Below are 72,089 nucleotides of genomic sequence, written 5' to 3'. Positions count from 1 at the left end.
ACATCACATTTAGGATACAATAGTGAGGCTTCTCATTCATGTTGATGATTTAAGAATCTCAATACAAAGGTTGGACATTAGCTCCCCAAACATTCTGTCCAGGCCTTTCAAGGTTTCAAGGTTCAATGTTCCAGAGAAGACAGCTCTCAGCTAAGCACCAAAAAGGAAGTCAATTAATTGTAATATTAATATGTGTTTTACTTATGAAGCACAGAATCAATCACATATAGGCCCTAAGCACTTGTTCATGGAAGCGTGGGCCTAAAACAATTTATTGAGCGAAAAGCCAGGCTTTAGGGATTTTGCTGCATTCAAGAGGATTATTTTCTTTCCTCATGGCAATTGGTAAGGAGCTCCAACAAATATGATAAAATACTCTGCCTCCCTAGCCCTACCTGTTGTATCTGGGGATTGTAAACGAGATAGCGTTGGCACATGAATTATCAGACTGTGTGATGTTTCTTTAAAAGAAATTGCCAGGAAGATGGGGAGGGAGGCATAGTATGCTTTAGGCATTGGACAAACAACGTAAAGCTGGATTGATTTAGTAACCTGCTACCAGTGAAGGGCTTCATGATAGGCAGAAGTACACTCAAGTTTTGTAAGTTCTACAGTTTTTAAGAATTTTTTGATTTAGGCTCAAATAGGCTGAGTTGCTAAAATGTAGTCATGATGAAATTAAAGAAAAGGAAGAATCTTCTTTAAGGTTGAGATCTGCGAGTCCAGTGTCCGTTTTTTCGAATAGGGTGAACTCTAAGTTACAGGCTGTGTTGACGGCTTTGGGGGGTGGGGGGGGGGGGGGGCTAGGGGCAGTAGAGATTTGTTTAATTTATTGCTTTTGTTATATGCAGGAAGGATTTCTATTTTGCCTTAATTCAATTTTAGAAAATGTGCCTGCATCTAGATTAGAGTAGTTGTTAATATTATAAGCAAGTCAGAGGGGCATTTACTGGGTAACCATAACAGACCACATGTGCGCCTTAGGTATAGAAGTAAGGTTTTAGATTATTTTGTTGAAGTAAGGATGCTAATGGGGGCGCTCAATTTAAGCAGAAAAATAAAGGAGAAATTATAGCCCTGAGGCACTTGCATTTGTTTCTGCTCTGTGATTTCATGTCCTTCACTAATTGTTTATACGTTTTTCCATGGAAGAAATTGGCTACGTTATCAACCAGATACTGGGCTATGGGACCAGAGTATAATAAAGTGAAATTATTATAGTAAGACAATATTACTTGAAAGAGTAACTAACAGAGAGAATTTTTTTTAATGGAAATATTTCTTGGCTTATCTAAAAATGTGGTTGCACTTATGCATTTGTAATGTATATTTTAACCCATCTGCTGGGTCGTGAGATTTTCTCAAGGGTCTTTCTTAGAGTCTTAGTTATGTTTTTTAGTTTTTAATTCTGGGGTAAACCACATGTAAGCACCATGGCTGGGATTCAGTGTTTTAATTTGTAGTGGACAGATGGGGTAAAACATTGTAATAATATGTTGATAATACGAGCCACTCATTCCAAATGTGTTTGACTTGTTCCATAGTTGAGAGAAGGTTTTCCGAGCTGTGGGGTGATGAGTGGCTAATGTAAATGTATTATTGTTAGACCATGCTCTCACAACACAATTGTTTTTTACTGGTTTGGAGTTTGTCTACATAGGCAAGGGTAACCCTGTTAAAGCTAATTAAATTTTAAAAAATGGCCTGACTAGATGATTTGCGAAGTAGCTTAGAACTTAACAAGATCAGGTGTCAAGAAAGCTAGATCTAATTGATACCTAGCTTTTTAGGGATTACTATTCACTGAAATGCTCCTATAGAAAGTAATCGAAAGGGATAAAGAACAGTATTAGTAAAAAAAAACTTGGCTTTGAGAGCTAATTTTTCTAACCATTTAAACAAGCCTTGTTTGTGTGGAAGAAGACAATTAGGATACAACCTGTATTTGTATTTGCTTCCTAGTAGAGATTATCTGCTCCTGAGAACAGGGGTGAGTACTAATGACGTATTACTTACCTGTAATTTTCATAACTCCTGGTCCTGTTGTCCTCATCCCATTCATCACTAATGAATGAATCAATTCATCAATCAATCAGGATTGATAAAGCATGGAAAATCACCTGTGAGAGTCTCAAGGTGCTGTAGAAGCTAGCTGCGTCGTCCACCTCACAAGACAGAAATAAGCATTGGCATAGCCAATAGGTCTCTCTTTCGGAACCTTATAAGTATTTAGTTATGCAGCACAATATCCTTGGTGCAACAACGCCAACTGTTGTATGGCTAAACACATTTAAGGTCCAAAATGCGAGACCTATTGCTTATGCCAATGCTTGTTTATTTTGAGAGGGAGGGTATCAGCACTTCTCAAGAGAAATGCAATACTTTTAATCGGAGAGTACCTTCACTTCTCAGAAACAAGCAGGTACTCAGCTACAGAGTACCTGCACTTCTATTTTGCCATTTCAAGCACTGCCTACAGGCGTTATGGACTAAACTTTGTCCAACTTCACCAATCCTGCACGAGTTCTCCTGAAACTGCTGCATCTGAGCCCCAAGAACAACGCTCACTCATGCCTATGGCAGTGCATTTCAGTATTACGCTATCACCTCCCCATTGAGCAAAGTACAGAGCGGCTGAGATTCAACAGTCACCTGAGGAGTAGAAACCGCGCAGGAACCCAGCGACATGATTTCGGACGGCAAACTTGTTGGAAGCATGTACCATATTATCTTTACTGCGAATTTCATATTCAAAGACATACAAACCTGTAAAACAACCATCTGAAATCGAAATAGACATCTTTTTCATGTTTATTTACACAAAATCTGAAAGCTTTTTTCTACGCCTTCACCCAATTTAACGCGCCATCCTTTAACTCGCCACTCCTGCCTCACCCAGGCTCGTAGTAAAGCTGCAGGGTAAACCACTGGAGTCTACTGAGAGGCGGACATCTGACTGACAGTGAACCTCGCGCCCTTCACCCCGCCCCCTCAAATCGCTTAGCGCAAATGTTTCATGATCAAAATGAGACTGCCCAGAAGACGTTCTGAAGGAGGCCCTCCTAGGACCCCCCAAAAAAAATTTTTTAGGCAGCCTGTGTTTAGACAACGGCTATCTCTGCTAAAACACCTAGCCGTGTTACACAGACCACACTTTCACTGGTAGAAAATTATTCCAACATTTGTTTGGTCTGGTGGTGAGGTCTTGAAGCAGACAGACAGGACTAGACAAAGTATACATCTTTTGTTTACAATTAAGGGAGACGGGACCTAAAGCCTTCGGTCTCTTGGGTGCAGGGAGTAAGGGTCAGTGCTGCCGACTTTGGACCTGGTGAACCAGGTTCCAGTGTCGGTGGTCAGCTCAACATCCTGTGACTCTGGGCCAATCACTTACTCGCCCCTTGCATATCAAAAATATTTATAATTGTGTAACGTAACTGGGGCTCATGTAAAGTGCTCCAACACCTTCTGGTCGAGTACACACTATATAAAATTGCAAATAATGAAAAACAAAATGAAGTCAGCTTCCTGTTTCATCATTGAAAACTAATTTAGGCTGTTGTGAGGTGAGCAGTGCTATTGCAGCTGGCAAGATGGCAAAGTGGGTAAATAGTGACGTTGTCTGCAAGGCACGACTTCGAATCCCACCAACTCAACCTTTCAAGGCCAGCAAACCGATGGTAAACTGGGTGATAGTAGCAACTGCAATTCAAGGGTACTGCATGAAGCACTATGTGAAAAACGTTTTGCTATTATGCCGGGGCACCGATTCTTGTCTGCAATGTATGCATCACCGATGGAGCAAATTGATGCAAGTTCAATGGATGTTAATGGGAAGTCCAGTGTAGGAAAGATACAGGTCTTTCGTACACCGATCTTGGAGTATGTACGGCATACTGAAAATACATGCTTTCAGGATTATATAGGCACTGACAACTTTGCCACAGCGGCAGCAGGGGGAGGCGCGCGTGCCTGCGCGATTGACTTGCGGGAGAGATAATTGCTAACATATGGCGCTGCTCGCTCCCGCAAGTGAATCGCCACACGTGCACGCATTTCCCTTGAAGGCAATGGAACGCGTACACGTTTTTGGCTGAAAAGCCAAAGTCCTTGCTAAAGGTTTTTTTGCCTAAGCAGTGCATGCGCAGTGCTTAGGCGAGACCTAAAAAGGACAGTGTGTGCAGGTAGGTCTGCATAGCGGTGTCCTCTTTTGCTTGTGGGAATTTCTTTTTGTAATTTCTATGGCAGTATGGGGAAGCATTCCCATAAGTGGAATCATGTGGTCTCTTCTTCCTCCCATCTGGCAAATACTGCTGAGTGCTGAAGGCGATCTTTTAAGGTGCCTCATTAGGAAAACCTTGCTAATTTGACTCTGGTGAAGAAAGTATGGTTGGATTGTCACAGATCTCGTTCCCCTGTTTACTCTGGGTCTGAGGTGGAGATTCAGGTTTCTGAGGAGCAAAGGCGCAAGTACATTGGGAAAGACATGTTGACTGAGCTAGTGGGTCATGTGAAATAATATATGGGTTTCCAGGAGGAGGTGGTGCTGGAATCCTCGACTTCTGGGTTATAGAGCCAATTTCAGAGTGCATTAGAGCTGGATTTTCTTGTGCATTAATATTTAAACAACTAAAGTGCCACTAATATTAAAAATCGAAAACATATTTAACATGTATAATTAATTGTGTTTATTAATTATTGATTTAGTACTTTTGAGAATATAGATGTAAAAAAACTGTTTACATTTGTTTTAAATCAATATTATTAAAACATGTAAAAATATTTTTGCTTTACATATCTAATAATTTACTTAATTTTTAAAATATACTAGCCACCATGATCCCAAATGAAACCCACAACCCTGTAAATAAAACAATATTTAAAAAGAAATCTACAATAATTGAATATATTAATTAACAAAGCAAACACAAGGAGATGATGGAAGGCAAAGTAAGCAAGGGGCCCACGTCTGAAACGTTTCAGCGCTCCATCAGCTACTTGTGGTAGCTTTATTTGCCTTAAGCTGGCAGGGTATGCCCAGATATGGGTCCCTTGCTCACTTTGCACTGGATTCAAGCTAGCCTGGCTGATGAGGGATGTTACCCCCAAACCGGTCCCAGGATGCTTGTTTCTGGTCCAGGGAAGACCTGGCTTGGCAGTTCGGGCTGGACTTTTCCCATGAGGAACAGGGTCAAGCCGTATTTGTATATGGCTCGGGTCTGAACTGGGGTGGCCACGTGAGATAAAGAACGATGATGGATTGAACCCAGATCTGTGACTGGGGACGGGTGTCTGAAAAGTTGCAGTGCTCTGTCTATCACCTCCTTGTGTTTGCTTTATATTCAACTAGCAGCCCGTCCCGACGTTGTCCGGGTATGAATTGCTGCCGGCCAGTAGTATATTGTTTTGTAGGATTTCGTTTTGATAGCATTTCTTATCTCTGACAGACCTGTGAAACGCTCCGATTTACAGTGCACTGCTGATGCACTTAAGAGTGCACATTCAGTAGTGTGTGAACTCGAGTTTCCCTACTTTATTTTTCCTTGCAATATTATATAGCGCAAACTCGACAACATGGCATGAGCACAATTTACATTACAGAAGAACACATTCATTTGTGGTAGGCACGGGGAGACAAAGCAATTTGCCTGGAATCACAGGATGTTGAGCTGATGCCGAGATTCGAACGTAGCTCCTCAGCTCTATAGTTCGCAATTCTCGAACTTGTGGCGGGAGGTGTGTCTAAAAGTGTATGTCGGTGCTGGCCATCAATGAGAGAGACCTGTGCATTTTTCAAATGGGTGGTGAAAAAATATGAGTATGTTGCTGGAGATGTGGGCTGCCGTGCCACCAATGTACTTACCTGGGGAGGGTAAACACCCTTTATTCCGCAACTTTCTTTCCGCATACCATCACTCCGCATACTTTCATTACGAAAGTACCATGACTCCGCAATGCCATTATAACGCATGGCATTACATTTTATATGCTTTCACCACGCATACATTTACAACGAAATTCGTTGTAAATGCATGAATGGTAAAAGCATGTTTTTTTTAAATGTTTGGATAAGGTAAGTATGGGTATAGGGGTATATGTTTTGGGGTACTGAGGTATATGTTTTGGGGTGTTTAGGTATTTTAAGGGTTCAGATATAGTATTGGGTTATGGGGTACAGGGGTAGTTTTAGGGTTTAGGGATATGTATGGGTTTTGGGGACAGGGGTATTTTTAGGGTTCAGGGGTAGGTTTGAGTTTTGGGGTACAGGGGTATTTTAAGGGTTCAGGGCTAGGTTTGGGTTTTGGGGGTGCAGGGGTATTTTTAGGGTTCAGGGCTAGGTTTGGGTTTTGGGGTACAGGGCTATTTTAGGGTTCAGGGGTAGGTTTGGGTTTTGGGGTACAGGCCTATTTTTAGGGTTCAGGTGTAGGTTTGGGTTTGGGGTACAGGGGTATTTTAAGGGTTCAGGACTAGGTTCGGGTTTTGGGGTACAGGGGTATTTTAGGGTTGTATTGTATTGTATTGTAAGGGGTGCTTATAGAGCGCACTGACACCATGGGTTTCCTGGCGCTGGTTGGAAACAGAGGGGACAGAGGGACTTAACTAGATTGGGGGAAGAGCCAGGTTTTTAAGGATTTATGAAAAAGAGTCAAAGAATTGGAAGTTTTAAGAGGAAAAGGAAAAGAGTTCCAAAGCTTGGGGGCCAGGTATGCAAATCTCCGGCCTCCAGATCTGCAGAGCTTGTAAGAGGGGACAGTCAAGAAGTGAAGATGAGAGGATCTCAGGTTTCGGGATGGGCAGTAAGGTCTGATGAGAGATTTCAAAAAGGCGGGACAGGGCCCAGCTAACGACTTGAAGATGAGGCAGCCGATCTTAAAGGCCGCCCTTGAGGTGACAGGGAGCCAGTGCAGTTTGGCAAGGAGGGGCCTGGCGGATTGCCACTTCGAGATCCCCAGGGCCAGTCTCGCCGCTTGATTTTGAACAGCTTGCAGTCTAGCCAAAGATGTTTTAGGGAGACCGTGATAGATCGCGTTCGAAAAATCTAAGCGGGAGAGGACGAGGGCCATGATGACTTGCAGGAGGGCATCATGTGTAAGGAGGTATGCCACTTTCCTGATACTGCGCAGCTGGTAGATGCAGGAAGAGACCACAATCCCCACCTGCGGCCCAAGGGATAGACCGGAGTCAATTGTGACCCCCAGACTCTTCACCGAGGCCACGGGGGTGGGAGAGGGGCCAAGTTCCGCCGGCCAGAAGTGTGGCCCCCAGAAGGTGGCACTCCTACCGGGAAGGAGGAGCTCCGTCTTACCGGGGTTCAATTTTAGCTGGTTTTGGCCCATCCACTGGATAATGTGGGACATGACTGCCTGAAAGTTAGGAATAGCAGAAGGGGAGTTGAGAGAAAAGATGAGTTGCAGGTCGTCCGCGTAGTTGAAAACGGTGACGTCCCACTGCCTCAGAGAAAAAAGAAGGGGTCGAAGATAAAGATTGAAAAGAAGAGGGGATAAGGAGGAACCCTGGGGGACCCCGCAGGGCGAATGCTCCCTAGGAGCCCTGAAAGCGCCCAGGCTGAGGGTCTGAGACCTGCCAGTCAGGAAGGATTTGACCCAGGCCAACGCCAGGCCTTGGATGCCAGCCTGCTCGACACGGTGGAGAAGGATGTTATGATCCACCGTGTCGAAGGCGGCTGACAGGTCTAATAATACCAAGGCCTGGGGGGTACCCTTGTCAACGCCGTCTCTCAGGGCGTCCAGCACGGCCAAGATCACTGTCTCCGTAGAGTGGCCGGGTCTAAAGCCGGCCTGGTTAGCCTCGAGAAAGTTGGAGCTCTCGATAAACACAGATCTGTGAACTGTGAACTGGGTTCAGGGGTAGGTTTGGGTTTTGGGGTACAGTGGTATTTTTAGGGTTCAGGGCTAGGTTTGGGTTTTGGGGTACAGGGGTATTTTTAGGGTTCCGGGGTAGCTTTTGGTTTTGAGGTACAGGGGTATTTTTAGGGTTTAGGGATAGGTTTGGGTTTCGGGGTACAGGGTATATTTATAGGGTTAAGATGGGCTAGTGTTTAAGGGTGTTGGGGTATTTTAAGGAGTAAGGGTGGGTTATGATTATGGGGTGCAGGGGTATTTAAACGGAGCAGGGTGGGATTAGCACACGATATGAGACATGGCATGAAGGGCGGAACGTACCACACACCCCCAGCGTTTGTCACGCCCCCAGCACACGCCCACAGCACAACGCAGACACGCCCACAAGGGACTACTTTGCTGGCACGGTTCTTTTACCTTTTAAATATATATGGGGGGAGTCTGCATAGCCTATGTCCTTCTGCTACAACTGCCCTTTCCAACGCTGTACTGGGTGTTGTGATTGGTGCTGTGGTTCCTGTTACCCGCCTCAAAGGTTTGGGCTCTCTCTTTATTATATTAGTATGGATTAACATACATAATGAATTAAAGCATAAAAGCATGCAAAATAAGACAAACCCCATGCTATACCTCAATAAAGCTCAACAAACAAAAGAATTACATGTTATAATTTTTACAATATATTTTACATTATTAACAATATAAATTTAAAGCAAAGCTAACTAAATACAATACAGACCGATAAATAACACAATATTTTTGTAATCAAAATTCTACCCTTTAACATTACATTTTTTAACCGTATACTCACCCCCGATATTTCATTCGTTGATATATTTGAAAACATATTTGACCTCAATATTAAGCACCATCGATATTCTGATATTGATATTCCGAAACAGCACCCATGTCCCTGTTGTGAAATCAGCTGGGCTTCCTGATCTACCTGAATTCAGAAGTCTCTTGTTGGAAGTTGATAGAACACCATTGTGCTCTTTCATTTGTAGGGGTGCATTGGTATACAGTCAAAATATCGAGTTTTTAATATCGATTTACATTCATATCGAATTAAAAATATAGAATGGACACAATATCGAATGGACAGAATATAGACTACAAAAATATCGAATAGAATAGCACTAATATCGAATAAAAAATATAGAAAGGACCCAATATCGACTGGACAGAATATAGACTACAAAAATATAGAATGGACAGAATATAGAAAACACAAATATAGAATTTGAGGTAAGTAAGTTAATATTAATTTTTTAATAATATCTAATTGTTTTAAGTATTTTTAATGTTAGTATATGTGTGAAAAGTGTATATTTATTTTCTAATTTATTTTAATTAATTAATTTTATGGTATTTTATTTTTGCATAATATAATTCTGTAGCCGGTTGTGGGTTTATAGGGGAATACGGTGAGAAGTGTGGCTCACTGGTTAGAGCAGGCAGACCCTGAAGCAGAGGTCAGACCCGGGACCAGGGTTCAATTCCCGACGCGGCAGGGTCTTGAGCTCAAATGTCCACGGACTCGATAATTCTCGCTTCGGTGCCTGACCTAATCATGGGTTCACACTCTGCAACTCTGGGCATTAAGCTTGTTTAATCTCCACAGCGGCCCCCCGCGGCGGGATGCCTGGCTTTCACCTTGGGGATGCCCGTTAGGGGCTATCTCACAGGGAAAAGCCAGGACGGGTTCCCAGGCAAGCGCCGAGATGCCTCCGGGTGATTCGAGCGCTATATAAGAACATACAAAAAAAAAAGTAATTTAATTATAATTAATTAAATATGTTAATGTATTTATTGGTATTTATTTTCAATTGTTTGTTAATTAATTATTAATTGGTAATTAATTAAAATATAATTGGTAATTCATTTTAATTAATTGATTAATTGATAATTATGTTAATTTTATTAATTTATTTTCTGTTGCGGGTTGTGGGTTTATAGGGGAATAGGGTGGGAAGCAATTTAATTATAATTATTTTTTTTTTATTTATTTATTGGTATTTATTTTGAATTCATTGATATTAAAATGTTTAATTGGTAATTAAATAAAATATAATTCAAATTTATTTTAATTTATTTATTAATTGATAATTATGTTCATTTTATTAATTTATTTTTTGTTGCGGGTTGTGGGTTTGTAGGGAAAGAGGGTGGGAAGTAATTTAATAGTAGTTAATTAAATATTTTCATTTATTTATTGGTTTTTTTTTTGTTCAATTTTTTTATTATTTTTTTATTGTTAATTAATTAATTGTTAAATGGTAAATAATTTGTATTAATAGGTAGTACTTTTTAATAATTAATTTTTATTGATATTTTTATTTGATTAATTATTATATTATATAAAATTGTTAATTACTTTTAATTAATAAGTAATTGGTATTAATATTTAATTTATTTTTATTTATATATGAAGTATTTACTTTCCCTACTGTTGCACTCTCTGGAGTTGGAATAGTAATTATTACCCCTACGCTATCCAACGCTTTCCCTACTGTTGTACTCTCTGGAGTGGGAATAGTAATTTTTACCCCTACGCTATCCAACGCTTTCCCTACTGTTGCACTCTCAGGAGTGGGAATAGTAATTTTTACCCCTACGCTATCCAACGCTTTCCCTACAGTTGTACTCACTGGAGTGGTAATAGTAAATTTTACACTTTCCGCTATCCTACGGTAAAAATATTGTAATTTTTTTATTAATATTACGTATATATATATATATATACATATATATATATATATATATATATATATATATATATATATATATATATATATATATATATTACAAATACATTTTTATGTTTTTTTTACTTACATTAATTAATAATTAATTTTTAAGGTTATTTAAGTATTTTAAGTATGTTTAAGTTTAAGTTAATTATATTTATTATTTTATTAATTTTTAATTAATTTAAAGAATTTTAAAAAATTCTATATTTTGACTAACAATATTTTTACATCGATATTTTTTATTCAATATTTTTGTACTTACCTGTTTGGAGATAGGAGGTCGATATTTTGGTATTCTATATTTTTTCCTCGATATTTTTGTAATTCGATATTGTTGACATCGATACTGTTTCAGTGATCCGAGTGCATTATAATCATGAGTAGTTCGCGCCAACACATATATTTCTTTGTCGTGTTAACATTTTGGTTATTAGCTTGTGTAATGTAATAACGTATAAGTGAAGTGATAGACATTGTTGTATAACGTCGAGAAATCAGCATTGTAATTGTGTGCTATTTGTTGAAAAGTTTCAATGTGCCTGGTTTTACATGTGACTAACTAAAGGTAATTTGTTTGCCTTGTAACGTATTGGTTTAAATGTGCAAAGTAATGAAGATCATACATATGTGTGCTTAATGCAATTTTATGTTGTTTCTTATGTTAGCCGAATTCTGTAGGCCTCATGTGTATTTCTCCCTGCTGCTGCTCTTTAGATGGGTTTGGTAGTAAAATTCATGTGTATGCAGAATCTGTTCTTTCTCATGTTTCTGTTTTAGGAGATAAAATAGGCAGGAGAGGATACTTTTGAGCAAGCGATACTGATAATGTGGAACATTGTTCTTTCTCACTGGAGAAGGCCTGGGAATCAAGGTAATCGAGCAAGAGTCTGGGAGCACCGTTGCTGCATGGAAAGTTACCTACGAGGAGGCGGCCAGCTGGATGGGATGATTTTTGTATTGGAGTTATGTACAGAGGCCAGGGACTTCTGATGTGCCTTGAGAGGAGAGAGCATCTTAGAACAAGCTTGGTAACTCTATGCTACTTGACCGATTTAACGTGAGTGTACTTCTTAGTAAGCCTTCACGTGCAGACACCTTTGCTGAGCTTGCCTGGGAAATGCTAACAATAGCGGTAGGGTAAGGACAGACTAATGCATTTTACCTATGAACCACTAATGAAGAAGACTCTTGAAGTGGGGCAGTTACATTCTGCTTCTTGATTCTGGATTGGTTATTCTGTGAAGCTTCATCAACTCAACTTTATCTGTAGATATGGCTTCGTATTAGTTCTAAAATATTTCTTCAACCTCATTTTAAGGTGTCTTTTTCTCCAATTGTTCTAGCCTTTGTTATAAACGAACTAAACTTTGAATCTGGAGTCTGTGATTCTTCGGAGTCATGGTTCATATTGGACTGCAAAGTAGGATTGGCGAATTATTTTCTCTCCCCTCCACACTTTTAAGCAGCTAACAAAGAGCCATCAACCAGGGGTTGGTTCCAGAGTAAGTCTAGAACGTGGAACCCAGCTCCTTCAAAGTCCTTCCCCTGAGAGATCTACCAATCATGTACGGATTGTCAATCTTCTTGTGAATTTCTGCTGTGCTCCTGCTCTGTGCTAGCAGGACACAATCAGGCCAAGTGAGGTGCTCCTTTATTCTTAGATGTCCGTTATAAATGTTCGTAATATTTAATGTGTGAAAGTCTCATTTTTAAAATGTCATGCTAACAGGATAGGGCCATGAGCAATGAGTTGTGAAGATTTCATTTTTGCTCAAATTAATATTGTACCTCAATGTTATTTTATGGTACAGTGCTTCGTCTTGAGGTATGCAACATCGCCCCCTTCCTTGTGCTGTGAGATGCAATGTGCTTGCGCTGGTAGAAATTGCAGAGGCTTTTAAAGTGTGCATGTGCTATAAATCCTGCGGATTCTCTCCATTCCTGCCTCCATTGTGAATTTGTGACAAGACTGAATCTTTGCTTTATAACATTCTCTCCTGTCTTGCAGTTCAGTGAAACGAGCACGTGAACACACTCTGTTTTAATGGAAGAGATGAGGTTGCAGTTTTCAAATACAACATGCCTAATTTCATGTAATTTTTTCTATCCCCTTTTCTCCTCCTTTTTCCAATGTACTGTATAAATGTATAGAATTGCGTTAAAAGGCAGTGTAATATTTAAAGACAACAATGACTATAATCTTGTCCTGATGATGATGCCCCTCATTTAACTTAAGGCATCGAAACGTCGTCGACCAAAAAAACCCTTATGCAATACGACATTTAAAATATTGTGAAATGCAATGGTATGGTTATAACAATCTTTGTCTGTAACACTGACTACAAGTACACAGACATATTTTTGCTTTGCTCCTTTTACCATTCTGTTCGTTGTTTTGTCTGAATGTTGTGGGTCACGGCTGTGCCCGCTTGTTAATAATGCACTCATTCTGTTTTATTAAGAGAATTGTTAAATAAATTCCTTGTCCGGCTGGACAAAAGACATAACACTTATCAGGTGTTTGATTATCAGTTTAGTTTACCATTGTGCCCACAAGTAGGGACCACTGTTTTTTGAAACATGATACTGCCCAAGGTCTATATGGCATATCTTCTGGGTTCCCTTGTCTTTCTTAAACATGTGAAGCCACTGACACTCATTACAAGGCCTGTTGACGAATGCTCTGTGTGGGGCCACAAACACTCATTACAAGGCCTGTTGACCCATGCACTGTGTGGGGCTACTGAAACTCATCACAAGGCCCACTATTGCAAGCTCTATTTGGGGCCGCTGACACTCATTGCAAGGCCCGTTGACACATGCTCTGTGTGGGGCCACTGACACTCATTACAAGGCCCATTGACGCAGGCACTGTGTGGGACCACTGACACTCATTACAAGGCTCGTTGACTTATGCTTTGTGTCGGGCAACTGACACTCATTATAAGGGCTGTTGACGCATGCCCTGTGTGGGGCTACTGAAACTCATCACAAGACTTACTAATGCATGCTCTATTTTTATGGCCACTGAACCTCATTGCAAGGCCCGTTGACACATGCTCTGTGTGGGGCCACTGACACTCATCACAAGGCCCATTGATTCATGTGCTTTGTGGGACCAGTGACACTCATTCAAAAGCCCATTGACGCATGCTCTATGTGGGGCCACAGACACTCATTACAAGGCCCATTGACGCAGGCACTGTGTGGGACCACTGACACTCATTACAAGGCTCGTTGACTTATGCTTTGTGTCGGGCAACTGACACTCATTATAAGGGCTGTTGACGCATGCCCTGTGTGGGGCTACTGAAACTCATCACAAGACTTACTAATGCATGCTCTATTTTTATGGCCACTGAACCTCATTGCAAGGCCCGTTGACATATGCTCTGTGTGGGGCCACTGACACTCATCACAAGGCCCATTGATGCATGTGCTTTGTGGGGCCAGTGACACTCATTCAAAGGCCCGTTGATGCATGCTCGGTGTGGGGCTACTGACCCTCATCACAAGGCCCATTGATGCATATGCTTTGTGGGGCCAGTGACACTCATTCAAAGGCCTGTTGACGCATGCTCTGTGTGGGGCCACTGACACTCATCACAAGGCCCATTGATGCATGTGCTTTGTGGGGCCACTGACACTCATTACAAGGCCCGTTGACTCATGCACCGTGTGGGGCAACTGACATTCATTACAAGGCTTGTTGATGCATGCACTGTGTGGGGCCACTGACACTCATTACAAGGCCTATTGATTCATGCACTGTGTGGGACCACTGACACTCATTACAAGGCTCGTTGACTCATGCACTGCGTCTGGAACGGACACTCATTACAAGGGCTGTTGACACATGCACTGTGTGGAACCACTGACAGTCATTACAAGGCCTTTTGATACATGCACTGTGTGGGGCAACTGACACTCATTACAAGGCCTGTTGACGCATGCACTGTGTGGGGCCGTTGAAACTCATTACAAGGCCAATTGACACATGCACTGTGTGGGACCACTGACACTCGTTACATGGCCCGTTAACGCATGCACTATGTGGGGCCACTGACACTAATTACAAGGCCCGTTGACACATGCATTGTGCGGGGCTACTGACACTCATCATAAGGCTCATTGATGCATGTGCTTTGTGGGGCCACGGACACTCATTCAAAAGCCCATTGACGCGTGCTCTGTGTGGGGCAACTGACACTCATTACAAGGCCCATTAACGCATGCTCTGTGTGGGACACCTGACACTCATTACAAGCCCCATTGATGCATGCTCTGTGTTGGGCCACTGACACTCATTACAAGGCCTGTTGACTCATGCACTGTGTCGGGCAACTGACATTCATTACCAGGCCTGTTGACGCATGCACTGTGTGGGGCTGTTGACACTGATTACAAGGCCCATTGATGCATGCAGTGTGTGGGACCATTGACACTAGTTACAAGGCCCGTTAACGCATGCACTGTGTGGCGCCACTGACACTCATTACAAGGCCTGTTGGCGCATGCACAGTGTGGGACCACTGACAGTCATTACAAGGCCTGTTGACACATGCACTGTGTGGGGCAACTGACACTCATTACAAGGCCTGTTGACGCATGCACTGTGTGGGGCCGTTGAAACTCATTACAAGGCCAATTGACAAATGCACTGTGTGGGACCACTGACACTTGTTACGTGGCCCGTTAACGCATGCACTGTGTGGGACCACTGACATTCATTACAAGGCCCGTTGACACATGCATTTTGTGGGGCTACTGACACTCATCACAAGGCTCATTAATGCATGTGCTTTGTGGGGCCACGGACACTCATTCAAAAGCCCATTGACGCATGCTCTGTGTGGGGCAACTGACACTCATTATAAGGCCCATTAAAGCATGCTCTGTGTTGGACTCCTGACACTCATTACAAGCCCCATTGACACATGCTCTGTGTGGGGCCACTGACACTCATTACAAGGCCTGTTGACTCATGCACTGTGTCGGGCAACTGACACTAATTACAAGGCCTGTTGATGCATGCACTGTGTGGGGCCGTTGACACTGATTAGAAGGCCCATTGATGCATGCAGTGTGTGGGACCATTGCCACTCGTTACAAGGCCCGTTAATGCATGCACTGTGTGGGACTACTAACACTCATTACAAGTCCCATTGACACATGCACTGTGTGGGGCAACTGATACTCATTACAAGGCCTGTTGACGCAAGCACTTTGTTGGGCCACTGACACTCATTACAAGGCCTGTTGACACATGCACTGTATGGGGCCACTGACACTCATTATAAGGCCTGTTGGCGCACGCACTGTATGGGGCCACTGATACTCATTACAAGGCCCGTTGACTTAGGCACTGTGTGGGGCTACTGGCACTCATCACAAGACCTGTTGAAGCATGCACTGTGTGGGGCCACTGACACTCATTACAAGGCCCGTTGAAGCATGTACTGTGTGGGGCTACTGACACTCATTACAAGGTCTGTTAATGCATGCTCTGTGTGGGGCCACTGACACTCATTACAAGGCCTGTTGACGCATGCACTGTGTGGGACCACTGACACTCATTACAAGGCCCATAGACGCATGCTCTGTGTGGGGCAACTGACACTCTTTACAAGGCCCATTGACGCATGCTCTGTGTGGGGCAACTGACACTCACTACAAGCCCGGTGACGCACGCTCTGTGTGAAGCCACTGACACTCATTACAAGGCCTGTCGATGCATGCCCTGTGTGGGGCCACTGACACTCATTACAAGGCCTGTTGACACATGCACTGTGTGGGGCCACTGACACTCATTACAAGGCCCATTGACGCATGCACTGTGTGGGGCTACTGGCCCTCATCACAAGGCCTGTTGACGTATGCACTGTGTGGGGCCACTGACACTCATTACAAGGCCCGTTGACGCATCCAAGGTGTGGGGGTACTGACACTCATCACAAGGCATGTTGATGCAAGCTGTGTGTGGGGACACTGACACTAATTACAAGGCCTCTTGACACATGCTCTGTGTAGAGCCACTGACACTCATTACAAGGCCTGTTGACGCATGCTCTGTCTGGGGCCACTGACACTCATTATAAGGCCTGTTGACGCATGCACTGTGTGGGACCACTGACACTCATTACAAGGCCCATTGACGCATGCTCTGTGTGGGGCAACTGACACTCAGTACAAGGCCCATTGACGCATGCTCTATGTGGGGCAACTGACACTCATTACAAGGCCTGTTGACGCACGCTCTGTGTGAAGCCACTGACACTCATTACAAGGCCTGTTGTGTAGTGTAGTTCCTATTTTCCCAATAGGCTCTCCGCATTGGAATAACATAAACGATAGTTTAGACGTAGGACTGAGGTCGACTAGGTCTCTATTGAATATGTTAGACTTAATTTAGGTTTGCCAGCTAGCTCAGAGGTCACTACAAACTTTCTCGAATGAACAGGGAGGAGTGATCTTCCCTGATTAGACAAGAAGGGATTCAGCTTCTGACAACCGCATAAATATGACAACTTTGCTCCCCCAGAATAATGAGTATATCTCCAGAGTCGTGTGAAAACAATAGATAGCTATTTCACTCAGTCAATCGTGCATACTTAGTTTCACCAGAGTGCAGAGAAATAGAGAGACAGGCGTTTTCAATAAAAGGTGTTATTTATTGAGCAGTCTTCTTTCTCATGCAAGAGAAATGAATTGCCACAATTGCAATACTTGTTATAAAGTAAAGTGCGTACAGTAAAAGGAGTATTATGAAATAATACTGTAAAAGCATTGATATGGTTTCTGAGCCATATGATACTTAAAAGGTAAAAAATATATACAGTTACATACAATGATAAATGTTTGACTAAACATACTCAACTGATGCTTCTAGATACGCCGACCCCAGTGTACCTAACTTAAGCCTAGCATGTGGGAAGGAGTAAAGGAGTTTTTAAGTTAAGTTAGTTTTGCCAAGATTCTGACTCAAGAATTCTCTAAGGATCAAATCAGCTCCATACCTTGGATTTAGAATGAAGGAGTTCTTGTATCTCGCTCTCAGGACTCGATCTCCCAGTAACCCGCAAGGGTGACTGGAAACACTGAAGCTGGATTTTCTCGGCAGGAGAAAAAGACAGTGTCTTTCTCAGTGCGTCAAATGGGAGGGACGGCTTCCTTCGGCACTCGCATCAGCTGGGCTTCGAATAAGTAGATAGCCGCTCAGCTCCACACCACTGTGCCTTGCTTAAGGCAAACACTGTTATATTTATACCTGGAAGGTGCCGTGTTTGACATAAGGTTGGACATAAGACATCAATAAAAGATGTCACTAAGAACTGGCCTAGGACAAATCAAAACAAAAGCATGGGGAATTCCCAGGTTGCTGGAAGTTTGATTTGCTGAAAGAACTCGTTGTACTTTCTAGGGGTCTAAGGAAGTAGCCTTGCCGTATTTGGTTTGCATTGGCTATTACTAAATATGGATATGATTCTTATGCCTTTATAAGGGTATGATTTGTTATAACCACATAAGGGCATACATCGGGAATATTTAATTAGGGTTCTAGATACGATCACAACACCCACTCCACGTATAATGTCTATCAGTACTAAATACTAAGCAATATATAAACATATAGGTATGCATGTGTTTCCCAGCCCACTCCAAAATACATTGAATGCATTTGAAATGGTATATATACACGAAAATTAGTATTATACTGTACGCTTTCAAGCAGTGGTACCATTCAGAAAATGCAAATATAAATATCAGCTGAATGAATTGCGAAAATTACATTTATGAAATGGCTCTTAATACAGAAGAGAAGGTCGAGACCATTTCATCACATATTTATACAAGATTGTACATGTGCTAGAGGCTGATTCAAAATATTGTCTCTAGGAATAGAAGCTCTGTTCTCTAAGAATAGCTCTACTTTAAGCAGAGTACCTTGTGCCGAAAAAAATTAAATATTTTTAAAGTTGGGAAAAAAAATGTACTTTCAAGGGAAAAAATTGTTCCAAGTGTTATCAGCAGTGTTGTTTATAAAAACTGAAGGCCGAATTCAGAGTTCAGGGAACGCTGTGTGCTCGCTATTTCAATTGTTATTCTCGTTGTTAGGAGAGAACATTACCTCAGCTAGGCCAGCAAAAAACGTGTCTACCACAGTAGGTGAAAGTTGGGCCAACTCCGAAAAAGTTGAAATAGTGCATATATGCGATGCATTGCCATCATCGGTGTCTAGATCAGCAATGTTCACAGAAGGTTGTACCTGTGTGCTGCCGCTTTCATCTCGAACTTCACCGCCACCTAATCGTAATGGTGAAGTCTCAACGAATGCCGTCATCAGAATCGGTAGCAGCTGGGGACAACACGTTGCATGAGTCGTTACTGGACAAAGCAAAGCGTCGATATCCATTGGTACTTCTGATGGTAGTGTAAGACAGACTTCCAACACGCATTCTTCTCCGCATAGCAGACATCGAAGCACAGGTAAGATGCAATTTTGCCAGATCGGTCTGAATGAAAGAAACCAGGTAGTATTCAGATCTCTTAGCCGGGCCAATCCGAGGACCTTAGTGATACGGTCTCGGTATCGTATTGCTAGGATAATTTCTTCCATCGTAGCCTGAGTTATGTCTGTGACTTGGCTTGCTATATCAGAGCAGAAGGAAGAAAAATAAAATTCCTGCTACGAGTCCCAAAATAAGAGGCAGGCCACCAAAAAGAGAGTGTACAAAATTCGGGAAGATTCCCAGAACCATTTCAAAAGGTGTTAACAGTCCTGAAAAAAATTGTCTTAAATACATGTGCGATGCCACTGGTATCTGACATGCTTAAAATTTGGCTTAACATTTCTACGAAATGCACGGGGCAGTTTGTCGATAATAGGGTATGTATCTCTGCCGCTGTCCTTGCAGCTTGCAGGTCATACGTCTCTTTGGACGAGGTTAAAGGCACAGTTGTCTGTAAAAGAATCGACTTCATTCTGCTTAAAGTATTAATTTGAATTGAAGAGACATTCATAGAAGGCCATAATGCCGCCTTCATGTCTGGATTGCTGTTTGGATACAATACTTGCATACAACAAATGACCCTGGAAGTAACACTTATGAGATAGCGTTTTCCTGGCATCATGCCACAACAGCTGTGGTCACTTAATATAACGTAGCTACCGTTGGAAAGTTTTCTGAAAAAGGGGTCTATCTGTGTAGCTGGGGTGCCGTGCAGATGACATGAAAGGTTGTTTGATGAACCTTTGCAAGATCCATGCAAGTTTGTACCTTGGCATAGGAGTGTACCGCTCAGTGATGTTTTACAATTATTACCACTAAGAAATACCTCTTTCTTTCCCGCACTCCAACATCTATGTGTATAAGGTAAATTCCAGGTTGATTTGATGTTTCTTTTACCCAACCTTTCATACAGGCCTGCTGGTACATACTTTTGGCAGTATTGAAACTGAAAAGTTGTTATCAGGATTGTAATGGTGCCATGTATTATCCATTCAATGACAGGTCTTTCTGACATTGTCAATGGTAATCTTTCAAGTTTTTCAATGCTCAGCACCGTATAGTCTGCTCCTTTTTGAGCAAACGAGATTTGTCTATCAGTAAGGCTAAAGATAGAAAATAACGACGTTAAGTTGATTAGACGCCATGACACGTGACCTGAACGGAGGTTTTGTAACGTCCAGCCTAGCTGTACAATAGAACGCAATTGGGACTGACCATGTTGTAACATTATCATATCCTGTTCTATTATATCAATAGCAGATGATACAATGCTGTCCAGTGAATAGATTCTGGAGGACAGAGTCGTTAACCCATTGTCCGCTACAGAAAGTGTTTTTTCCAAATTAATACGATCAATTTCTCGTATTTTTTCAGCAGTTTCAATTTGATTTAATTTCCAAGCTTCATTGTAAGCTGCGTATATACCGGCGTATATGAAACATTTTTGACGCTGTTTGCGAGGTCCCAGTATGAAATCTCGCAAGTCAGCACCGTCTTTAAGTAAAGTTAAGTGTTGCTTAATTTCGGGAAGTGTGGATCTCTGTAGCCAGTCGAGGCATAGTTTTCCTACACTCCCCCTCTTGGTAAAACTCCATTGGCTGCCAATTAGATAGCGTGTAAAATTTTAAATTTGCTGCACTATTCACAAGTGTCTGTTTGGCAATGGACCCACATATCTAAAAGAAAAATTCACGCCCTACAAACCCATTCGCACCCTGCGCTCTAGCAGCCAGCAACAACTCCAGGTTCCAAGGATAAAAAAAGCTCAGCAGGGAGGGCGAGCCCTGTCCTACAAAGGCCCCATCCTTTGGAACTCATTGCCCCCTGCCCTTAAAAATAGCACCAACTTTCAATTCCTCAAGAAGACCCTGAAAACTTTTCTATTTGTTGCCTGCTAAGAATCTCGCTTTATTCTTCTTATAGCTTAGAACTAGGTCCGGGCCCTTTTGGTAAAGCGAAAAGCACGGAGATACCCCTCCGGGGGTTGAATTCTGGCGCTATATAAGAATATAGATAAAAATAATAATAATAATAATAATATGTTGTAACTATCCCTGGATGTTGTCTCCGGGAATATCTTGGGTCTGGCCTGTTCTGTTTGAACCCCTGTATTTTGTTCAGGAATCTATCATGACAGTTATTAGTGTCTGTGGGCCAGATCAACCATTTGTTCCAGTCAGGAAGTGTTCTGTTTTGCTTTAAAATATAGGCACGTCTAGCCCCTCATCTGTAGTGGTGTTTCTATCAGGCATTGGCTTTGGTATAGACGGGTTGTTTAAATCTTTTATCTTGGCTAAACCAAGACAGGTTGTATGCTGAATTGTGTCATTCAGGAATATTATTTGTTCTGGGATCATGCAGGCTCTGAGCAATGCTTCTAAACCTTGTACCTGCCATTCTTTTGTACCCCAGATGGTTTTTGTCTCAATGTTGTTTTTCCAAAATTCAAAACCAAATGTAGACATTTTTTCATAACATTTTTCAGAATAAATCCGTTTAGTATTTGTCAACATGTTTTTCACTCCTGTCTTATTTTTGAAATAGAATGTTTCAGGATCAGTGACATTAAACCCAGAGAAGTATGGGATTTTCTCATAAAATGTTTTTGAGCTGCCTTTTGGCGGGGTTGGACAATGTTCCCATTGATTATAACTGAAAATATTTCTAGGATTTGCAGATTTATGCAGATAATGATGCCCAAAGTGGTTGAAACAGTACATTTCCTTATAATTCGACGAACCCTGTAAATAATCATGTTCTGTAAATTTTGCTGACATTTCTAAATCTGACATCATATTATTAATATTTTCAAAGTCCCAATCATCAGAGAAAGTACTAGGTGATACAAAGTCACTTAAAGAAATCTTAAATTGGTGTGAATATTTCAAGAGCTCAACCAGGCCATACATTTCATAGTCAGTTTTGTCCCATGCTATATCACCAGGTATAGGGATTGCTGTGATGTTCACTGATGACAGTTCTCTTTTTTCGATGTGTGATGATCTATGTGGTTTCAGGACCAAGTTGATGTTCTGACTTGCTGTGTCCATTGTACTATATTTTCCATCAATAAATCTACCCAAACTTAAAACCAAGATGAGCCATAGAAGGAGGAAAAGTACACCTAACACAATCCATAATTTAATCCATGGTGCAGTTAGATATGTTTCTCTCAGTTGGTGAAAGAGCTCTATGATTTCCTTTTTAAAAGGTTTTGTTGCTGGCTTGTCTCCATGTTCACTTGGATCATCGGAAAAGTCATCAAAGTTGATAAAGTAGCCAGATGCAGTTCTGTCAATTGGTGGGATTGCTTCCGGATTTCCATTGATCTTTGCATTTTCTTTTGTTACATTTGTATAGTCCGAGGATACATCGTTGTAGACTGGTGTTTCTTGATGAACTGTTGCAATTTGGGGTTCAAGAGGCACAAGTTCCATTGCTTTGTTGCATAGTCCTTTTATAATCACTGCAGGTTTATCAAATGTGATTAGTCTTTCAGTTTGAACCTCTTGGATTGTAGCAAGATTTGGTCTTCTGCTATTTCTTGGGAGTCCACTGGGCCTACTACTTATTATTGGCCACATGGTTGTGGTTTTACCAGGTCGATTGATACAACTCGGTTCTCCTTTTTACCAGCAAGGAGCGGTAGTACTCCTGATCTTGTTCCGCTGACAGCTAAGACAGGTACTACTTTTCTGTAAGAAGGCCCAAATTCCTTCTTCACCGCGATCTTTTCTCTGACCAGATCCCCAATCTTTGGAATCCAGACAGGTTTTGCTGGGACAGGTGGTTTTTCTTCAGTGGTTGTTGGCTTTAGCTTTTCGTTACTCAGACTTTTTCTTGTTTCATTTAACTCCTGTAAAACAGCCAAACGATCTTTAATATCAAAGGTTTTTTCTTTCACTACTGAAGTCTGACAATCCAAGTCCTGGATGATCATTCTAGTACCAAATAAAAGTTTGTACGGACTGATACCTCCTAGAGAATTTCTTGGCATGTTATTAAGACTATGTTGGACACTTATTAGATGTTTGACCCACCCGTCACCCGAACCTAATACCCTCGCTGTTATAGATTGCTTTATGACCCGGTTTTTTCTCTCCACTACCGCATTTCCCTCTGGATGGAATGGACTAGAATACTGCAATGCGATACCCATGCTGGCCATGGCCTCCTTGTAAGCCCGAGAGCTAAACGCAGGACCCTGGTCAGAATGTAGCATGCCAATTGCGTATGTGCCGATAAAGACTCGCAAATCTTTTATAATAGTTCTGGCATCAGCCGAGCGCTGGGGGTCTCATCTAAATGAATCTTGTCCTAATATTTATGGGATCGCATTTTTCCGTCTGGATGTCTGCGCATAGATAGCCTGATACTGTCTAATAGTGGTGTCTGGGCTGGTGTCTGGTCAAGTTCACAACTGCGATCTCTGTTGCAGTCCTGACAATTCATTGCAAATTTATAATTTTCTACGCTCATCCCCGAACACCAGTATTATGATTGTGATTCTATTAGAGATTTCAGGATCTCTTGGTGCCTCAGACCCAATCCCATGTGTGCTTCTTGTATCAAGAAGACTCTCCGGTTCGTGTTTGGAATTACTCTATCCCCCACTCCAGGGATTTGAGCAAACGGAACGGAGTTCGCATCAATTATGTATGTATTGCCGAGTGAATAGTTTAGAGGTAACGCCGCATAATTGCCTTCCAGTGAGGCTTTTACTGCAAGCAGCGTTTCACAATCTTTTTTTGTTTTTTCGTACGCTTTTTTGTAGCTATGGAAGCCGAGTGATCAGCTGCCACTGTGGCTCTGTCAGCCAATGAATTCCCTGCAACGTGAACGCCATCACGTTGAAGACTCTGCGTATCTATCACGTGAGTCTTTTGTAGTTCCTTCTACAAAAGAACTACTTGTTCCCATAGTTTTTTATTTTATTTATTGTAGCACCTGTCTCATCTTTGTAACTGTTTTTTATCCAGGTCTGCATGGAATTATTATAAGATCGGACGCAGTAATGCGAATCGCACACTATTAGTGTCGGGAATTCCCGATCAGCATTTTCAAGCGCCATCTTAAAAGCCTGTGTACAGCTTGCTGAGCTGTACAATCTCCAAGTGATTGAGTTTTAGTTACCAAAGGTTTACATTTTCCTTCGTGCCAACGACCTTTAACAATCGCATACGCAGCATTGCAAATCTGTTTTTCCACAACGTAGTGTTGTGCAAATCTGTCCGTGTAGATTACACAGGTGTACTGTTTGAGAGGCAGAATTTTGTTCGGCAGAGGACATTCATTTTCGTATTCCAGATATTCTAGTTTTTTCATTTTAGGATCGAATGCGTGTGTCACGTCTTCTGTAGCAAGAGAATTTTCCCATTGTATCCATTTTGGATCTATAGCTTTAGCATTAGGATTACCTGGTATTGTTACCGCCTCAAGGGCTGATACTGCTGTTAAAACAGATATCCTTTTTCCTTGGGCTAGGGCTTTGCTACAGCAGTTTGAACCGCAGATAGTATTTTTTAGTTGAACTGAATTTCATTTCAGCTTGTGTGTACAAATGTGATTTGTAAGCTATTGGTACAGTTTCTCCCTCATTAGAGGTCAGGTATGTGAATCTGCATCTTCCTGGGATAACTCGGATTACAAGGTTGCGATCGTTTGCACGTGTTTGATGTTTTGTTTTAGTTAACATGTCTGTCTGTATTGATCTTAAAATTTCTGTGTGCTTTTTAGTCCAATTAATTGGTTTAAAATCAGGTTTTATTAGTCTGTAGAGAGGTTTAACCCTCTCTGCATAATTTAGAATGTATGTTCTTCAGAAATTCAGGAAACCTAGTATTGATTTAAGTTCTTCAGTGTTTTTGGAGCTTAGAGTACTGCACACTTCTCTAAGAAGTTATCTGCTAGGCTTTTGCCTTCACTTGATAATTCATATCCTAAAAATAGGACAGTTAGATGGGCAATTCTTGATTTTTTAAAGTTAAATTTGTACCCTTCAGATGCAAACCCACGTATTATGGTGTTCACTCTTTTCAAGTGAGTCTCCAGGTCATCGTCTGTAAGATAGATGTCATCGACATAGGATAATGCCTCATCATCATACATTTGTAGTCTGTTACCCTGGCTGAAAATAATCCTGGGCTGTTCTTTAATCCCTGTGGGAGATGACAAAATTGTTTTTGGGTCCCCATGCTGGAGAAAGTGGTCAAATATCTGCTTTCAGGTGCTATGTTTTGACAGAAGAAACCATTTGAAATATCTAATGTTGTTTCATATTTTTTGCGAACAATATTATTCATTAGTGCTGCACTATGTGAGTTTGTACTGCAAAAGTTTTACAGCAGGAGTTTAGATGTCTGTAGTCCAAAACTAGATGATATGAATCGTCTGGCTTGGAGACAGGAAACAAAGGATTGTTCATTTGTGAGGTGCATGTTTCAATCACCCCTTGATATTCAAGTTGATCTAAAATTTCTTTTACATGTTTTTTAGCTTCTTGCTTAACAGGATACTGCTTCTGTGCAGTAGGTTGATTTTTTAACTGGATTTTATGGTGAGGAGAATCCTCATCCGATCCTACATGATTTTTATATAATGCAGGGGCTTGGGCCACTATCCATTTTCTAGCAAGTGTGTATTTTTTATGAATTGGAATGTGATTTGAGAAGGCAGGCATAATCATTTCTTCGCCATGTGGGCACTCCCTGACAAACTCTGGTGGCCAGTCTTTCTCTGCTAGAAGGATATCATAGCCTTTAGATAGATTCTACCAAAAGAGACCTTTTATTTTCCTAGTTTTATCTCCCTCTATACGTAATGTTATTTCATATAGTTTATGGGGCACGCTCACTCAGGTGTCTGCAGTTTCCACTTGAATGTATTCATTCGTGTCCACTGTCTCCAGAAGATTCATCAGGATCTTGCGAGCTATGCTCACTTCTGCTGCGCTGTCTAGCATTGTCTGGGCTCACTCTCCGGTTTTCAGTTGTATCCTCTGGATTCTCGGCATGTTTTATTTTAATACTGTCTACCTTCTTTCTGGGAAATTGTAATTTTTTACTTTGATGAGCAGGTTCCTTGTCTTTGGACTTGACGTGCTCTTCTTTATGTTCTGACCCTCCTCTTCTTTCCGATTTCTGTGACGAAGTCTGAAAAGATCGAGAGGGACGTGTATCAATATCTTGATATCTGTCAGGTTTTCTCAAATTGTCCCTATTTCTAAGGTTGTATCTTTTTTCAGAGGGCTCCCTTTGGGGAGACTTGCCCCCCCCCCTTCTGGAGATCTGTTTCTACGTTGAGGAGACCTTCTTCTTGACTTAAATTGATTTTCTCTGGGAGTGGTTTGTTTATTACCCTCCCACTTCTTCTTTTGAGAATTGAGATTATTTTTAATAAAACTTTTTTCAGGATTTTCAATTAGTTGGGGTTTTACTGGTTTACCACCCAAACAATCTCTGCCTAATTCTTCATAGGATTTTTCAATTATTTTAGCAAGCTCAAAAGGTTGGTCTGTCATATCTGTCTCCTTCAATTTTTGGCGGATTGCCACACATGCTGCTTCTCCTTTTATGTTGGCTAATAATATAGCCGAGACCTGCTTAAAGTCTTTCAGTAATTTCATACCCAGAGTTAAAGCAGGTTCTGGACCGTATTCATTTTGAATCTGTCTTAGTACATCTTGTATAACCGCCATAGACGGGACACCATGTGTTTTTGTGTAGATAGAGACAAAGACTGTGCTCAAGTGTCACAGTCCTCCACATGTGGTGCGATCCCCATTGGGAGACAGATAGTCAGAATTCTGTGTTTTTCGTGAGGGGTAGTCTCAGGAAATACTACCTCTATCTGAGTGATTTTTTGAGCTTACCAGAATGGAATTTGTTCCCGTTTTGCGCGTGTTTTACCAAGACATGATTGTATATTCTGGGGTGTAATCTTGTTTGTGTTCCCCTGTTGAGGGGGGTTTTGGGGAATTTTAATTGCAGGTTGGACTGTTTGAGTCCGCATGACATATTGGACCAATTGTCTATGAATTTTAATTAGTTGCTTTAGCTGTACTAAAAGTTCTCCTTCTGACATTGCTTCAATGTCCGGATGTGGTGTGTAGCTGGCTAGAACCGGCCATGTGGCTCCTGGTCTACCTAGTGGACCGAGCCTGGTAATATGATTTTGATGTTTTAGGGCGCCATTAAACAAGAGCAGGTGCTCTTGGTATGTTAGTGGAATTTCAACTTCCTCGAAAGGAGAATATTCCGCTGGAGATTCCGCTATTTTGTAGTAGTGGACCTCATGTGTTACAGCGTGTGCTGCTGGAAAGTTTATCCAGGAATAGAATACCTCTGTCTGCCGATATTCATGTGCCTCTACCACAAATATGACCGTACCACCTCTTGATGTTACTCCATTTTCTATAACTTTTATAGTTATGGTTTTTCTTATATTAACCGGGATGATTATTGCATCATGGTCATCTTCATTAAACCCTGTAAGGGCTGCACCCGGTTGATTCGCATTTACTGCAGCTTCACCGGTTTCGTTGTTGTCTCCATGATTTGACATTGTTTAATAAAAGTTTCTTGCAGAGCAAGTTTTTGAGGAAACAAAGATTAGGTGCACAATATTTTGGAACACTGCATCCTTCAACGTTGACTAAACCAAAAACTAATACATAGGATTCTCATCCTACTAAGTTCTGGCAGATATTAACCTTTCACCCACTCCAGACGTCTATTGGAGTTTTTACGGGAAAAAGGGGTCTGTGTGAAAAAGCACGACTGAGTTACTCTAGTATCTTGCGTTAGATTATCGCGTTACCAAACGTTGGGCGCCATGTAGTGTAGTTCCCATTTTCCCAATAGGCTCAGGGCATTGAAATAACATAAACAATAGTTTAGATGTAGGACTGAGGTCAACTAGGTCTCTATTGAATATGTTAGTCTTAATTTAGGTCTGCCAGCTGGCTCAGAGGTCATTAGAAACTTTCTCGAATGAACAGGGAGGAGTGAACTTCCCTGATGAGACAAGAAGGGATTCAGCTTCTGACAACCGCATAAACATGACAACTTTGCTCCCCCAGAATAAGGAGTATATCTCCAGAGTCGTGTTAAAACAATAGATAGCTATTTCACTCAGTCAATCGTGCATACTTAGTTTCCCAAGAGTGCAGAGAAATAGAGAGACCGGCGTTTTCAATAAAAGGTGTTATTTATTGAGCAGTCTTCTTTCTCATGCAAGAGAAATGAATTGCCACAATAGCAATACTTGTTATAAAGTAAAGCGCGTACAGTAAAAGGAGTATTATGAAATAATACTGTAAAAGCATTGATATGGTTTCTGAGCCATATGATACTTCAAAGGTATAAAATATATACAGTTAGATACAATGATAAAAGTTTGACTAAATGTACTCAACTGATGCTTCTAGATACGCCTACCCCAGTATACCTAACCTAAGCCTAGTACGTGGGAAGGAGTAAAGGAGTTTTTAGGTTAAGTTAGTTTTGCCAAGAATCTGACTCAAGAATTCTCTATGGGTCTAATCAGCTCCGTACCTTGGATTTAGAATGAAGGAGGTCTTGTATCTCGCTCTCAGGACTCGATCTCCCAGTAACCCGCAAGGGTGACTGGAAACACTGGAGCTGGGTTTTCTCGGCTGGAGAAAAAGACAGCGTCTTTCTCAGTGCGTCAAATGGGTGGGACGGCTTCCTTCGGCACTCGCATCAGCTGGGCTTCGGATAAGTAGATAGCCGCTCTGCTCCACACCACAGTGTGTTGCTTAAGGCAAACACTGGTATATTTATACCTGGAAGGTGCCGTGTTTGACGTAAGGTTGAACATAAGACGTCAATAAAAGATGTCACTAAGAACTGGCCGTTCTTTCTGACTCGCAGGAGTTCTAGGACAAATCAAAACAAAAGCATGGGGGATTCCCAGGTTGCTGGAGGTTTGGTTTGTTGAAAGAAGTTGTACTTTCTAGGGGTCTAAGGAAGTAGCCTTGCCGTATTTGGTTTGCATTGACTATAACTAAATATGGATATGATTCTTATGCCTTTATAAGGGTATGATTTGTTATACCCACATTAGGGCATAAATCGGGAATATTTAATTAGGGTCCTAGATACGATCACAACAGTTTAAGCATGCGCTGTGTGAGGCCACAGACACTCATTACAAGGACTGTTGACCCACGAACTGTGTGGGGCTACCAAATCTCATCACAAGGCCCACTAATGCATGCTCTGTGTGGGGCCACTGACACTCATTGAAAGGCCCGTTGACACATGCTCTGTGTGGGGCCAATGACACTCATTACAAGGCCTGTTGAATGCTTGCACTGTGTGGGGCTACTGACACTCATCACAAGGCCCGTTGCGCATGCACTGTGTGGGGCAACTGACACTCACTACAAGGGCCGTTGACGCACGCTCTGTGTGAAGCCACTGACACTCATTACAAGGCCTGTTGAAGCATGTTCTGTGTGAGGCCACTGACAATCATTAAAAGGCCTGTTGACACATGCACTGTGTGGGGCCACTGACACTCAATACAAGGCCCGTTGACGCATGCACTTTGTGGGGCTACTGGCCATCATCACAAGGCCTATTGACGTATGCACTGTGTGGGGCCACTGACACTCATTACAGGGCCCGTTGACGCATGCACTGTGTGGGGCTACTGACACTCATCACAAGGCATGTTGATGCATGCTCTGTGTGGGGCCACTGACACTCATTATAAGGCACCTTGACGCATGCTCTGTGTAGAGCCACGGACACTCATTACAAGGCCTGTTGACGCATGTTCTGTGTAGGGCCACTGACACTCATTACAAGGCGCGTTGACGCATGCTCTGTGTAGAGCCACTGACACTCATTGCAAGGCCTGTTGACGCATTCTCTGTATGGGGCAACTGACACTCATTACAAGGCCCATTGAAGCATGCTCTGTGTGGGGCAACTGACACTCATTACAAGGCCCGTTGACGCATGCTCTGTGTGGGGCCACTGACACTCATTATAAGGCCTGTTGACGCATGCACTGTGTGGGTTCACTGACACTCATTACAAGGCCCATTGACGAATGCTCTGTGTGGGGCAACTGACACTCATTACAAGGCCCGTTGATGCATGCTCTGTGTGTGGCCACTGACACTCATTACAAGGCCCGTTGACGTATGCTCTGTGTAGAGCCACTGACACTCATTACAAGGCCTGCTGACGCATGCTCTGTGTGGGGCCACTGACACTTATTACAAGGCCTGCTGACGCATGCACTGTGTGGGACCACTGACACTCATTACAAGACCCATAGACGCATTCTCTGTGTGGGGCAACTGACACGCATTACAAGGTCCATTGACGCATGCTCTGTGTGGGGCAACTGACACTCACTACAAGGCCCGTTGACGCACGCTCTGTGTGAAGCCACTGACACTCATTACAAGGCCTGTTGAAGTATGCTCTGTGTGAGACCACAGACACTCATTACAAGGCCTTTTGATGCATGCACTGTGTGGGGCCACTGACACCCATTACAAGGCCCATTGACAAATGCACTGTGGGGGGCTACTGGTTCTCATCACAAGGCCTGTTGACGTACGCACTGTGTGGGGCCACTGACACTCATTACAAGGCCAGTTGATACTTGCACTGTGTGGGGCTACAGACACTCATCACAAGGCATGTTGATGCATGCTCTGTGTGCGGCTACCGACACTCATTATAAGGCCCGTTGACGCATGCTATGTATAGAGCCACTGACACTTATTACAAGGCCTGTTGACACATGCTCTGCGTGGGGCCACTGACACTCATTACAAGGCCTGTTGACCCACGAACTGTGTGGGGCTACCAAATCTCATCACAAGGCCCACTAATGCATGCTCTGTGTGGGGCCACTGACACTCATTGCAAGGCCTGTTGACACATGCTCTGTGTGGGGCCACTGACACTCATTACAAGGCCTGTTGAATGCTTGCACTGTGTGGGGCTACTGACACTCATCACAAGGCCCGTTGCGCATGCACTGTGTGGGACAACTGACACTCACTACAAGGGCCGTTGACGCACGCTCTGTGTGAAGCCACTGACACTCATTACAAGGCCTGTTGAAGCATGTTCTGTGTGAGGCCACTGACAATCATTAAAAGGCCTGTTGACACATGCACTATGTGGGGCCACTGACACTCATTACAAGGCCCGTTGACGCATGCACTTTGTGGGGCTACTGGCCATCATCACAAGGCCTGTTGACGTATGCACTGTGTGGGGCCACTGACACTCATTACAGGGCCCGTTGACGCATGCACTGTGTGGGGCTACTGACACTCAACACAAGGCATGTTGATGCATGCTCTGTGTGGGGCCACTGACACTCATTACAAGGCACCTTGACGCATGCTCTGTGTAGAGCCACGGACACTCATTACAAGGCCTGTTGACGCATGCTCTGTGTAGGGCCACTGACACTCATTACAAGGCACGTTGACGCATGCTCTGTGTAGAGCCACTGACACTCATTGCAAGGCCTGTTGACGCATTCTCTGTATGGGGCAACTGACACTCATTACAAGGCCCATTGAAGCATGCTCTGTGTGGGGCAACTGACACTCATTACAAGGCCCATTGACGCATGCTCTGTGTGGGGCCACTGACACTCATTATAAGGCCTGTTGACGCATGCACTGTGTGGGTCCACTGACACTCATTACAAGGCCCATTGACGAATGCTCTGTGTGGGGCAACTGAGTCTCATTACAAGGCCCGTTGATGCATGCTCTGTGTGTGGCCACTGACACTCATTACAAGGCCAGTTGACGTATAATCTGTGTAGAGCCACTGACACTCATTACAAGGCCCGCTGACGCATGCTCTGTGTGGGGCCACTGAAACTCATTACAAGGCCTGCTGACGCATGCACTGTGTGGGACCACTGACACTCATTACAAGACCCATAGACGCATTCTCTGTGTGGGGCAACTGACACGCATTACAAGGCCCATTGACGCATGCTCTGTGTGGGGCAACTGACACTCACTACAAGGCCCGTTGACGCACGCTCTGTGTGAAGCCACTGACACTCATTACAAGGCCTGTTGAAGCATGCTCTGTGTGAGGCCACAGACACTCATTACAAGGCCTTTTGATGCATGCACTGTGTGGGGCCACTGACACCCATTACAAGGCCCATTGACGCATGCACTGTGGGGGGCTACTGGTTCTCATCACAAGGCCTGTTGACGTATGCACTGTGTGGGGCCACTGACACTCATTACAAGGCCAGTTGATACTTGCACTGCATGGGGCTACAGACACTCATCACAAGGCATGTTAATGCATGCTCTGTGTGCGGCCACCGACACTCATTACAAGGCCCGTTGACGCATGCTATGTATAGAGCCACTGACACTTATTACAAGGCCTGTTGACACATGCTCTGCGTGGGGCCACTGACACTCATTACAAGGCCTGTTGACCCACGAACTGTGTGGGGCTACCAAATCTCATCACAAGGCCCACTAATGCATGCTCTGTGTGGGGCCACTGACACTCATTGCAAGGCCTGTTGACACATGCTCTGTGTGGGGCCACTGACACTCATTACAAGGCCTGTTGAATGCTTGCACTGTGTGGGGCTACTGACACTCATCACAGGCTCGTTGCGCATGCACTGTGTGGGACAACTGACACTCACTACAAGGGCCGTTGACGCCCGCTCTGTGTGAAGCCACTGACACTCATTACAAGGCCTGTTGAAGCATGTTCTGTGTGAGGCCACTGACAATCATTAAAAGGCCTGTTGACACATGCACTATGTGGGGCCACTGACACTCATTACAAGGCCCGTTGACGCATGCACTTTGTGGGGCTACTGGCCATCATCACAAGGCCTGTTGACGTATGCACTGTGTGGGGCCACTGACACTCATTACAGGGCCCGTTGACGCATGCACTGTGTGGGGCTACTGACACTCAACACAAGGCATGTTGATGCATGCTCTGTGTGGGGCCACTGACACTCATTACAAGGCACCTTGACGCATGCTCTGTGTAGAGCCACGGACACTCATTACAAGGCCTGTTGACGCATGCTCTGTGTAGGGCCACTGACACTCATTACAAGGCACGTTGACGCATGCTCTGTGTAGAGCCACTGACACTCATTGCAAGGCCTGTTGACGCATTCTCTGTATGGGGCAACTGACACTCATTACAAGGCCCATTGAAGCATGCTCTGTGTGGGGCAACTGACACTCATTACAAGGCCCGTTGACGCATGCTCTGTGTGGGGCCACTGACACTCATTATAAGGCCTGTTGACGCATGCACTGTGTGGGTCCACTGACACTCATTACAAGGCCCATTGACGAATGCTCTGTGTGGGGCAACTGAGTCTCATTACAAGGCCCGTTGATGCATGCTCTGTGTGTGGCCACTGACACTCATTACAAGGCCAGTTGACGTATAATCTGTGTAGAGCCACTGACACTCATTACAAGGCCTGCTGACGCATGCTCTGTGTGGGGCCACTGAAACTCATTACAAGGCCTGCTGACGCATGCACTGTGTGGGACCACTGACACTCATTACAAGACCCATAGACGCATTCTCTGTGTGGGGCAACTGACACGCATTACAAGGCCCATTGACGCATGCTCTGTGTGGGGCAACTGACACTCACTACAAGGCCCGTTGACGCACGCTCTGTGTGAAGCCACTGACACTCATTACAAGGCCTGTTGAAGCATGCTCTGTGTGAGGCCACAGACACTCATTACAAGGCCTTTTGATGCATGCACTGTGTGGGGCCACTGACACCCATTACAAGGCCCATTGACGCATGCACTGTGGGGGGCTACTGGTTCTCATCACAAGGCCTGTTGACGTATGCACTGTGTGGGGCCACTGACACTCATTACAAGGCCAGCTGATACTTGCACTGCGTGGGGCTACAGACACTCATCACAAGGCATGTTAATGCATGCTCTGTGTGCGGCCACCGACACTCATTACAAGGCCCGTTGACGCATGCTATGTGTAGAGCCACTGACACTCATTACAAAGCCTGTTGACACATGCTCTGTGTGGGGCCACTGACACTCATTATAAGGCCTGGTGACACATGCACTGTGTGGGACCACTGACACTCATTACAAGGCCCATTGACGCATGCTCAGTGTGGGGCAACTGACACTCATTACAAGGCCTGTTGACGCACGCTCTGTGTGAAGGAACGGACACTCATTACAAGGCCCGTTGAAGCATGCTGTGTGTGAGGCCACAGACCCCCATTACAAGGCCTGTTGACCCATGCACTGTGTGGGGCTACTAGACTCTTCACAAGGCCCACTAATGCATGCTCTGTGTGGGGCCACTGACACTCATTGCAAGGCCCGTTGACACATGCTCTGTGTGGGGCCACTGACACTACTTACAAGGCCTGTTGAAGCATGTTCTGTGTGAGGCCACTGACACTCATTACACAGCCTGTTGACACATGCACTGTGTGGGAACACTGACACTCATTACAAGGCCCATTGATGCATGCACTGTGTGGGCTACTGGCCCTCATCACAAGGCCTGTCGACGTATGCACTGTGTGGGGCCACTGACACGCATTACAGGGCCCGTTGACGCATGCACTGAGTGTGGCTACTGGCACTCATCACAAGGCATGTTGATGCATGATCTGTGTGGGGCCACTGACACTCATTGCAAGGCCCTTTGACATATGCTCTGTGTGGGGCCACTGACACTCATTACAAGACCAGTTGAAGCATGTTCTGTGTGGGGCCACTGACACTCATTACAAGGTCCATTGACGCATGCACTGTGTGGGCTACTGGCCCTAATCACAAGGCCTATTGACTTATGCACTGTGTGGGGCCACTGACACGCATTACAGGGCCCGTTGACGCATGCACTGTGTGTGGCTACTGGCACTCATCACAAGGCATGTTGATGCATGCTCTGTGTGGGGCCACGGACACTCATTACCTTCCCATTGAGGCATGCTCTGTGTAGAACCACTGACACTCATTACAAGGCATGTTGACGCATTCTCTGTGTGGGGCCACTGACACTCATTATAAGGCCTGTTGACGCTTACACTGTGTGGGACCACTGACACTCATTACAAGGCCCATTGACGCATGCTCTGTGTGGGGCAACTGACTCTCATTACAAGGCCTGTTGAAGCATGCTCTGTGTGGGGCCACTGACTCTCATTACAAGGCCTGTTGACGTATGTACTGTGTGGGGCAACTGACACTCATCACAAGGCCCGTTGAAGCAGGCACTGTGTGGGGCCACTGAAACTCATTACAAGGCCCATTGACACATGCTCTGTGTGGGGCCACTGACACTCATTACAATGCCAGTTGATGCATGCTCTGTGTGGGGCAACTGACACTCATTACAAGGCGCGTTGATGCATGCTCTGTGTAGAGCCACTGACACTCATTGCAAGGCCTGTTGATGCATTCTCTGTATGGGGCAACTGACACTCATTACAAGGCCCATTGAAGCATGCTCTGTGTGGGGCAACTGACACTCATTACAAGGCCCGTTGACGCATGCTCTGTGTGGGGCCACTGACACTCATTATAAGGCCTGTTGACGCATGCACTTGGTGGGTTCACTGACACTCATTACAAGGCCCATTGACGAATGCTCTGTGTGGGGCAACTGACACTCATTACAAGGCCCGTTGATGCATGCTCTGTGTGTGGCCACTGACACTCATTACAAGGCCCGTTGACGTATGCTCTGTGTAGAGCCACTGACACTCATTACAAGGCCTGCTGACGCATGCTCTGTGTGGGGCCACTGACACTCATTACAAGGCCTGCTGACGCATGCACTGTGTGGGACCACTGACACTCATTACAAGACCCATAGACGCATTCTCTGTGTGGGGCAACTGACACGCATTACAAAGTCCATTGACGCATGCTCTGTGTGGGGCAACGGACACTCACTACAAGGCCCGTTGACGCACGCTCTGTGTGAAGCCACTGACACTCATTAGAAGGCCTGTTGAAGCATGCTCTGTGTGAGGACACAGACACTCATTACAAGGCCTTTTGATGCATGCACTGTGTGGGGACACTGACACCCATTACAAGGCCCATTGACACATGAACTGTGGGGGGCTACTGGTTCTCATCACAAGGCCTGTTGACGTATGCACTGTGTGGGGCCACTGACACTCATTACAAGGCCAGTTGATACTTGCACTGTGTGGGGCTACAGACACTCATCACAAGGCATGTTGATGCATGCTCTGTGTGCGGCTACCGACACTCATTACAAGGCCCGTTGACGCATGCTATGTGTAGAGCCACTGACACTCATTACAAGGCCTGTTGACACATGCTCTGCGTGGGGCCACTGACACTCATTACAAGGCCTGTTGACCCACGAACTGTGTGGGGCTACCAAATCTCATCACAAGGCCCACTAATGCATGCTCTGTGTGGGGCCACTGACACTCATTGCAAGGCCCGTTGACACATGCTCTGTGTGGGGCCACTGACACTCATTACAAGGCCTGTTGAATGCTTGCACTGTGTGGGGCTACTGACACTCATCACAAGGCCCGTTGCGCATGCTCTGTGTGGGGCCACTGACACTCATTATAAGGCCTGTTGACGCATGCACTGTGTGGGTTCACTGACACTCATTACACGGCCCATTGACGAATGCTCTGTGTGGGGCAACTGACACTCATTACAAGGCCCGTTGATGCATGCTCTGTGTTCGGCCACTGACACTCATTACAAGGCCCGTTGATGCATGCTCTGTGTTCGGCCACTGACACTCATTACAAGGCCCGTTGACGTATGCTCTGTGTAGAGCCACTGACACCCATTACAAGGCCCATTGACGCATGCACTGTGGGGGGCTACTGGTTCTCATCACAAGGCCTGTTGACGTATGCACTGTGTGGGGCCACTGACACTCATTACAAGGCCAGTTGATACTTGCACTGCGTGGGGCTACAGACACTCATCACAAGGCATGTTAATGCATGCTCTGTGTGCGGCCACCGACACTCATTACAAGGCCCGTTGACGCATGCTATGTTTAGAGCCACTGACACTCATTATAAGGCCTGGTGACACATGCACTGTGTGGGACCACTGACACTCATTACAAGGCCCATTGACGCATGCTCAGTGTGGGGCAACTGACACTCATTACAGGGCCCATTGACGCATGCTCTGTGTGGGAAAACTGACATTCATTACAAGGCCTGTTGACGCACGCTCTGTGTGAAGGAACGGACACTCATTACAAGGCCCGTTGAAGCATGCTGTGTGTGAGGCCACAGACCCTCATTACAAGGCCTGTTGACCCATGCACTGTGTGGGGCTACTAGACTCTTCACAAGGCCCACTAATGCATGCTCTGTGTGGGGCCACTGACACTCATTGCAAGGCCCGTTGACACATGCTCTGTGTGGGGCCACTGACACTACTTACAAGGCCTGTTGAAGCATGTTCTGTGGGAGGCCACTGACACTCATTACAAGGCCTGTTGACACATGCACTGTGTGGGAACACTGACACTCATTACAAGGCCCATTGATGCATGCACTGTGTGGGCTACTGGCCCTCATCACAAGGCCTGTCGACGTATGCACTGTGTGGGGCCACTGACACGCATTACAGGGCCCGTTGACGCATGCACTGTGTGTGGCTACTGGCACTCATCACAAGGCATGTTGATGCATGATCTGTGTGGGGCCACTGACTCTCATTGCAAGGCCCTTTGACATATGCTCTGTGTGGGGCCACTGACACTCATTACAAGACCAGTTGAAGCATGTTCTGTGTGAGGCCACTGCCACTCATTACAAGGCCTGTTGACACATGCACTGTGTGGGGCCACTGACACTCATTACAAGGTCCATTGACGCATGCACTGTGTGGCCTACTGGCCCTCATCACAAGGCCTATTGACGTATGCACTCTGTGGGGCCACTGACACGCATTACAGGGCCCGTTGACGCATGCACTGTGTGTGGCTACTGGCACTCATCACAAGGCATGTTGATGCATGCTCTGTGTGGGGCCACTGACACTCATTACCTTCCCGTTGAGGCATGCTCTGTGTAGAACCACTGTCACTCATTACAAGGCCTGTTGACGCATTCTCTGTGTGGGGCCACTGACACTCATTATAAGGCCTGTTGACGCTTACACTGTGTGGGACCACTGACACTCATTACAAGGCCCATTGACGCATGCTCTGTGTGGGGCAACTGACACTCATTACAAGGCCCGTTGACGCATGCTCTGTGTGAAGCCACTGACACTCATTACAAGGCCTGTTGAAGCATGCTCTGTGTGGGGCCACTGACTCTCATTACAAGGCCTGTTGACGTATGTACTGTGTGGGGCAACTGACACTCATCACAAAGCCCGTTGAAGCAGGCACTGTGTGGGGCCACTGACACTCATTACAAGGCCCATTGACACATGCTCTGTGTGGGGCCACTGACACTCATTACAATGCCAGTTGATGCATGCTCTGTGTGGGGCAACTGACACTCATTACCGGGCCTGTTGACGCATGCAGTATGTGGGGCCAGTGACACTCATTACAAGGCCTGTTAACGCATGCACTGTGGGGGGCTACTGGCCGTCATCACAAGGCCTGTTGACGTATGCACTCTGTGGGGCCACTGACACTCATTACAAGGCCCGTTGACGCATGCACTGTGTGGGGCTACTGACACTCATCACAAGGCATGTTGATGCAGGCTCTGTGTGGGGCCACTGACACTCATTACAAGGCCCGTTGACACATGCTCTGTGTGGGGCCACTGACACTCATTATAAGGCCTGTTGACGCATGCACCGTGTGGGACCACTGACACTCATTACAAGACCCATTGACGCATGCTCTGTATGGGGCAACTGACACTCTTTACAAGGCCCGTTGACGCACGCTCTGTGTGAAGCCACTGACACTTATTAGAAGGCCTGTTGAAGCATGCTCTGTGTGAGGCCACAGACACTCATTACAAGGCCTATTGACCCATGCACTGTGTGGGGCTATTAAAACTCATCACAAGGCCCACTAATGCATGCTCTGTGTGGGGCCATTGACACTCATTGCAAGGTCCGTTGACACATGCTCTGTGTGTGGCTACTGGCACTCATCACAAGGCATGTTGATGCATGCTCTGTGTGGGGCCACTGCCACTCATTACCAGGCCCGTTGAGGCATGCTCTGTGTAGAACCACTGATACTCATTACAAGGCCTGTTGACGCATTCTCTGTGTGGGGCCACTGACACTCATTATAAGGCCTGTTGACGCTTACGCTGTGTGGGACCACTGACACTCATTACAAGGCCCATTGACGCATGCTCTGTGTGGGGCAACTGACACTCATTACAAGGCCCATTGACGCATGCTCTGTGTGGGGCAACTGACACTCATTACAAGGCCCGTTGACGCATGCTCTGTGTGAAGCCACTGACACACATTGAAAGGCCTGTTGAAGCATGCTCTGTGTGGGGCCAATGACTCTCATTACAAGGCCTGTTGACGTTTGTACTGTGTGGGGCAACTGACACTCATCACAAGGCCCGTTGAAGCAGGCACTGTGTGGGGCCACTGACACTCATTACAAGGCCCATTGACACATGCTCTGTGTGGGGCCACTGACACTCATTATAATGCCAGTTGATGCATGCTCTGTGTGGGGCAACTGACACTCTTTACAAGGCCTGTTAACGCATGCACTGTGGGGGGATACTGGCCGTCATCACAAGGCCTGTTGACGTATGCACTGTGTGGGGCCACTGACACTCATTACAGGGCCCGTTGACGCATGCACTGTGTGGGGCTACTGACACTCATCACAAGGCATGTTGATGCAGGCTCTGTGTGGGGCCACTGACACTCATTACAAGGCCCGTTGACACATGCTCTGTGTGGGGCCACTGACACTCATTATAAGGCCTGTTGACGCATGCACCGTGTGGGACCACTGACACTCATTACAAGACCCATTGACGCATGCTCTGTATGGGGCAACTGACACTCATTACAAGGCACGTTGACGCACGCTCTGTGTGAAGCCACTGACACTTATTACAAGGCCTGTTGAAGCATGCTCTGTGTGAGGCCACAGACACTCATTACAAGGCCTATTGACCCATGCACTGTGTGGGGCTATTAAAACTCATCACAAGGCCCACTAATGCATGCTCTGTGTGGGGCCACTGACACTCATTGCAAGGTCCGTTGACACATGCTCTGTGTGGTGCCACTGACACTCATTACAAGGCCTGTTGAATGCTTGCACTGTGTGGGGCTACTGACACTCATCACAAGGCCCGTTGGCGCACGCTCTGTGTGAAGCCACTGACACTCATTACAAGGCCTGTTGAAGCATGCTCTGTGTGAGGCCACTGACAATCATTACAAGGCCTGTTGACACATGCACTGTGTGGGGCCACTGACACTCATTACAAGGCCCATTGACGTATGCACTGTGTGGGGCTACTGGCCCTCATCACAAGGCCTGTTGACGTATGCACTGTGTGGGGCCACTGACACGCATTACAGGGCCCGTTGATGCATACTCTGTGTGGGGCCACTGACACTCATTACAGGGCCTGTTGACACATGCAGTATGTGGGGCCACTGACACTCATTACAAGGCCTGTTAACGTATGCACTGTGGGGGGCTACTGGCCGTCATCACAAGGCCTGTTGAAGTATGCACTGTGTGGGGCCACTGACACTCATTACAAGGCCCGTTGACGCATGCACTGTGTGGGGCTACTGACACTCATCACAAGGCATGTTGATGCAGGCTCTGTGTGGAGCCACTGACACTCATTACAAGGCCCGTTGACACATGCTCTGTGTGGGGCCACTGACACTCATTATAAGGCCTGTTGACGCATGCACCGTGTGGGACCACTGACACTCATTACAAGACCCATTGACGCATGCTCTGTATGGGGCAACTGACACTCATTACAAGGCCCGTTGACGCACGCTCTGTGTGAAGGCACTGACACTTATTACAAGGCCTGTTGAAGCATGCTCTGTGTGAGGCCACAGACACTCATTACAAGGCCTATTGACCCATGCACTGTGTGGGGCTATTAAAACTCATCACAAGGCCCACTAATGCATGCTCTGTGTGGGGTCACTGACACTCATTGCAAGGTCCGTTGACACATGCTCTGTGTGTGGCTACTGGCACTCATCACAAGGCATGTTGATGCATGCTCTGTGTGGGGCCACTGCCACTCATTACCAGGCCCGTTGAGGCATGCTCTGTGTAGAACCACTGACACTCATTACAAGGCCTGTTGACGCATTCTCTGTGTGGGGCCACTGACACTCATTATAAGGCCTGTTGACACTTACATTGTGTGGGACCACTGACACTCATTTCAAGGCCCATTGACGCATGCTCTGTGTGGGGCAACTGACACTCATTGCAAGGCCCATTGACGCATGCTCTATGTGGGGCAACTCACACTCATTACAAGGCCCGTTGACGCATGCTCTGTGTGAAGCCACTGACACTCATTACAAGGCCTGTTGAAGCATGCTCTGTGTGGGGCCACTGACTCTCATTACAAGGCCTGTTGACGTATGTACTGTGTGGGGCAACTGACACTCATCACAAGGCCCGTTGAAGCAGGCACTGTGTGGGGCCACTGACACTCATTACAAGGCCCATTGACACATGCTCTGTGTGGGGCCACTGACACTCATTACAATGCCAGTTGAAGCATGCTTCGTGTGGGGCAACTGACACTCATTACAGGGCCTGTTGACGCATGCAGTATGTGGGGCCACTGACACTCATTACAAGGCCTGTTAACGCATGCACTGTGTGGGGCTACTGACACTCATCACAAGGCCCGTTGAAGCAGGCACTGTGTGGGGCCACTGACACTCATTACAAGGCCCATTGACACATGCTCTGTGTGGGGCCACTGACACTCATTACAATGCCAGTTGAAGCATGCTCTGTGTGGGGCAACCGACACTCATTACAGGGCCTGTTGACGCATGCAGTATGTGAGGCCACTGACACTCATTACAAGGCCTGTTAACGCATGCACTGTGTGGGGCTACTGACACTCATCACAAGGCATGTTGATGCAGGCTCTGTGTGGGGCCACTGACACTCATTACAAGGCCCGTTGACACATGCTCTGTGTGGGGCCAGTGACACTCATTATAAGGCCTGTTGACGCATGCACCGTGTGGGACCACTGACACTCATTACAAGACCCATTGATGCATGCTCTGTATGGGGTAACTGACACTCATTACAAGGCCCGTTGACGCACGCTCTGTGTGAAGCCACTGACACTTATTACAAGGCCTGTTGAAGCATGCTCTGTGTGAGACCACAGACACTCATTACAAGGCCCGTTGACGCATGCTCTGTGTGAAGCCACTGACACTCATTACAACGCCTGTTGACCCATGCACTGTGTGAGGCTACTAAAACTCATCACAAGGCCCACTAATGCATGCTCTGTGTGGGGCCACTGACACTCATTACAAGGCCTGTTGACGTATGCACTGTGTGGGGCTACTGACACTCATCATAAGGCCCATTGACGCATGCACTGTGTGGGGCCACTGACACTCATTACAAGGCCCATTAACACATGCTCTGTGTGGGGACACTGACACTCATGACAAGGCCAGTTGATGCATGCTCTGTGTGGGGAAACTGACACTCATTACAGGGCCTGTTGACGCATGCACTGTGTGGGGCCACTGACACTAATTGCAAGGATAGTTGACGCATGCACTGTGTGGAGCAACACTCATTACTTGGCCTGTTGACGCATGCTCTGTGTGGGGCCACAGACACTCATTACAAGGCCTGTTGACGCATGCTCTGTGTGGGGCCACTGACACTCATTACAAGGCCTGTTGACCATTGTTTTAAATGGGAAAAAATAAGTGCAGGTACTCATTCAAATGACTTAGCGGTGCGGCAAATGGGCGGGGCTAAGGGCATGATATGATGATACATAGTGGCCTTCATACGACTTACCGCACATATCAAAATGCATGAGAAATGCGTTTATGTAAACAAATCAGGTTAACTCATTACACAAAAAGAAAGTCAAACAGGATTATATGTTAACATTTCCTTGTTTTGTAATATTTGCTGCTTTTTAATGCCATATGTTATTTGTTGTTGTTTGGAAAATACTATATATTCTCAAGCGTGCACACAGATAGAGAGATTGAAACAAGCTGAACTGAGCAGACAAGCATTCCACCCATTCCCTTTAAAATATCCCCTGAGTGTTCTGAATCTCTCCCTCTTTCTCTCACACAAAAATAGGCACACACGTCGGCAAGCACACATACATGTATATGTATGCATAGATGATTATTAAAGCTAACATGAAATGCACAGGAGTTTTGACTGTACACAAATTTGTGTTAAAATACCATTTCAAAACTCATTCATGATTTTAGAACTCAACAAATATCTGGTATTTTTATGTGAAGAAAGTGGCAATCCTCACTTCACCTGTCACCTCACTTCTATACATTCACCCCTCCCCCTTCCTTCTATGCTTGTTTGGTATATACTTATCATCTAATATTTTTCCATATCTTCATTTAGAAGGTAGACTAGTGTTCATTTTTTCATCTGTTGGAACATTAATTTATCATATATAAATACCCTTATAGAATGTTAGGCGGATTTGATCTTTAGAGAGCTGCTCTTCACACGTTATTGTTTCCACCTGGGTGTGGGCCCTTATGATGTTACTACTTGAATAAACATCATTTATCCACTTTACATCTTCGTTTCCTGCTTCAACAGAGGGGCACACAAAGGAAAGCAGCCTCTGTGCTGAAAAAAAAGATGGAGAAAGAAACAGCTTTGGGGAAGGTAGAGGATTGTCTGTCGCTGCCGCTCACTTTAGTACAGGCAGTACATTTCCTTAAATGGGACAGGATTACTGACTGGCAGCCCCAGCCCATTTCACCTGCCTGATGGAGGAAGGGAGTGGGGGGCCTTAAGCACTTTAAGCCTAATAGCCATTGCGCACCTGATCAACAGTGCAGGGTCTGTCTAGACCCTGTGCTGTTGATCACAGCATGACGCAAGGCAAGCCCTCTCGAACCCTTGCAGTCTGGGGACATTCAAGTGGGTGCTGCTGGAATCTCCAACAAGGACTCTGCAAAAGGCCAGTGAGGGGCTCAGTGACTTGCAAGCTCCTCGGGAGCAGAGCGGCATCTGCCCGGAGCTAGAGTACCAAACCTGAGCATGTTGTGCTCTCAATGAGGGTACCGGTACTCTCCATCATCTTAGAAAAGTGCTGATACTGACAGCCAGAAAATTCAGAAGTGCCGGTACTCAGTATCGGTGAGTACCGTCCCATTTAAAGCACTGTCGTTGATGCATGCTCTTTGTGGGGCAACCAACACTCATTACAAGGCCTGTTGATGCATGCTGGGTGTGGAACCACTGACACTAATTGCAAAGCCCATTGACGCATGCTCTGTGTGGGGCCACAGACACTGATTACAAGGCCCATTGAGGCATGATCTGTGTGGGGCCACAGACACTCGTTACAAGGCTTTGTTCATGCATCGTCTGTGTGGGGCCACTGACACTCATTGCAGGGCCCATTGACGCATGCTCTGTGTGAGGCAACTGACAGCGGGAAGCGCGAGACCTACCTTCCATGCTGACACTGGGCGCCATGAGGGGAACGGCCAGTACCTTTGACATTGCGCTGTGAGGGGAATGGCTGTGTTCTTTCCTGCATGCCGTGAGGGAAACGGCCAGCGCAAGGCAGAGACTACAACCCCCAGCGGCCCCCTGCAACCTGACGCGCACCGCTGAAGCACCAGCTTGTGCCCGGAGGCGCTACAAAAAGGACAAGCCCGCTCGGTCGGCAGCGCGGAAAGAGCGAGACCTACCTTCCTTACTGACACTGGGCGCCGTGAGGGAAACGGCCAGTACCTTTGACATTGCGTTGTGAGGGGAACGGCTGTGTTCTTTCATGCATGCCGTGAGGGAAGCGGCCAGCACGAGGCAGAGACTACAACCCCCAGCGGCCCCCTGCAACCTGAGGCGCACCTCTGATGTGCCAGCTTGCGCCCGGAGGCACTACAAAAAGGACAAGTGCCCCTCGCAGAGCAGGAAGCACGAGACCTACCTTCCTTGATGACACCGGGCGCCATGAGGGGATTGGCCAGTACCTTTGACATTGCGCCGTGAGGGGAACGGCTGTGTTCTTTCCTGCAAGCTGTGAGGGAAACAGCCAGTTCAAGGCAGAGATTACAACCCCCAGCGGCCCCCTGCAACCTGAGGTGCAACTCTGACGCACCAGCTTGCACCTGGAGGTGCTACAAAACGGACAAGCACCCCCCCTCGCAACGCGGGACGCGTGCAGGCGAAGCCCAGGCCAAGGGCCTCCCCCCCTTGCATTTACCATCCAGGTCCTCCCTACAGGTACTGTTGCCATTGTTTTGTGTTATTATACTTTTTCCCCCCAGCCAGCAGAGGTGCCGTCTGGAGATCTGTAAACCTAGACCATTTATTCTCACCCTGGTGGTCTTGCCATGTACTATCCATTCCACACTGAACCTGTCTTTGTTAACTTTATTGGATTATAGACTCCATCCTGAGTGCCTGGAACTTGAACTGCACTTTGCACTTTAGTGTCATCCTATTGTTCACCTGTTTTTATTAGATACTGCTGTCTATTATACAAGCACTTAACACCTTTCTGAGGATTGCAACAAGGGTTCTGAGGTGCTTTTACTCCAAGCTATTTTAATATTTTGTGTCTTAGCTTTGAATTGTATCCTTGCACATTGCACTTTGCACATTGCATTACGTAATTGGCCAATAATTGTAGGTTCTCATTATATCAGGGATTGGTGTATTTTCTATAGGGTGTTTACAGCTCAATAATAATGAGCAAACACAAACCAAACACAGGGAATAGTGTGGTCGGCGCGCTAGATGCCTTCATTCTGAGGGCAGAATCTGCCCTCATTCACTAAATTCAATTGACAGAAAGAAGGTTATCTCTTGATCCAAAATCCCCGCTAGGTAGACTTTCCCTAACCCCTGCATTCCCTGACTCCTTGCTGGCAATAAGCCAGGATCTCTCCATAGTTAGGACGAGTCCACCGCCTTCAGTACCCTCATCTATAATGTTAAATTTTGGTTCTTGTCCCTCTAAGGAGCACCCCCCCCCCCCCTGAAAACCAAGGCAACCACTAGAGGCCAGATAGCTAAGCTTAAATCAATCGATAATAAGGAATACTCCACTACAAACAGGAGGGTTCGAGGGTGTACAAAATCAAAACGTGCTCAGGGAATCCCTGGAGGGCTCGTACCATCTGACCCCCCCAAGTGCTGATAATTAGGGTAACTCAATCCCCATGAACCAGGCCATGGTAGGGCAATCTATTGATAGCACAGAGGAGGGGAACTTTTGGATAAGGCTGGAAACCATGTTATCAACCATGATAGATCCCTTGCTTCAAAAAATAAATGTGATAGAAGCCAGGCTAGCTAAACTAGAGGGGCCCATTGGTTGTAATTCTTCAGCCATCCAGGCAGTGAGCGCACCCACTGACCATAATTAGTTTACAAGAAACATGGTCGGTGGACTGTAACCTTTTCTTAGAAGGCTACAAATCATTATTTGTCCCCGTTACTCCTTTGGCGAGTGGAAGACCAAGGGGTGGTCTAGTTACCTACATCTCTGTGGCCGTTGATTGTAGGCTAAAGGTGATTCCAACCATATACCGGGGAATTTTGGCAATGTCAGCAACTAGGGGGACACTAGATGGGGAATTCTCACTTTCTGCAACTCAGTGGCCTGCCCGCATGAGGAGTTGTTATGGGTAATTTTAGGACTCTATTGTAAGTTTCCTGATTCATGCCCATATATAGATATAAATCACCATATCCTTATATAGGCATAAAATCATAACCATATTTAGGTGTAGCTCATGCAGTCCAAATACGGCAGGGCTACTTCCACTAGTTCCGAAAATTCACAACGAATTCTTGGAAAAACCCGCCTTCAGCAGTCAGGGACTTCCCCTTGCTTGAATATTGATTTGTCCAAGAACTCATGGAGTTTTCAAAGAACTGAGACTCTTTGATGACGTTATTATGTCCAACTGTACATCAAACTCAGCACCTTCAAGGTATAAATATGCCTACACTCGCTCAAGCAAACACAAAGTGGTTTGGAGCAGTTCGACTATCTACTTGCCCGACGAGCCCTGCTACAGCAAGTGCCGAAGGAAGCCGACCCTCCAGCAGACTCACTGAGAAAGACGCTGTCTTTTCTCCTGCAGAGAAATCCAGCTCCAGTCTTTCCAAGCTACCCTTGCAGGTTGTTGGGAAATCAAGTCCCAAGACCAGCCTTCTACATTCTATACTAAGGTACGGAGCTGATTAGACCCTTAGAGAAATCTTGAGCAGATTCTTGGCAGAGAATACTACATTTATGCTACACCTCACTTACTTCTTCCCTCGTACTAAGCTTAGGTAAGGTACACCGGGGTAGGCGTATTTTAGAAGCACCAGTTGAGTACTTTTAGCCTCTGTTATTATGTATGTATTTCTATATGGTTTAGGAACCATACAATGCTCTTACAGTATTATTTTATTCTACTATTTATACTGTACGCATTATATTTTACAAACTGTGTTACGAGTTTAGCAGTTCATTTCTTATGCTTGAGAAAGAAAACTATTCAATAAATTCTTTTATTGAAAACGCCTGTCTTTCTACTTTCTCTGCACCTCTAGTGAAACGAAGCATGCACGATTGACTGAGTGAAATATCTATCTATTGTTTCCACGACTCAGAAGATATGTTTATCTTGGGGAAACAAAGATGTCATGTTTATGCGGTTGTCAGAGACTAATCCCTTCTTGTGAATTCGAAAAAGTTTCTAGTGACCTCTGAGCTAGCTGTCACACACAATGAAATCTAGTATATTCGATAGAGATCTAGTCGACCTCAGTCCTACATCTAATCTATAGGATATATTATATGAATGCGCAGAGCCTATTGGGAATATAGGAACTACACTACATGGCGCCCAACATCTGGTAAGGCACTAATTTAACGCTAGATACTAGAGTAACTCAGTCGTGCTTTTCACAGAGACCCCTTTCTCCCGTAAAAACTCCAATGGATGTCTGGAGTGGGTTAAAGGATAAAATATCCGCCTTAAACTGAGTAGGACGAAAAATCATATGTATTAGTTTTTGGTTTTGTTCAACGTTGAAGGATACAGTGTTCCAAAATATTATGCACCTTATTCTTTATTTCCTTGAAACTTGCTCTGCAAACCTTCATAAAAAATGACGGAGAGTGACAAAGAGTTAGCTAGAGCTGCAGCAGCAGCAGTTGCACAAAAGTTTTTCATGAGAATGACCCGATGTTATAAACATCCCGGCAAATGTAAGAAAAATTATAACTTACACACTCATAAATAATGGAGTATCATTGAGAGGTGGTAAAGTAATATTTGTTATAGAGGCACATGAATATCGGCAGACAGGGGTATTCTATTCATGGATTTTCTTTCCACAAGCAAATCCAGTAACACATGAGTTCCACTTCTACAAGATGGAGGAACATCCAGCAGAATACGTTCCTTTCAAGGATGTTGAGATTTCACTAACTTACCAAGAGCATCAGCTCTGGTTTAATGGTGCCCTACAACATCAAAATCACATTACCAGGCTCGATCCACTAGGTATACCAGGAGCTACATGGCTGGTACTAGCCAGCTATACACCACATCCTAACATTGAAAGAATGTCAGATGTAGAACTGTTAGCTCAGCTAAAACAACTAATAAAAATCCATAGACAATTGGTTCAATAAGTCATGCAGACTTTAACAGTCCAACATGCTATAAGAATTTCACAGCACACCCCTCATCAGGGAAACACAAACAAAGTAATCACACCACAGACTATACAGTCAGTAATCGGTAAGTTGCCCACAAAAAGGGAACAAATTCCATTCTGGTTAGCCCAGAAAATTACTCAAATAGAGGCAGTATTTCCCGATAGTACACCTCATGAGAAACACAGGATTTTAACAAGCTGTTTACCAATGGGGATTGCACCACACGTAGAGGACTGTGACACTTGGGGTACAGTCTTTGCTTCAATCTACACTAAAACATATGGTGTCCCATCTATGGCGGTAATACCAGACGTTCTGAGACATATTCAAAATGAATACGGTCCGGAACCGGCCTTGAACTTGGTATGAAATTACTGAAAGATTTCAAACAGGTTTCAGCTAGCTTATTAGCTAACATTAAAGGTGAAGCAGCATCAGTGGCAATCCGCCCAAAACTAAAAGAACTAGATATTACTGAGCAACCGTATGAACTTGCCAGAATTATTGAAAACTCCTATGAAGAACTAGGAAGAGATAGTTTGGGAGGGAAACCTGTAAAGCCTGAACTAACAGAAAACCCTGAAAAAGTTTTTATCAAAAACAATCTAACTACTCCTAAAAAGAAATGGGAAAATAGTAGAAAGTCACTTCCTGAAGAGAAGCGCTCCTAGTGCAGAGGTAGATCTCCTCAAGAAGAGCACTCTGAAAAGCGATCTAACCTTAGAAATAGGGATAATTTAAGAAAACCTGCTAGATATCAAGATACTGATACACGATCCTCTCGTACCTTTCAGACTTCCTCGCAGAAATCCGAAAGAAGAGGACGATCAGAACAAAAAGAACGCGTGAAGTCCAAAGACGATCAACACGTTCCAAAAAATAAGAAAACTCAATTCTCCAAAAAGAAGGTAGCAAGTATTAAAATCAGACATGCCGAGGATCTTGAGGACACAACTCAAGAATGGGATGTGGGCCCAGACAATGCTGGACAGCGCAGCATAGGTCACCATAGCTTGCAGGATCCTGAAAGATCATCTGGAGACAGTGGATCTGAATGAATACATTCAGGTTGAAACTGCCGACACTAGAGTTAGTGTACCCCATAAGTTATATGAAGTAACACTCCGAATAGAGGGGGATATACCTCGGAAGATAAAAGCACTCTTTTGGGAAAAATTATCTAAAGGTTATGACATCCTTCTAGCTGAAAAAGACTGGCCACCTGAATTTGTCAGGGAGTGTCCACATGGCGAAGAGGTCATGTTGCCAGCCTTCTCTAATCATATTCCTATTCATAAAAATATACCTATGCCAGGAAATGGGCTGTAGCCCAGGCTCCAGCATTATACAAAAATCATGTAGGATGGGATGAGGATTCTCCTCACCATAAAATCCAGTCGAAAAACCTACTGCTCAAAGGCGGTATCCAGTAAAGCAGGAAACTAAAAAACAAGTCAGGTAGACCTTAGATCAACCTGAATATCAAGGGATGATTGAAAGATGCACCCCGTCAATGAATAATCCTTTGTATACTGTCTCCAAACCAGACAATACCTATCATCTAGTTTTGGACTTCAGACACTTAAACTCTTGTTGCAAAACTTTTGCAGCACAAAATGCACACAGTGCAGCACTGATGAATAATATCGTTCGGAAGAAATATAAAACTACTTTAGATATTTCAAACGGTTTCTTCTGCCAAAACATTGCACCAGAAAGCAGGTATTTGACCGCTTTCTCAATAATGGGGACACAACGGTTCTTCTGTTGTCTCCCCCAGTGATTCAAGAACAGTCCTGGATTATTTTCAGTCAGAGTAACAGAGTTACTACAAATGTACGATGATGAGGCATTATCTTATGTCGATGACATCTATCTTACAGTTGAAGATTTGGACAGGCACTTAAACAGGGTGAACACCATAATACTTGGGTTCGCCTCAGAAGGGTATGAATTCAACTTTAAAAAGTCCAGAATTGTCCACCTCAACGTCCTATTCTTGGGATGCGAACTTTCAAGTGAAGGCAAAAGCCTGGCTGCAAACTTTTTAGAAAAATGTGCGCTGGTCCAAACTCCAAAAATGCTGAAAAACTTACAGTCAATTCTAGGATTCCTAAACTTCATAGGAATTTACATTCTGAATTACACAGAAAGGGTTAAACCTCTCTTCGAACTAATAAAACCTGATTTCAAACCAACTAATTGGACTCAAAAACACACAGAAATGTTGTGTTCAGTACAAATAGACATGTTGGCAACAACACACTTACAATCACGCGACATGTACGCAACCTTGTTAACTGAATCATCCCAGGAAGATGCATATTCACGTACTTAACCTTTAATGAAGGAGAAAAGGTACCAATAGCTTACAAATCAAACTTGTACACACAAGCTGAAATGAAATTCACTTCAACAGAAAAAATTCTGATAGCGGTTCAGACTTCTGTAGCAAAGGAGAGAGCCCTCGCACAGGGTAAAACCATTAAAATCGTTACACCTGTACCTGCCTTAGAGGCAGTGACAAAGGCAAGCATTCCAAATGCAAAAGCTCTACATCTAAGATGGATACAATGGGTTAATTCTCTTGCTGCAACAGATATTGAATACATTTTTGACCCTTACTTGAAGACACAAGAATTTCTCCAATACGAACAAAAATGTCCTCTGGCACAAAGGTAAATTTAGACCTATGGTCACAAAAACTTAATCTCTCAGAGACTGTACAGCTCAGCGAGCTGAACTACAGGCATTCAAGATGGCGCTTGAAAATACCAATCGCAAATGCCCCACACTCATAGTGTGCGATTCGTATTACTGCGTCCAGTCTTACAATGAATATCTGCAGAAATAGGTTCAAAAAATTTTAAAGATGAAAAAGGTGGGACAATCAAGCATAAAATGCTTTGGGAACAAGTAGTTCTTTTGCAGAAAGAACTACAAAAGACTCAGGTGATTCATACACTGAGTCATCAGCGTGATGGAATTCACGTTGAAGGGAATTCATTGGCTGATGAAGCCTCAAAGGCAGTTGTGCAAACGGCTTCCGTAGCTGCTATTACTCGTTCAAAAACGAAAATAGACAGCGAAATAATGCAAGCAATCACTGCTTCAATATAAGACAGCGGTAAAACACTACCGAAGAGCTTTCCACTCAAGTACTAATATATAACTGACTCGAATAATGTTCCTTTTGCTCGAATCCCTGGAGTGGGGGATAGGGTAATCTCAAACATGGAACACAGGTTAGGACAAATTTTAACGGCACATGAAGGGATTGCCTCTGCACATGCAGGTGTTTCTGCCATAGTCTCATTATTAAAACATTGATACTGGTGGGCGCGCATGTGGAAACAAACCAGAAACTATGTTTTGGAATGTGAAATCTGCCAGAAAATGAAAGTTTCAACAGTAAAACGCCCGGCTCAGACGCCCCTTCCAATTTCAGATAAACCATTAGCATGTGTTTACCTGGACCACTGTGGTCCCTTACAAAGGGATGGCAACTATAAATACATCATGGTTGCAGTGGATTCATGTTATGTTATGTTATGTTATATAATTTGTAGAGCGCTCAGCTGCCACAGCAAAGTGGCGACCCGGCGCTATTGGACAAAATAACACAACCAGATGGAAATACCAGATAAAGCTAAAGGAACAGATTAAACTAGTGGAAACAAAAAAGTTTTAATAGCTCTTCTGAAAGGCAGTAAATCCGGTATGGCACGGATGTCTACGGGTAGAGTGTTCCAAAGCCTCGCTGCCAGGACACCAAAGGAGCGGCCACCAGCTCTGGCCTTCCTGAAGCGAGGAACACAGGCCAGAAATTGACCCGTCGAACGTAAAACTCTAGAAGGAATGTAGTAGGAAATCGCCTGTGCAAGAATGGGGGGAGATGAAGCCTTTAAGATCTTAAAAACCAGGCACAAGGCTTTGAACTTGATCCTCTGCCCAACGGGCAGCCAATGTAGGTCATAGATGGTACTCCTGGCGGAACAGAATTTGGGCAGGCCTACCAGCATCTGGCATCCGCGTTTTGCACACGCTGGAGGCATGTAAGTTCAGCTTGATTAACGCCCAAAAGAAGCGAGCTGGCGTAATCTAATCTAGAGAGCACCGTAGCTTGGACGATGAGTTGCCTGGTGGGGGCATCAAAAAAATTAAAAATGGGTCTAAGGCTATGAAGAACACCAAAGCAGGTTCCGGCAACTCTTTTAGTATGAGTGATAAAAGACAAGTTGGAATCCAGCCAGACCCCAAGGTTCTTTACCTCTGTCACAGGAATGGGGGCTTGGCCTAGCTCTGGTGGCCACCAACGGTCTCCCCAGAGATGAACCTGTTTGCCCAGAATTAAGACCTCTGTCTTCGTTGCATTAAGTTGGAGACAGTTGTCCGTCATCCAACTTGCCACCTCCTTTAGGGCAGTCTGGAATTTAGGGGCATCGACCGCAGAGTCCCCATTTAGCGCAACCGCTAGCTGGGTGTCGTCAGCGTACAACACCATAGTTAGACCCCATCTCTTAGCGACAGCAGCTAGCGGTTGTACATAAAGGTTAAAAAGGGTCGGGCTAAGTGCCGAACCTTGCGGGACCCCTTGGGAGATGTTGCGGGGGGCGGATTCAAATGGAGGGGTGGATACTTTGAAGGTACGCCCTGATAGAAAGGAGCGAAACCATTCCAATGCTGTATTCTCCACACAGGCCTCTCTCAGGCGTTGAAGAAGGATGGAGTGGGAGACAGTGTCGAAAGCGGCACTGAGATCCAGAAGGATCAGTGCCGCCATCTGTCCTGAGTCCAACATCCTCCGCATGTGCTCCACCATCGCCAGCAGGGCAGTCTCCGGTCTATGGCCTGCACGGAAACCATTCTGAGATGGATCAAGGATGCCTGAGTTTTGAAGATGGGAAGACAAGATTTTGTTGACGTGTGCCTCCGCAAGTTTGGATACCCATGGGAGGAGAGAGATGGGATGGTAGTGTTCAGGTTTTGATGGGTCCAGGGTGGGCTTCTTTAGAATTGGAATGACCGTAGCCTGCTTCCATTTACTGGGAACAGTCCCGGATTCAAAGGATAACCCAATAAGATCGTACACAAGGGGAAAGCAAATCTCAGCGGATTCTTTGAATTGTATAGGTCTTAGTGGATCCGCCGGCGAGCCCGATTTGACTTTCGTAGCAAGAGATTTAAATTCTTCCTGAGAAGGTTTAGGTAGTGACGAAAGAGACCTAGAGGTCACAAGAGTGCATCCTAGGTTATTAGCAGGCATAGTTTGAGGGGGGAATGTTCGGTAGATCGCCTCAACTTTCTCCACAAAGAAAGCCGCTAGCTCTTCACAATGGGTCAGGGAGCATTTTTCCATTGCCGTGGTTTTCTTACTAGTAAGATCTTTACTCACAAGATTCATTTGGATGTGGCCTCAGCGCTCGGCTGACGCCCAAACTGTTATAAAAGATTTGCGAGTCTTTATCGGCACATATGCAATCGGCACGCTACATTCTGACAAGGAGGCCATGGCCAGCTTGGGCGTTGAATTGCGATTTTCGAGTCCATTCCATCCTGAGGGAAATTTGGTTGTGGAGAGAAAAAAACTTGACATAAAGCAATCTATAACAGCTAGGGCATTAGGTTCGGGGGATGGGTGGGTCAAACATCTAATAAATGTCCAACGTAGTCTTAATAACCTGCCAAGAGATTCTCTGGGTGGAATCACTCCATATGAAATCCTTTTTGGTACTAGAATGTTGGTTGAAGATCTCCATCGTCACACTTCAGTGGTGGAACAAAACCCTTTGATATCAAAGATCGTTTGGCTGTTTTACAGGACTTTAATGAAACAAGAAGAAGTCTAAGCAATACCAGCGAAAAACAAAACGACCACTGAAGAAAAACCACCTGCCCCAGCAAGACCTGTCTGGATTCCAAAGATTGGGGATCTGGTCAGGGAGAAAATAGCGGACAAGAAGGAATTTGGGCCTTCTTACAGAAAACCAGTACCTGTACTAGCATTCCACGGATCAAGAACAGTACTACTGCCGCCCTTGCGGGAAAAAAGGAGAACAGGTCTGTGTCAATTGACCTGGTTAAACCACACCATGTGGCCAATAATAAGTAGTAGGCCCAGTGGACTCTCAAGATGTAGCAGACGACCAAATCTTGCTACTATCCAAGAGGTTCAAACTGAAAGACTTATCACCTTTGATAAACCTGCAGTGAGAAAAGAAGGACTATGCAATAAAGCCATGGAACTTCTGCCTCTTGAAACCCAAATAACAGTTCGTCAAGAAACTCCTGTCTACAGTGATGTAGCTTCTGACTATACAAAAATGTCAAGGGAACAAGCAACTCCAGCGATTTCAAAGAATCCGGATGCAATACCAACTACTGACAGAACTACTTCTGGCTATTTTATCAACTTTGATAACTTTTCTGAGGATCCCAGTGAACCTGAAACAACGCCAGCAATCAAAACTTTCAAGGAAAAAGTAAAGGAACTTGGTCAAGAGCTTATAAATACATATCTGGTTTCACCTTGGGTTGAACTTTGGATTGTGTTAGGTGTACTTTATCTCCTGCTATGGCTCATTCTTGTGTTAACTTTGGGAAAGCTGATATATGGAAAGCACATTAACATGGGCATAGCAAGTAAGAACATCAACTTGCTCTTGAAGCCCACAAATCATCTCATCGTGAACAACGAGACCTGTCATCAGTGAACATCACAGCGGTTCCTCTACCTGGTGGAATAGCATGGGATACAACTGATTATTACATTTATGGCCCTGTTGAGCTGCTAAAGATTCCTCATCAATTGAAGGTTTCCTTGAGTGACTTTGTCTCACCTAGCACATTTTCTGATAATTGGGACTGTTAATAACATGATGGCAGACTTAGAAATGTCAGCAAAATTTACAAAACATGAATACTTAGAAGAATCATCAAATTATGAAGAAATGTATTGTTTTAATCATTTTGGCCATCATTACTTGCATAAATCTGCAAACCCTAGAAATGTTTTAACTTATAATCATAGGAACATTGTCCAACTCCTCCAAAAGCTGGTTCTAAAACGTTTCTTAGAAAATTTCCATATTTTAAAGGTTTTAATGTTACAAACCCAGAAAGTTTTTATTTTAAAAATGTGAATAAGACAGGCATGAAAAGTATGTTCGCAAATACTAAACAAATGTATTCTGCTGCCTTTTATGCTCAATTGTCCACCTTAGGTTTTGAATTTTGGAAAGACAGCGTTGAGACAAAAACTGTTTGGAGCACAAAAGACTGGCAGGTACAAGGTTTAGAAGCATTGTTCAGAGCCTGCATCATACCAGAACAAATGATGTTCCTAAATGACACTGATCAACAGACATCTTGTCTTGGCATTGCTAAGATAAAAGATTTAAACAAACCGTCCATACCAAGACCCACACCTGATGGTAATTTAACTTCAGATGAGGAGGTAGACGTAAATTATATTTTACAACAGAACAGAACAAATCCTGAATGTAAAAAATGGTTAATCTGGCCCACAGATACAAATAACTGTCAAAATAGATTCCTGCACAAGACACAAGGGTTCACAGTAACTCGGCCAGATCCAAGATATATCCAAAAACAACATCCAGGGATAATAACAACTTATAGTGTAGGAAAACTATGCCTTGAATGGCTACAGAAATCCACACTCCCAGAAATAAAACAACACCTATCTTTGCTTAAAAATGGCGTTGATTTACGAGAATTCTTACTTGGACCTCGTAATCCACGTCATAAACGTTTCATATACGCCGGTATATACGCTGCTTACAATGAAGCTTGGAAAGTCACTCAAATGGAAACAGCTGAAAGAATACGAGAAATTAATCATATTAATTTAGAGAAATCACTCTCTGTAGTTGACAATGGGTTAACAGCTCTGTCATCCTGAATTTATTCTTTGGACAGCATTGTATCATCTGCCATAGACATAATGGAGCAGGACTTGCTAATGCTACAACATCGCCAGTCTCAATTACGTTCTATAATGCTATTAGGCTGGATGTTGCAAAACCTTCGTTCTGGCTATGGGCCTTGGCGTCTAATCAACACTACGTCATTGTTTACTGTATTTAACCTTACAGATAAACAAATCTTGTTGGCACAGAGGGGAGCAGACTATACAGTGCTGAGCATCGAAAAGCTGGAGAGATCACCATTGACCGTTTCTGAGAAACCATCAGTTTAATGGATAATACATGGCACCATCACGATACCAGTGACGACTTTCCAGTTTCAGTATTGCTTAAAACATATACCAGTAGGCCTGTAAAGGTTGGGTAAAGAATACATTAAGTCATCCTGGGATTTCCCATACAAACACAAATGTTGGAGTGGGGAAAGGAATTATTTCTTAGTGGTAAAAATTGTGAAAACTCACTGAGTGGTACACTATTGTGTCAAGGTATTAAATTACATGGAGCCTGTGAAGGTTCTTCCAATAACCTTTCTTGCCACCTGCAGGGTTCACCCACAGTGGTGATAGATCCAATTTTCAGTCAGCTTTCCAATGGTAGCTACTTTATGTTAAATGATCACAGCTGTTGTGGAATGATGCCAGGAATAAGCTATCTCGTTTCTGTGTCAGCCAGGGTCACTTGTTCTATGCAAGTATTGTTTCCAAAAACCAAGACAGATGGGGAGTCGCCACTATGCCCTTCACTGAACATCTCTTCTATACAAATTGATACTTTAAGCAGAATGAAAGCCATTCTTTTGCAAAAAACTGTGCCACTGACCTCGTCCAGAGAGACGTATGATCTGCAAGTTGCAAGATCCTCTGCAGAGATACATACATTATTATCAACAAACTGCCCAGTACATTTCGCAGAAATGTTAGGTCGTATCTTTAACATGTCTGATACCAGCGGTATTGCACATGTATTTAAGATGATTTTTTCGGGACTGTTAGCACCCTTTAAAGCAGTCCTGCGCATTTTTCCTAACTTCGACCACTCTGTGTTCAGCGGTCTGCCTCTCATTTTGGGACTCGTAGCAAGGATCTTATTTTTATTCCTGCTGCTCCGTTATGGCAAATCCGGCCACCAGCGATACCCAAGTCAGCATGCAAAATGCGCTGCAGGCTATGAGGTACTGTGACAGAATAACACAGATCCTTGGCTTGGCTCGTTTGAGAGATCTGAATACCACAATGTTCCTGTCATTCAGACCAATCTGGTAAGATTGATTCTTACCTGTTCTACGATGCCTGCTTTGTGGAGTGGAACGCGTGTTAGATGTCTGTCTAACACTACCATCGGTTATGCCAATGGATGCTGACACATTACTGGGTCCGGTAGCGGCTCATGTGTTGTGTTGCGCCCAACGGCTACCAATCCTGATGACGGCATTCATTGAGATCTCACCGTCAAATCCAACCGGAGGTGAGATACGCGGACCATCAGGCACACAGGTACCATCTGATATGAACATTGCTCACGCGGCGGAACCTGACGGCGATGCTTCACATATGTGCACAATTGACCTTCTTAAAGAAGTAGTCGAACTTTCATCTACTGTGGTAGACGATTTCTTTGCCAGCCTTGATGACTTAATGTTTTCTCCTGACACCGAGAATAACTTTTGAAATTAGCACACAGCGTTCATTCGAACTCTGAAATTCAACCTTCAATTTTTTCAAAACAGAAGCTACCAAGTTTGGAACTCTATTTTAATGACAGATTTATTTGACTTTTTCCCGAAAACAAAATGAACTTTGGCACACAAAGTAATCTGCTTAAAGTAGAACTATTCTTAGAGAACAAGAAATTCCTTGAACACTTCCTAGAAACAATATTAGCCTAACCCATAAACAAAAACAGTTTGTATATTCTGCTATGGGATGGTCTCGACCTTTTTCGTCTGTAACTAAGAGCCATTTCATAAATGTAATTTTCGTGATTCATTCAGTTAGCATTGCTAATATCATATCATATGCTTACAATGAAGTCATTTCCATTAAATGTGTACTATACAAAATTCTCATTTTTTCATGTGCAACCATTTCCAATGCATTTTATATCATTTTTTTGGGGGTTGTAAACACATGCTCTAGATTATATGTTTTAGTATTTACTCTTAGATTAACATAATAGCATGGAGTGAGAGTTATGTATTATTTTAGGATTCTATTGTAAGTTTCCTGATTCCTATATAGGTATAAATCACCATATCATTATATAGGCATAGAAATCCTAACCATATTTAGGCATAGCTCATGCAGTCCAAATACAGCAGGGCTACTTCCACAAGTTCCGAAAATCCACAATGATTTCTTGGAAAAACCCTCCTTTAGCAGGCAGGGACTTCCCCTTGCTTGAATATTGATTGTCCAAGAACTCATAGAGTTTTCAAAGAACTGAGACTATTTGATGACACGCTATTATGCCCAACTGTACGTCAAACTCGGCACCGTCAAGGTATAAATATGCCCACACTCGCCAAAGCAAACACAAAGTGGTTTGGAGCAGTTTGACTATCTACTTGCCCGATGCGCTCTGCTACAGCAAGTGCCGAAGGAAGTCGACCCTCCAGCAGACGCACTGAGAAAGACGCTGTCTTTTCTCCTGCAGAGAAATCCAGCTCCAGTCTCTCCAAGCTACCCTTGCGGGTTGTTGGGATATCGAGTTCCGAGACCAGTATTCTCCATTCTAAACTAAGGTACAGAGCTGATTAGACCCTTAGAGAAATTTTGAGCAGATTCTTGGCAAAGAATACTACATTTATGCTACACCTCACTTACTTCTTCCCTCGTACTAAGCTTAGATTAGGTACACCGGGGTAGGTGTATTTTAGAAGCACCAGTTGAGTACTTTTAGCCTCTGTTATTTATGTATGTATTTCTATATGATTTAGGAACCATACAATGCTCTTACAGTATTATTTTATTCTACTATTTATACTGTACGCATTATATTTTACAAACTGTGTTACGATTGTAGCAGTTCATTTCTTATGCTTGAGAAAGAAGAATGTTCAATAAATCCTTTTATGGAAAACGCCCGTCTTTCTACTTTCTCTGCACCTCTAGTGAAACGAAGCATGCACGATTGACTGAGTGAAATATCTATCTATTGTTTCCACGACTCTGAAGATACGTTTTTCTTGGGGAAAGAAAGTCGTCATGTTTATGCGGTTTTCAGAGACTAATCCCTTCTTGTGAATTTGAGAAAGTTTCTAGGGACCTCTGAGCTAGCTGGAACACACAATTAAGTCTGGTATATTCAACAGAGGCCTAGTCGACCTCAGTCCTACGTCTAATCTATAGGATATATTATTCCAATGCGCAGAGCCTATTGGGAATATAGGAACTACACTACGGAGTGTAATATCACCAATTTGGGAGGATTCATAAAAAACTTTGTGGGCCCTGGTTTTCATAACCTACTGGTTTCTGGCGATTTTAATATACACCCTTGTGGTAATCCTCTAACATCTTGCATTTCGGAGTTGGGTTGCCCTAATTTTGCGGGTTTTCATTTTGAACGGCATCCTCAAGGGGAACTGCTGATTAATATGTTGAACGAATTAGATATGTTGGTCATGATGTCCTTAACTGACCCAGCCACCAAGTTCCCTGTACCAACGTTTAAAGGAAATGGAAGAGGATCTTTCATTGATTTTATCTTAATTTCTGCATCATTGCAATCCTTTTTTAATGGTTTTAATATCGTAGACAGCAAATTCAGTGACCATAATCCTGTAACAGTTAACATGTCGGGCCCTTTAGCGATAAAAAGAGGTAAGGTCCCCACCAGTGGTACCCTGAAACCGAAGGATGGAAAACATAGACTAAAGTGGTCCCAAGTATCTCCTGACAGTTTTTACAATAACATGAAATTAGCTTGTGCCCTTGAATTGAAATTATGTACATCTGAGAGGTCCACCCCTAATGAGATTCTTGGTGCCTATGAAGTACTAGCACAAAAAGTGGGAAACTGTTAAGTGCTCCTGCCAGAGGCATTGTTGCACACGGCCCCAGATGGTTTGACTCCCATTGCTCCAAATCGGCTGAGCAGCTGAGGGAAGTTCTGTCAGCCAAACCAAGAAATCAATCTGAGGTCCGTGTATGCCGCACGGAATATAAGTTAGCCCTGGCCAAACAAAAGGAAGCTCTGAAGGAATATGCATGGAAGGAGCTGATTGACTCTAGTAACAGCTCGAAGTTTTGTAGCGTAGTGAATGGGCACCTATTTGTCAAGTAGGGGGGAGGGCATTGCGGCCCACAATACAGGGGACGAGTGGGTACTCCATTTTAAAACCATGTTTGACTGCCCGCCTGAACTTAACCGCAGTGAATCCCAGAATAGGAAGGATGCTTTGATCAGTTTTGACAGGAGTGAGATCATGGAAGGGATTCTAGGGCTAACTGTTAACAAAGCCCCAGGCCCAAATGGGATCTCCCCTGATCTATTCAAGTCAGACCCCTTGTTCTGGGCCCCGATCCTTGAATTGCTATTTAATGCTGCAGCAATGAATGGGTGCCCTTAGTCCTGGGCTTCTTCCACCATAGTCCCAGTTTTTAAGAAGAGCAACAGAAATAGTACTCACTTCTACAGACCTATTTTGCTTATCGACAGTGGTCAAAGTGGTGGGTTGGGTCATTTTACAAAGAGTAACCACATGGGCAGATGAGAATGGGATCATGTCGGACACCCATTACGGCTTCCGGCCGGGGCGCTCGACTGTCGCTCAGTGTCTCAATTTATATATGGTATTGAGCAAATACACTGTTGCGCAATCCGGAACCATCCACCTTGCCTTCATGGATCTGTCATCCACTTTTGACTATGTTAATAGGACTAAGGTGTGGCAGTCCATGTGGGCAATGGGGGTGGAAGATAGTATTGTGAATTTTCTTGAGGACCAGCACTCATCAACCAAAGCTAATGTCAGGTTCTCACAAGATCTGCAGGATTCAAGGGACATTGAGATTAAGAAAGGAGTCTGCCAAGGCTGCATTCTGGCACCGTTTTTATTCAATTTTATATTAATGAATTATAAATCGTACTGTTGGCAACTGGAGCTGATTTCCCCTATGTAAGACGGCGGGGCATTCCTGTTTTGCTTTACGCGGATGACGCCGTCCTAATACCTAGAACTGAACTGGGCTTACAGACCCTCTTAACTGCCTTCCTGGGATTCATAACATGAACGGGACCTGACTATTAATAACACAAAGTCCTATGTCATGAAGGTAGGGAAACATTCGAAAAGGAGCTTTCAGTTTAGATCCGGCAACAATAAAATTCCCTGCACTGGTGTCTTCTTTTAACTAGGGGGCCTATTTGACGATCAACTAAAATGGGACCCCTCAATTCAGAGGAAAAAAGGGGACCTGGTCCGGGTCAATGCAGAAATGTTTTTATCTTTGCCTCTAAAGTGGGGAAGAAACTGACAGGAGCTATGCTACAAGTTTACCAAGCCACAAATTTTAGCCATAGCAACCTGCAGTAGCGAGATCTAGGGACACTCTGCAATAGAACTCCTCCAGGTAGAGGAAAATGGGTTCCTAAAAAGATTATTATGTGTCCCGCAAGGAACCGCGAACATGGCAGTACATGAGGAACTGGGGGTCCCCTACCTAAGTGACACTCTTGCTCTGCGCCCCCATATCTTTTGGTTAAAGTGTTGGCTAAATGACAATCTAATTTTCACTAAATTGATTGTAAAGGAAAGCCTGGCCCTAGACAATATGGCTCTATCCCCTGGCTTAGCTACATCAAAAGAGGGTTTGAACGGATTGGGCAGGGCGTTTTATTCTTTAAGCCAGATGTTATTGAAAAAAAGGATGTGTTATTAACCAAGACAGCCTTTTTGAACCAAAGGCGATTAGATCGGGAGGCAGAAGAGGTACAGAAACCGAGTGTACGGGCATACCTTCTTTTAAAATCAATGCCTTTGGCCTTGGGCACTCTGTTTTGGGCCCGAGGTCGCCCATGCCGCGACAGGTACTTCAGTGTTCTATGAGGTATTGGGGTGGGGGGTGTAGGTTCGGGGTTGGGAAGTTGAGGGGTTTGTGTAGGGGGCAGGAGACAGGGGGGTTTGGGGGGGTTGGTTGGGGGTACACGCGACCTGTAATGCCTTGTTCTGTGATGTGCTGTGCGCCTGGGCCTGGTATGGGGTGCTCTGGTATTGGATCTCATGGGACTATGGCTGAAACTTCCACTCCAGGGCTCCCCAGGGAGTCAATACGTGTAGTAAGTTGGAATGTCAGGGGGATGCTGGACAAGATCAAGAGGGGGGCGATACTGCGATGGGGTAAGAGGGAGGCTGCTGATGTTTTGTTGTTGCAAGAAACCCACATGATGGGGACGAAAGTGTTGAGCCTGCAGAGATATGGCTACCATCAAGTTTTTTATGCGGGGTTCTCCAGGGGCTCCAGGGGCATAGCTATCCTAATCCATCGGAGGCTGGCTTATGTGCACGAGAAACAGTGGATAGACCCCCAGGGACGTTATGTGTTTGTCCAAGGGATGGTGGGCACGGAATCGATAGTGTTTGGCTGTGTGTATGCTCCCCCCTCCTGCAGTGGTCCCTGGCTGAGCGTTTGTTTGCGTTATGGGCGGACATTCCGGATTCCCTGGCAGTCCTGGGGGGAGATTGGAACGATGTGATGGACGTGCATGAGGACCGTCGGAGGATGCAGGGGGCGCTTGCGGCTGCTGTTCCTACTCGGCTGCGCGCCATGGTGGAGGGGCTTGGCTGGGCAGATGTTTGGCGACACATGCATGTCAGGGCCCGCGAATACACGTATGTCTCTCCTGTCCATGGTTCCTTCTCCCGGCTGGATTATGTCTTCGTGCCTAGTGGTTTCCTGGATAGAGTACGGGAGGCCGCCATCCTGCCCAGGGGACTGTCTGATCATTCCCCAGTGGCCGTAGTAGTCGACCTGCATAGGATGAGGCAGCCATTCCGGTGGAGGATGTCTTCCTGGCACCTTCAGCAGGCAGAGTATGTGCAACACATGCGTGGTGCGATTGCCAACTACTGGAGAGAAAACCTGGTGGAGGGTACTGACCCCGTGGTCGTCTGGGAAGCCATGAAACCTACCCTGAGGGGCGTTGATATCACGTGGTGCGCGACGGCCCGTTGCAGGCGTCGGGAAGCTATAGTAGAGGCGGCGGCCCATGTGGAGATGCTGGAGCAGCGTTGTCGGGGGAGGAGGAGGCCATGGCGGTATGGCGGCTTCTGAAGGCGCAGCAGTCCTATTCGTCGGTGTTATTAGATGAGGCTCGGCATGCGTGGTTGGCTACGCGGAGTAGGGTGTATCAATGGGGTGACAAGTCTTGCACTATGCTTCACAGACTGTGCCAGCGTACTCTGCAGCCGCTTGCCCTGCCTGGGATTACTGATGGAGACGGCGTCACCATTACGGACCCAGCGGCGCTGGCCGCTGGCTTTGCCAGCTATTATGCGGAACAGTATGCCCCACGGGATTGCCTCTCGGCTGAGGCGATTGACAAATTTATCGCTGACCTGCCCCCGAAAGTGGTCTCCGCTGAGACCAGGAAAGCATTGGACCTTCCCCTCACAGCGGAGGAACTGGGTGATGCGTTGGGTCAGCTCAACACGGGGAAGGCGCCCGGGCCGAGCGGTTTCCCGTGTGAATTTTATAAAAAGTTCCATCTCCAACTGGGGTCCCACTATAGAATCGCACTGGAGGCAGCGCGGGAAGCGGGTAGACTGCCGGCTGACTGGTGACATGCCGAGGTGGTGGTGTTTCAGAAACCTGGTAAGCCCCCCGATCGCCACGACTCATACCGTCCTATATCATTACTTAACATCGAGGCTAAACTGTTGGCTAAAGCGTTGGCAAATCGTCTCCTCCCATATGTAGCTGATCTGGTTCACCCGGATCAAGCGGGCTTCATGCCGCGTAGAGCAACGCGACACAATATACGCAGGGCGCAGAATGCCGTAGATGCGATAAGGGCCACAGGAGAGCAGGCGGCCCTGCTCCTGGCCGATATAGACAGCGCCTTTGACTCGGTAAGTTGGACATACCTATTTGCGCTTCTACCTCATCTTAATCTGGGCCCGGTGTTCATATCCTATGTCAAACTTCTTTATACTGACATCACTGCGTCTGTGCGTTTGTCTGGGGCGATTTTGGAGAGGTTTGCCATCGGCCGGGGTACCCGTCAGGGTTGCCCGCTGTCCCCATATTTATTTGCGTTAATTATGGAGCCTCTAGCCTCTTGGGTGCGCATTGATGCGCAGCTGCGGGGTTTTGTTTGGGGGGGGCCTTACAGATCGAATTGCTCTATATGCGGGCGACGCCCTCTTTTTCCTCACTGACCTGAATAGATCTGGGCCCCGAGTGCTAGAGATAATGCGCATCTTTGGTGAGGTGTAGGGTCTCTACCTTAAACCGAGTAAGTCCACCCTGTGGGTGCTGGGTGATGGAGCGGATACGGGCCCATGGGCGTCAGCATTGCGAATTGCCACCGGGGGCATATTATACCTTGGAGTGTTCTTGTCCGAGTCCGCGACAGTCTCATGGGAGCGCAACGTGCTGCCAGTATGGGAAAGGGTCCAAACGGACATTACAACCTGGTCTCGGATGCCCCTCACCATATACGCCAGGTCGGCGATTTTTAAAATGGTTGCCCTGCCGCGTCTCCTTTACCAATTACAGAACCATCCACACCCCATTGCACCGCGGTGGTTCCGGCAGGTCAATTCCGCCCTGGGTCGCTTTTTGTGGGCGGGGGGAGCTGCTAGAGTGGCGCTACGCACGTGCTTTCTTTCCACATATTGTGGTGGCCTGGCCACGTCGGACATCCTCTCATACTATCAGGCCTCGCATCTGCTGGTTTTAAACGATTGGTGGTGTGGGGATAGTGGCGATCCGGTGTATGCGCTGGAGCGCTCCCTGATGGGGAATAACACACTACATACCACCCTATACTCGGCTGGGCTTAGGAGGCGGCTGCCGTCAGCCACACAAGTGGTGTTTGCTGTTTGGAGACAGGCACTGCGTTGGATGGGTTGGTGGGGGAGGTTGACGGCGGAGACCCCATTGTGGCGGAATGGACGACTCCCTGCATTGGCCTAGCTTGCGGGGTTTGGCGGATGGGACTCCATAGGAATTTCCTCGCTTGGAGACGTTATGTCGAGTGTAACTCTAAAGTCATTCCAGGACTTGCGAGACGAGTTTCATATGCCCAGCACTCAGTTCTTCCGATACTTACAATTTCACCATGCATTGGCGCCTAGCCTGGTTGGGTTGGACTCGCTGCCAGAATTCAGCCCCATGGAAGCAAAGGTTTTCATGGGTGATCTTGGGGACAAAAAGGTTTCCCGCATTTATCAAACGTTGGTCACCCACTGCTCCTCCTCCTTACTCCCATTGAAAGATGCTTGGGAAAAAGACGTGGGGCCCCTGGACGAAATCGATTGGAGGGAGGCACTGGAGTCCCCGCGTGGAACAGCTATTGTGGTGCGGCTCCGATTAATCCAATTTAAATACTTGCACAGGGCCTACTATACCTGAGAGCGACTGTGGAAGGAGGGCCTCATTGGGTCCCCGGAATGCCTGCGTTGTGGAGCCGACACGGGTACTTTAATACATACTGTGTGGTCGTGTACTGGCTTGACTAGGTTCTGGAATGGTGTATGGGGTTGCTTGTCGGAAGTGCTGGGCTGGGATCTCCCCCGCACCCATCGCCTGGGTCTTCTCCATGTGTTAGAGGGGGTGGGTGGAAATATTTACAAACGTCATCTCTTGCTATTGGGCTTAGTAGTGGCCAAGCGGGACTTGGCACGAGCGTGGAAGAATGAGCGAGCCCCCCCCCTGAGTGCGTGGAAAGCTGGATTGGACTATTTTATGGGTTTGGAGCGCCCGGTGTTTGAGGCCAGAGGCTGTCCCAGGAAGCATTTTAAAATCTGGAAGCGATGGGCAGACTACAGGGGTTTGACTCTTGATCCACCGGCAGAGCCTGATGAGGATCTAGATGTGGGTGATGGATGCCAGGCTTAGAGTGCGCAGGGCACTGGACTTTCGGATGGCGCATAAAGAGGGCTTGATATGTTCGCGTGTACGGAGCTAGGGAGGGATAAGGGGCGGGTAGTGGGGTCTTGGGTGGCTGTGGGAGTTGGGGAAGTTAGGGGGAAACGTTTCTCTCATATTGATTGGGATATAATGATGTGTTTCTGCTGATATTCGTGCGGTGACCTCCTGATTGTGGAGTGCTGTATACCTGCTTCTACCTGATCAACTAATAAAATTTGTTGTGAAAAAAAAAAATCAATGCCATTGCCAGAACCATACCTCACGGGCTCTATGACGACTTACAAGAACTTCCTTCTAACAAGGTTTCGATGAATCTTTTCCACCTCCTGTTGCCAAGACCCAAGGGGGCCTCAAGAGGCCAAGTGTTAGCTCCCTGTGGCTGCGACGGAAAGTCTCCATGGGACTTGCTGCACTTCATGTTCTTTTGTAGACTGTATGTAGTCCCCAGGAGGCATTTTCTAGTTCCTATTTTAAAGAAATAGAATTTTAATCAAGTCAGACCTGCACTTATGTATCTACAACTGTTGAAGGATGACTGTTCCATTTTAATTGTAGGGTTTTTAAAAGCATCGTTGAAATCTAAGCACTTTATGAACATGTAGAGGCTATTCACTTAGACATGTTTAAAGATGATTTATTGTATGGATACAGAGCTTGCTTCTTTTTTTAAATTATGTCAATAACCAATTGGTTTTTACGTATTTATCTGTTCAACTTTTATGGTTTTGTAAATATAAACCGAATAAAGTTTATTGACTGAACTGACACTCGTTACAAGGCCTGTTGATGCATGCTCTGTGTGGGGCCACTGACACTCAATATAGGGGCTGTTGACACATGCTCTGTGTGGGGCCCCTGACACTCATTATAAGGCCTTTTGAGGCATGCTCTGTGAGGGGCCAGTAACACTCATCACACGGCCCATTGATGCATGTGCTTTGTGGGGCCAGTGACACTCATTACAAGGCCTGTTGACCCATGCTCTGTGTGGGGCCAGTGACACTCATTACAAGGCCTGTTGACGCATGCACTGATTGGGACCATTGACACTCATCACAAGGCCTATTGATGCATGTGCTTTGTGGGGACACTGACACTCATTCAAAGGCCTGTTGACACATGCTCTGTCTGGAACCACTGACACTCATTACAAAGCCTGTTGACCCATGTTCTGTGTGGGCAACTGATGCCTCATATGAAGCCAAATCATGCATGCACTCTTATAGTAATAGAAACGGTTTACTAAACCCTTTCATATATGCCCTCTGCAGGTCCATTGAAGCCCATTATCAGGCCTGAGAGCCATGCACTCGATGGGGTTTATGATGCCCATGACTAGGCCCCTTGATGCACCCACTGTGTGTTGCAGCTGAGGCCCATACTATGCTGATTGATTTCTTCACTGCTGGGACCACTGCCGCCTGTTACTAGCATGTACTGTGTAGAGCCCTGACGTCCCTTACTTGGTCCAGTGATGCAGGGACAGTGTAGGTCTACTGACACCCAGTACTAGGCTGATTGATGCATGCATTCTTGCATTTGGGAGATCCATTTTAAAATGTGTTCGCTTTGGGACTTACAAGAAAATAACACACCTAAAAAAAGCCAGATCTATTGGCTTTGCCGATGCTTGCTTATTAATATTCTTTCAAATTCCCTGAAGTACAATTGCTGTCATTTTTCCACCTTGCTTCCGAGAACAAAGGGCTGATGGCACCTGGGTATCAAGGGATGAGTCTAGGCTCCTCTTTTGAGCTGGCTCCAAACATTATAATGTCTGATGGAATGAGCCTCTCTGTCAAAGGGCTTCTCTGCCCATCACAGTAGAAGCTCATTTAACTCTACTCCTCAGGGAAATCTAAAAGTGGAGGGCAGTCCTGCTCAGGAGATTCCAAGGCACAAAACGCAGGCCCCGCCCGATAAAGTATACCTTTATTGAACGTCGTGGTAAAGTTTGGTTCATAACGGAAATAAGGATTTTCATCAAGGTTCAAAATTGCACAGACTTTCGTTCAAACCTTGGTGCCAACTGAATAATTTATTTAAAAAGGAAGTTTAATAGTGCCATTCAACAGATCACCAGGCTGCTTTTGGATTCCTTTTGTTCAGTACTGTTTCCTTTGTTCGTACCGACCGGTTTAGAAAGACAATGCTGCATTTTAATTCAGCAACACGGCCTGTGTTTTCAATATTGCATTACAGGTGCATAAATAAAAGTAGCAGGGGTCGCCATTAAAACAAAAATATACGCAGAATTCCGAAAGCAAAGAACCAGAATCATTCCTGTGCCAAAAATAACGCCACAAAAAAGCAAAAACGTTGTAGGGTCAGCAGATGGCAAACGGATTTCTTGCAGTCTGTTTTGTCTTTTCCGGAAAAGTTTGGTAGGTGGAGCCTCACTACCACGGATTCAGAAACTGCTGATACCAGTGGTGTTTCGTTGTTATATTTTCTGGGAAGAATGTGTTATTTCGTTAGTATTTCAAGTGAGAATAATTTGTAAGAGGGGAGGACCGTGTGATGCTGTGAACACTGCCGCGTGTTGCTTATGGCATCTATATGTACTGGAATGTGTTGGGTGTTATGAACCTGGATGGAGTCAAGGTTGTATGTGTGGTTAATCATGAACACTATTGAGGTCAGTGCTGCTGAAGTGCTTTGTAGAGCATGAATGCTGCTGGGTATGTTTGCTGTAATGAGTTGCGAGCATTGCAGGCCTTCCGTATATTTTGATGATACTGCATTTGAGCCTGTTTTCGGTACCTACAGTTTTATTTATGTTGTCTACCTGTAGTTGGCTGGTGTGTACATTTATATATTTTCTTGTCTAGTATTGTAGGTTGTCTGCAAAGGTTCTGATGCAGAGTTTATTATGTGTATTTACTATTGCTTAGCTGCAGCTCCAGTCCTTTTTCTGCCTCCCTTGTCTTACTAGGTCTGGTTAGTTACAGTGTCTTCGCTGGACTTATGATCATGCGAGGCCGGTAGTTTTACAATTTGCATTCACGCAGTTTACTTGTACTCGTTTTCTTCTGGAAGGATTTCTTTTGACACTTTTCAGCAATAATAATAACATGACTTTAAACGAAGTATACAACTAGGGGGGAAACCTCCATGGCACAACACCAGTTTCGAAGAATATAGCGAGTTATATTCAACAGGACATAGACTATTGTCCCCAAACCGTAATCCACACATTCGGGTACCAACTTGAAAATGGGGAGGACGGTTAGGGTGGTGGGGGCGGCCGAAGAAAAGGAGGGATGCCAGTTGTGTTTTGTGGATATGGGATCGATAGTGGGGGTGGTGGGGTTACTGGCAGCTGCTACTCAATACCTAACCCGACCAAGCACCCACTGCATGGTAACTAAGAAGTGGGGTCGAAGAGGGGACCAAGATGACGTTATGTATCCTGCGAGTGCTTGGGGGGGATGGGTACAGCTTTAGGGGACCTGACATAGTATATGGGAAGCACGGGTAAAAGCACAGGTGCGTACAGGGTACATTATAAGAGGGCACCAGGCCTTGCTGTGAGTAATACCATTAAGCCAATTTTGTGCAGAGGAGTGGGCAGCACAATGCATAAAGGAGGTGGCATGCAGAAGGCTGGGCGTATTGACTACAGGCGTCACGACCAAGTGTGTCGCGATTAGTGGGCACGTCCAAAGTTTAAGCCTGCAGATGTTAGCAACGGAGAGCACCGTAGCCAACCATCTCCGTCTGTGAACGTCCCCCCTTTCACCAGCAAAGCTAAAAGGGAAAAGTTGCAGTTGAAGGAGGTTCCCAAGGAAGTCTCTATTGTGGCCAGTACAGTGTGAGGTTGTCACAAGCCCTCTGGTTGTGCATTATGTCGCAGCTCAACTTTCCGTATCTCCAACAGTTTTAGTTTGGACTCATATAGGCGAAGTGCCATGTATATGGAGACCAGTCCCATTCGTAAAGTATGTTAAAGTATCTATACTTAAGCCTAGCCTCTCAAAGCCCTTGCCATGTACTAGCAGTGTGTCAAACTAGTCCTTGCCTATCAGTTGTATAGAAAGCTTTGCCTCCTATTTGACCTTAAGTGCACTAACTGGCGGAGTCCAAAAAAGGGTCTAAATTATGATTCCATATAAACCAGATATTAGGCCTTTGCAATTGGCTCACACTCTGAAATAGGACTTTATCGACAATACAGAGGAGTATGATTGGGAACCTGTTTACAGTATACACGGTGAGTGAGTTGTGTAAATTTCCACCACTTCGAAGGTTGAAGACCAAAGGTCTCAAGCACCTCACTGAAGGATTTCCAATGCCTACTATCAAGTAGGTCATCGATACAGTGATTGCCGCCTCTGCCCAGTCTTTTCTGTGGCATCTCACTGGTGCCTATTTTGAGGCCTACATTGCCCCTTAGAGGGGCTCCTGAGTGCCAGTAATAGTCTTCCTGGAGCCATTGTGAACAGTACGCCGTACTAGTGCCCTGGATTACATGACAGTGTGAACTTTCTGCTGTTCTTTATGTTCTACAATATGGTAGCTTAAGGTCCTCCTTGGAGGACAGCAGACATCATTCCAACCGAACCCAGAGAGATTTGTTTAGTCAGAAACACAGTCAGCAAACCACATGTGCTTATTGATGGGCCCATGAATAAGACTCCATCTGAGGTAATGCATGGCTAACAACAGCCACTGTGCATGTAGCTTAGCAGATTTAAGCCTCAAAGGACATTTTTAACAATAGAGTCAATCTCCAACATGCTGGGTCAGCCTTGTGAAAAATTAATTAAGTGGGGAGCCATTGTTACTTCCACAATTTGATCCCTACCTCAGAGAGCTACAAATACAACCACCAAAAGAAGTCTTTAGATGCCCTTTTCAAAAGAGGGCGTAGGTTATCACAGTCCTTAAATGCCACTGTTAACCAATATGCCGAGATCGCTCAAACTGTGTGGCACTCACACAAATGGAAGTTTACCTCGGAAGATTCTACACG

The sequence above is a fragment of the Lissotriton vulgaris genome, chromosome 3_1 (assembly GCF_964263255.1).
Source record: "Lissotriton vulgaris chromosome 3_1, aLisVul1.2, whole genome shotgun sequence".
NCBI lineage: Eukaryota > Metazoa > Chordata > Amphibia > Caudata > Salamandridae > Lissotriton > Lissotriton vulgaris.
This window is presented reverse-complemented; position numbering follows the sequence as displayed.